This window comes from Notamacropus eugenii (assembly GCF_028372415.1).
Source record: "Notamacropus eugenii isolate mMacEug1 chromosome 2 unlocalized genomic scaffold, mMacEug1.pri_v2 SUPER_2_unloc_1, whole genome shotgun sequence".
Taxonomy (NCBI): Eukaryota; Metazoa; Chordata; class Mammalia; order Diprotodontia; family Macropodidae; genus Notamacropus; species Notamacropus eugenii.
The window spans coordinates 762,693-834,781 of record NW_027325092.1 but is presented as its reverse complement, the minus strand read 5'-3'; the positions used below and the strand labels follow the sequence as shown (position 1 = coordinate 834,781).

General features: G+C 37.3%; 2 protein-coding genes and 2 pseudogenes across 2 annotated transcripts in view; 2 read left to right on the top strand and 2 right to left on the bottom strand.

The window, feature by feature from the left end:
- Positions 1-31,228: 31,228 nt before the first annotated feature.
- On the bottom strand, positions 31,229-32,174 carry LOC140516919 (putative olfactory receptor 2B8; annotated as a pseudogene).
- A 7,774-nt stretch (positions 32,175-39,948) lies between these two features.
- Positions 39,949-50,425, top strand: LOC140516918 (serine/threonine-protein kinase tousled-like 2 pseudogene; annotated as a pseudogene).
- Positions 50,426-60,381: 9,956 nt separating this feature from the next.
- LOC140516881 (actin, cytoplasmic 2-like) lies at positions 60,382-61,599 on the top strand. The gene has a single exon (XM_072627740.1). It carries the CDS (start codon positions 60,382-60,384, stop codon positions 61,501-61,503), a length of 1,122 nt encoding a protein of 373 aa, XP_072483841.1. The 3' UTR covers positions 61,504-61,599.
- A 10,309-nt stretch (positions 61,600-71,908) lies between these two features.
- The window catches only part of LOC140516901 (olfactory receptor class A-like protein 1), a 963-nt gene continuing 782 nt past the window's right edge, over positions 71,909-72,089 (bottom strand). Inside the window, exon 1 of the mRNA XM_072627752.1 lies at positions 71,909-72,089. This exon is cut by the window's right edge and continues 782 nt beyond it. Coding sequence (XP_072483853.1) covers positions 71,909-72,089 — 181 coding nt within the window.

Sequence of the window (72,089 nt, the reverse complement as noted above, 5' to 3'; positions counted from 1 at the left end):
TTGCTTTTCTAACTTGCTTCTTGCTCATGGTGATGCACTCGTTCCTGGCTTTTAAAGTGGATCCGTTCTGCTGGGGCACTGGGACTCTATTCCATGTTTCTTCTACTGGGAACTAAGGTCCTGGTTACTGGCTTTGTGTACTGTAGACTCTAGTTCTTTCAGCTGGAAGCTATATAACGCTGCTGCTTACCTGGTGCTGGTTTGGCTAGTGCTTGCCAAGACTGAGTCCAGTCCCTGAGTTTTCCCAGGGATTCACTGAAGCTTAAAGCTTGAGATGTGAGGGAAGTCTTATCTGACCCCTAGAGGTATCTTCATCCCTTAGGGCTGTGTTAGAGCCCTGACAGGTTCAGTGGCTGGTGGAACCCTGCCTGTGCTGGAGAATTCCCAATTCTCCTGGCTGTGTTAAGGCTCACCTGGGGTCCCAGTGTTGGTGTTAACCAGCTCCACCTCCTTGGGTCTCAGAATCTCTGCTCACCCACTCAGGTGGGGCTTGTTGAAACACTTCTAGAGCTTCACTGATGCCCTTCACCCAGAGCAAGAGGGACCCATCTCAGCAATCTCCCTAGCCTCTCTTCAACGCTAAAACACTTCTGTACCCTTTCTGTTGTCTCCACTCTTCTGTTACTTTCCTAGGGCAATATTTTCAGACTATTTTCAATTTCAACAAGGGGAAGGTGAGAGCCCTTACAGTTACTCCACCATCTTGACTCCCAGATTTTCAATTAGGTGACTTTCAAACCTTTGGGCTGTAGGCTGATCGTCCCAGAAGTAGCTGCTGCTGCAGTTGGCCCTGCACTACTCTCATCCAGCTCTGTCACACGCCTCTCCTGTACTGGGACATTTGGGTAACTGGCACAGCTGTTGGTGATCCACTTTACTCTGGCCATTCTCACTCCACTATAGCTGAATCTGTGCTGGTGCAACACATGCACTCTGCCAAATTATCTCTTTTTAATCAATTTTCCAGTTGAGTTGTTTATCTGATGAAATGTTTCATATTTTCTTCATTTTTTCTTCTTTTCGTTTTATTTTATTTTTGATGGAGTCATTACCTGGCAATTGCCCAATTCTTAGTTTTAACGAATTATTTTCTTCAGCAAATATTTATACTTCTTTTTCCATTTTTCTTATTGTGCTTTTCTATTTCTTATTTTGTTCAATATTTTTATGCCTCTTTTCACAAGCTGTTAATTTCTTTTCATAATTTTATTCCTTTGATTTCATTTCTTTAATTAATGTTTCCTCTATCCCTCTAATTTGATTTTGAAAATCAGTTTTGGTGGGGGGGGGGGGCAGAGGCAAGCTGACAGAGTGAGAGCAATGACTCACCTAAGCTATTAGACAAACTCCTTCAGATACCTCTAAAAAGAGAATCTGACCAAATTTTGGAGGTGCAGAATCCAATATGAGAAAGATTGTGGCAGATTAACAGCCGAGGACAGAAGGTCCACAGGAAGGATCTGTTCCACAGAGGTAAGCCCACAGCATACAATGCAGTGCGTCCCACAGCAGAGTGGCTGGAAAGCCTTGGGAAGCTCTGAGATGGAACAGCAGAGTGACAGCCCAGGGCGGGAGAACAGTAGAGTCAAATGAGTGACAGCTGCTGAGCCCCAGTTATCAGCCACAGCAGCTCCTGAGATTTTCAGCCCACAAATTAAACATCTGTAAGTCACTTACTTGAATTTCTGGAAGCCAAAATGGCAGAGTGATGGGTAAATCTTCCCTCCTCTCCCCTTGTTGACCTCAAAAGAACCATAATATTTCCTCAGAAAAATCATGGATCAGAGGGATCTGCAGAAGGGGCAAACAGTCTCATAACACCTGAGGCTAGGAAAATAGCTAAGGGGGATTCCTCTTGCTGTGGCAGAGGCAAACCAGAAGGAAAGGAGCCTCAGGGTGGTGAAAACTCGCACTAGGACCCAGGTGTGCCTCAGCGCTAGGAGAGGAGGCATGCCTAAGTGCTCCAGGGAAAAAAAGAAGACAATAGGGCAACCAAGATCACCATCCCCTGAGCTTGCCTTTGCCTCAGTTCAGCTGAGGAGATGTCCCATGACCAGACCACCCCTCCCCTACACTTAACATTGTAGCCTCAGGGCTGATCCAGGAAACACAAAACAAAAGATAAAAAGGCACCTGCCCTTAGCTTTTTCACACCAGTCAGCTCAATATCAAGTTCTGCAGCTTCTAAGTGAAAGAACCAGAAACCATGACACATAAAGTCTCACCATCATGGGCAAAAAAAAGCAAAACAAGGGAGAAATAACCATAGAATCTTTCTATGGGGACAAGGACCAAAACACGAATACCAAAGAGGTCAGTATTGAGACTGTACTCCCATCGGAAACTTCAGAAGAGACTATGAACTGTTTGCATGCAAAAACAGCTCTTCTGGAACAGCTGAAGAAGGAAATAGAAGAAAACCTGGCTAATTATTGAAAAAATTTGAAAAAAGAACTCTATGAAGAGAACATCTCTGTAAAAACGAAAAATTGAACAAATGACAAAGTAAGCACAAAACCTAACTGGGAAAATTGGACAAATGGAAAAGGAAACATAAACCTTCCCTTGGTTTTCAGTATTTCTAATTTGGCATTTACTTGGAGATTTTCAATTTGTTCTTTTTCTAGCTTTTCAGCTGAACAACCAAGGAGGAAGGAAGAGAATTTGGAACTCATAGTTTTAGGAACAAATGTTGAGAATTGTTTTTACATGAAAGTGGGAAATAAGAAATACAGGTAATGGGATATAGATATCTTGCCCTACAAGAGAAGAGAGAAGATGGGAATAAGAGAAGGGAGGGGTGTGAGAGAAGGGAGGGCAGATTGGGGGATGGAATAATCAGAATACATGGTATTTTAAGGTGGGGAAGGGGAGAGATGGGGAGAAAATTTCTAACTCAAAATTTTGTGGAAATGAATGTTGAAAACTAAAAGCAAGTAAATAAATAGAAAAACAAAAAATTATTCATTCAGTGTTCTTTTCTTTCCCAAATTCCCTTTCATTTTATAGGTTTCCTGATAATCTGGCTTCCAATCATAGATTCATATTCAGTAGAACTATTAGCAGTAATAGGAAAAGTAAAAGAAAAAAATAACAATACAAATAAGTATGATACCAGGATAATTTCTATGACAAAAGGGGTATACCAAGTCTGATGAGAGCACAATGCAGTGGGACTGTCTTCTTCCTATTCTCAAAAGCTTTGATCATCATAATTCTGCCCAATATCACATTAAAGTGTTTTGTGTTGTGGTTATCTTTTTTTTTGGTAGGGGGATTTGGCTGCCACATCATACTGATGACTCATATTAAGCATTTAGTCCACTATATCCCAACCTCAGATGTGTTTTTCGGGAAAAAAAAACTCTACTCTTCCTACATTATTCTCCCATCTTTGCATGTGAAGTTGACATTTCTAATCAAGTTTTGTGTAATGATTTATATTTCTTTTTACTTTCTCTTTTATCCTTCTTGAGAATTCTTCAGGTTCTGTTGATTTTTGATGCTCGTGAATTGTGTCATAGCTGGCTTCTCATACAATAAAGGTATGGAACAATCACTATTATTGAGGTCCAGAGCTAGTTTTTCAAATTACCGACAGTTTCTCCCAATTTTTTGAAATTTATTCTCCTTAAGTTCATACTAGTCTAAATTTCTTTATATCCCCATTTCCTTCTTCTTATCCCACGTGTGTATTTCTCTCTTCTGCCCCTTCTCTGACAAACTTTTTTTTTTCAGGTAATCTGAAAGAAACAAGAGTGTAGAAAAAAGAATGTGACCTGACAACAGAATATTAAGTGTTGCAGTTATTTTGGGTAAATCCTATTTAAATTTTTATTTTTTATTTTTTAATTTTATGAATTATTTAACTTTTAACATTCATTTTCACAAAAGTTTGTGTTCCAAATTTTCTCCCCATTTTTCCCTCCCCCACCCCAAAACACCAAACATGCTAATTGCCCCTATCACCTCTCTGCCCTGTCTACTATCACCCTTCTTTTGCCTTGTCCCTATCTTCTCTTTTGTCCTGTAGGGCCAGATAACTTTCTATACCCCATTACCTGTATTTCTTATTTCCTAGTAGCAAGAACAGTACTCGACAGTTGCTCCTAAAACTTTCAGTTCAAACTTCTCTTCATCCCTCCCTCCCCACCCATTCCCTTTGGGAAGGAAAGTAATTCAATATAAGCCATATCTGTGTAGTTTTGCAAATGACTTCCATAATAGTCGTGTTGTGTAAGACTAACTATATTTCTCTCCATCCTATCCTGTCCCTCATTGCTTCTATTCTCTTTTGATCCTGTCCCTCCCCAAAAGTGTTTACTTCAAATTGCTCCCTTCTCCCATTGCCCTCCCTTCCATCATCCTGCCCACCCTGTTTATCCCCTTCACCCCCACTTTCCTGTATTGTAAGATAGGTTTTCATATCAAAATAAGTGTGTATTCTATTCCATCCTTTAGTCGAATGTGATGAGAGTAAATTTCATGGTTTTCTCTCACCTCCCCCCTTTTCCCCTCCTCTAAAAAATCTTTTGCTTGCCTCTTTTATGAAAATTTGCACCATTCGATTTGTCCCTTTCTCCTCCCAATATATTTCTCTCTCACTGCTTAATTTCATTTTTTAAAGATATGATCCCATCCTATTCAACTCACTCTGTGCTCTTTGTTTCTGTGTGTGAGTATGTGAGTGTGTGTGTCTGTCTGTGTGTGTAATCCCACCAACTACCCAGATACTGAAAAGAGTTTCCTGAGTTACAAATACTATCTTTCCATGGAGGATTTTAAATAGTTCAACCTTAGTCAGTCCTTTTTGATTTCTCTTTCTTGTTTACCTTTTCATGCTTCTCTTCATTCTTGTGTTTGAAAGTCACATTTTCTTTTCAGCTCTGGTCTTTCTATCAAGAATGCTTGAAATTCCCTAATTTCATTGAAAGACTATTTTTTCCCCTGAAGTATTATACTCAGTTTTGCTGGGTAGGTGATTCTTGGTTTTGGTACTAATTCCTTTGATTTCTGGAATATCCTATTCCACACCCTTCGATCCCTTAATGTAGAAGCTGCTAGATCTTGTGTTATCCTGATTGTACTTCCACAATACGAATTGTTTCTTTCTAGCTGTTTGCAATATTTTCTCCTTGACCAGGGAACACTGGAATTTGTCCACAATGTTCCTAGGAGTTTCGCTTTTTGGATCTCTTTCAGGTTGTTATCAGTGGATTCTTTCAATATTTATTTTGCCCTCTGGTTCTAGAATATCAGGGTAGTTTTCCTTGATAATTTCATGAAAGATGATGTCTAGGCTCTTTTTTTGATCATGGCTTTCAGGTAGTCCCATAATTTTTCAATTATCTCTCCTGAATCTATTTTCCAGGTCAGTTGTTTTTCCAATGAGATATTTCACATTATCTTCCATTTTTTCATTCTTTTGGTTTTGTTTTGTGATTTCTTGGTTTCTCATAAAGTCATTAGCCTCCATCTATTCCATTCTAATTTTGAAAGAATTGTTTTCTTCAGTGAGCTTTTGAACCTCCTTTTCCATTTGCCTATTTCTGCTTTTGAAAGCATTCTTCTCCTCATTGGCTTTTTGAGCCTCTTTTGCCAATTGAGTTAGCCTATTTTTCAAGTTGTTATTTTCTTCAGCATTTTTTTTGGCTCTCCTTTAGCAAGGTGTTGACCTGCTTTTCATGCTTTTCTTGCATCTCTCTCATTTCTCTTTCCAGTTTTTCCTCCACCTCTCCAACTTTATTTTCAAAATTCTTTTTGAGCTCTTCCATGGCCTGAGACCATTGAATATTCATTCTGAATGTTTGGGATACAGAAGCCTTTACTTCTGTGTCTTTCCCTGATGGTAAACCTTCTTCTTCCTCATGTGAAAGGATGGGAGGAGATATCTGTTCACCAAGATAATAAACTTCTATGTTCTTATTTTTTCCCCCTTTTCTGGGCATTTTCCCAGCCAGTTACTTGACTTCTGAGTGTCCTCTCCACACCCACCTTGCCTCCAGATCTCCCCAGCCAGCAATTGGGGTCTGAGATTCAAATGCTGCTTCCCAGCCTCAGGGCTTTTGGCGGGGGCAGGGCTGCTATTCACTGTGAGATTAAGTTCAAGTGCTCAGATGGGTGCAGGGCCGCCACTCGGGGCTCAGTTCCCTCAGGGGGTTTATGTGGAGACCTTTTACAATGGATCTGAGCTCCTCCCTGATTTGGGAGCCATTGTTTGCTTCTGCCTCTGCTGCTGCCTCCCGAGGGGGCCTGAGTTATGGGGACTCCCCACTCCCCTCTCGGCCAGCCAAAAAGACTCTCTCACTGACCTTTAGGGCCCATGGGTGGAGGGACCTGCGCAGGTGCTGGAGATTCAGTCCCTGAAGCCTGCTCAGATCTACTCTTGTCGGTTGCACGTGGCCAGGCAAGGCTGGTCTCTACTCCGGATCTTTGATGTCTGTTTTTCAGGGCTGTTTGGAACAGAAATGTCCTCCACTTCTTTGTTCTGTGGCTTCTGCTGCTCCAGAATTTGTTGGGAGTTCTTCTTTACAGGTATTTTATGGACTGTGGGTTTCATAGCTAGCATATGTGTGTCTTTCTGCTCTGTCATCTTCGTTCCTCCCCTTCAATTTTTAATAATTTAGGGAGATTGGATTCTGGGAAGATGGTGGATAATGGCAGAAAATTACTAGGCTTTCCCAAATTCTCCCACAAATAATTTATTCTAACACCTCAAAGTGAATTTTGAGGAAAAAAATAGCTGAAATTCAGGGTAAAGCAATTGTTCACCTAAGACAGTTTGGGGGAATATATTGTTTTATATTATTCTTATCATTATCATCTAAGTGATGATTTGAATGAGTCCATTTCTTATCTCATACTGTTGCTAAAGCCATATATTGCCCCTGAAAGTTTTTTTTCCCTTTTATTCCCAAAAATATTCTACGTGAAACATCATGATTTAAGCAAAAAGGTATAGATAGGTTTTTGTCCTCCTTGACTATGTATAATTCTTTAGTGTTTTATTGTGAGTGGTATTAATTCTAGAACAATCGTTAAGATTAGTAAACAAGACAGACATCATTGCTTTACTCTTTTATGTAATGAGAAAATTTCTAGTGTTTTCCAATTGTTTATAAGGTTTGCTTTGGGTTTTGCATAAATCTTTACATCAGATTTTAAAAGGTCCTTCTTTTGCATTTATAAGGCCTTTAAAAATATAGTCTAACTGGGTGTATTAATTTGCAAAATAAAAAATAACCTTTTTTCTGTTTCTATAGGACTAATCATTTTGTTTTAGCTGTTTTCAGTTATCCTTATTTTTCAAAATTTATAGCATGCTGATACTTGCCTGAAGCTTGATCATTCTTGTATTCCTAATATAAATAAAATTTGTTCATATTATTTTTCTTTTTCTTTGCTGGAGTCTTTGTGCCAAGTTTTATTTGTAAGTTTTTTACTTTATATGGAATAATGATATCTATAATTCTCTTTTATTTCTTTCTTTTTCCTTTTTTCTTCTTTACTTTGGATAATAGGAATGTATGTGGCTCATAAAAGAAATTAGTTGAGTGCTTTGTTTTTTAATATTTTGAGAATAATTTTTATAGTAATGATGTTAATTTTTTTTTTGCTTTAACAAGAATCATTTAAAACCATCAGGAAGAGGAATTATCTTTTTCTACACGCTTTAGTATCCCTGTGCAGGTAGGGGAATTTCATTGTCTGAGATTGGACTACTTAAAATATCTCTTTTGGTCTATTAATCTTCTTTGTTTTGTCCTATTTTACTTGTCCTGTAACTGCACAGATAAATTTCAGATAAAATTCTTTTTATTTCTTCTGTTTTAGGTGTAAGTTCTCCTCATTCATTTTTCTTATTTTGTTTATTTCATTTTTAAGCTCTTTTCAATCAGGTTAGTTAAATAAAATCTTATCAATTTTGTTACTTTTTTTTTTCAGAGAACCAGCTTTATTTTTGTTCCTTTAATGCTTTGTCTTTTAAAATTGTTTAATTCTTGCTTGATTTTCAAGATTTATGTTTTTAGTTTTCCTTAAACTCTCTTTAGTTGACGCATTTCTACTTTAAAATCACTTTGAAATCATTGATCATTTATTTTCCCATTTTGTGAACTTGTGATTTTGGGGGAAAATTGCCTCTGATTACTAGTTCAACTTTAACCCATTTTGAGGTATAGCTAAATGTAATATTTCATGTAGTTGGATATAAATATGTACACACTCTTGATGTAGCAATTTGATTTAATCATTTGATACAGGTATATGTAGGCATATCAAAAAAATTTTCTCTTGTCTCATTATTTTCTTCAACATATTTCTTCATTCTATGGTTTCTTCTTTTATGCTCTTGTTATTTAGGATTTCATTAATTCTCCATTTTGAACAGTGTCCTTTGTTTGAGTTATCATTTTAATTGTGCTTCAGTCTTGGCATTTCTACTTTTTTACCTTTAGTTTTAGTTTCTCTGTGCCCTGATACATCATCAATTTATTTAAAACTTCAGTATGGTACTAGGAATTTATGTAATTGTTTGAATAGTCTCACTGAGAGAGCTCAGATTCTCAAATTTCCTAAAGTCATTTTTCCCTTTTCTTTTTATTATTATTATTATTAATAATGGTGTCCAACTCTGACAGAGGAACACTAAAGTATTATACTATATTGGTGTTTATCTTTTGCCATACTAGGTCATTCTTTTATGAGCTTAGATCCTATACTGTTTAGAGTCTATCAGTGTAATGTTGATGTTGATTTGTTATCTATATTTACTTTAAATGCACTGTAATTTCCACGATTCTGCGTTTACTTTATGAAGTTGCAGTTTTGTTTTTTCTCGTAGGTTTTCTTTTAATTCTCTTGATGCAATTTTGTACCAGCTTCTCATTTTTGTTTCATATATTTCTTTGTTTTTGAAATGCATTTTCTGTTAGAGATAATCATTTTTTTCTTTTGCAATCTATCCTATTTTGTATTATATATATATATAGATAGATACATATAGATATATTTGAGAGAGAGAGAGAGAGAGAGAGATCCTATTTTATTGGATAGTTTATTTGACCCCCCCTTTTAAATTATGAGAATTGGGCTCATTTTTGTATTGATGTTCTCATTATTGATTCTAATTGGAATATTTTGCTTCTCTTCTTCATCAACACATTGTCCCTTTAAAGTTTTGCTCAACCTACTATTATGGCTCTCTGTTCTTACAGGTTTCTCTTCCCCTCTCCAATCCTCACCTCTCATTTGTCATCCTTTTCTTTCCCTTGTTTTGGAGGCTTTTTGTTAATTTATGGCTATCTTTCTTTCTATTTTTCTTTCCTTTCAGAACGTCTTGTCCTCTCTTCTCCTTTTGTTTATTTTATGTATTTTATTTTCTAAGGACTATTTCTTCATCTTATTTTCTTCATAATTATCCATTCTGCATATTCAAAAACTGTATTCATTAATTACATTTATTTATTACTTCTCTAATGTCTTTGTGTGTCTCATGTAGTGAAAACTTTTGAAGTACCAAATTTGAACGCTATTATCTAAACAATTTGCATTTCTCCCTTGGTACATCTTGCCCTTTTATCCCCTTTTTGCCCCTGATGCATCTCAGTCTTAAATATATAAATTATATAAAAATATGAATTGAAAATATGAAATATAGCATATAAATTCACAAGAGAAAGAAGAAGAATGAATATTACACCATTCCAGAAATTACCTTTCGTTCCAACTCATACAGCCCAATTTAATTTCCTTCCCCTGCTTCCAATTTTCTTTCTCCTTTATCATCCATTCTCATTTCTGAGCATAGGTCTCCCAATCCTTATTTTTCTTGTTGGCCCTGGAGCTTTGATTTTCTTTAGCGTGGGGCAGCATGTGCATGGAAAAATAATGCTTCCTCTGAGCAAGTAACCTCCCTCTGCATTTTTGTTGATGTTGTTCAGTCATTCAGTTATGTCCAACTTTTCATTTACCCTTCCAATGAATAGTCAGAGGTAATTCTTTAAATGTTGATTGATTTGATCTCCTTGTTGTCCAAAGGATTTTCAAAAGTCTTCTCAGGCCCCAGAACTCAAAATTCACTATGCCCTGATTTTCTCTTTATTAGACTTATCATATTGTCTCTTTCTCCCACTTAAATATATCTTTATTCCCTTAAAGAGTGCTGTTCACTTAACCTCCCTTTCCCCAACTGCATTTTTATTTCATACTTTCAATGTAGTCGTCTATTTCTCTCCTTTATGTTGTCATTCCTCTTCTTCCCAAGATGATATATGTGTTTGCAAGTACGTACTCCATGTGTGTATTTATGTTATATTCCCTTGGTCATTTTACCCAGGTTTTGATTAGGGTAATTTTCCCATGACTAATTGTCCTATGCCTCCCCTCTTGCTATTTATACACTTTCCAGTTCTAAAACTTTGCTCAACAGGATACACTGATACACCATTAGGAGTGATGCATGTGGTGTTTTCTGTAGCATTTCAGTACTGCACTTTCATTGTTCTCCTTTTCTGTAAATTCTGCCTTCATTCTTTTCTCCTTGTGTGCTTAAAAAAAATTATTACTTTTCCCTCTGGATTATAATCATCATTATTATTCCCTTCACTTTACATTTTTACTCTCTCATATATAATCTATACTGATGGAGTATTTATATGACTCATTATCTTTCTCTTCTTAGTGATATTTGTTTACCTTTCTTATTTTTCTTTTCTTTAGAAAATTTACAAATGTAAGGTTGTGCTTCAGAAAGAATTTTCTCTCCCTCCAATTCTAGATAATTTTAATTATCCATACATAGGTTTCTTTTTATTTTCACTGTTATTTAGACTTAGGATTGCATGTGTGGCATTTTCTGTTCTTTATTTAGCTCCTTTGATTATCATAATATCTCCTTCCTTTCCTTTCTGTGAGGTTAGGAGTATAGTATAAAATATTGCTTTACTATGTATACATCCATTTGAAACTGAAGATTATTGCTGCTTCATGGAAATGGTCAGGGCCATTTTCCCCAGCCATAACTGAGAATGAGAGTCACATCTAGAAGAAAACAACCAGGATGGTAAATACCATTGAATTTTTGTCATATGATGATCAATTGAAGTAACTGTGCATGCTTGTAGCAGATGGCCTGCGTCCCCACGTGGCTCGGTGATGTGGTGAAGCAGAAAGACAAGAGAGATGGGAGAAGACAGACCAACTCCATTTATTGATCTGAGGGTCAGGGTATTTATAGACAGAAACTGGAAACCTACGTGACATTCTGCTCATCTCCTGCCCTAATGTTTTGGTCAGTCTTATTGTCTTAAAGACTGTTAGCCTAGAGGGCATCTATTTTACATATCTCTTGTATTCTGTAGTTCTCTCGTTTGTCTCACCTAGACAGCAACAGCTGGGGGGCATGGAGAGCCATGCCAGTTGATAATGAGCACAGTCTCAAAGAACAGTTTCCCTGAAAGTCTATCCTGAACTTGTCAACCACAATCCATCCTGACCCTCATCAATCCCCCTTTACTTTCGTTGTAACCGGAGATAAGGTACTTGGGTTTGAAGACCTTACACGTGAGAAAAAAGACACCTATAAATAGGTGGTCGATACAGAGAAACAAAGGGATAGTGGCAGTATAGACATGAGCCAATGGAACAAGGACACAAAGGGATTTGTACTACCAAAATATTCCCAAATCATACTTGCAGCTTCATGGGGTCAAGACTTCCTTTGGAGGCCAGATCTCTAAATTATATGTAGAGGTATTATAATAGACAGGAGTAACACAAATAGAAATGAACCTATAATCACATCTTATGAACAATCTTGTTTCAAAAACATCCCACCACCACAATAGTTTCCCTTAAAGTATTCATTAAATTGTATGCATGGATAAGCCAATTGATGCAGAGGAAGCCAATGCTGCCACAAAGCTTATAATGCCTAAAATAATGCAACTCCTACATCTTTTCTGTTTTACTTTCAACATTAACTGATTAAAAGTTTGATCAGATACAGACATATACCAGCCTTTACTTTTGATAGGCATTAAAGCAAACCTAGAACACATAATTACAGATATAATGCTAATATTAGCTATATTAAGACCAATGTATTCAGTGATAGTACAATTAAAGCATGTTATTTCCCTATCATAAAGGGCAAAAATTCTTATCTATATCAGTTTGTTTTCTAAAAACTTTAGACACATATGCTGCCATAATTACCTTCTCTATCTTCCCTCCCCATGTTACAACCCATAAGCTAAGGTGGAATATGTACAAAAAGTCCATCTAACTCCCTCTTGATCATTTCTTTCTGGTGTGTTGGTCAGCTGAAGGGTGCCCAGAAGCAGAATGAGTGTCTTTATTTTCCTGTCATTCCAATGATCATGGTTTCTTTTTTCTTGATCCATATCTTCTCCAATATATGGCAGAGGTCAGATGTTTCTTTCTGTTATCCAGATCGTTTCTTCACCATTTCCTGTGGAAATACAAACATACCCTCACCCCCATGTTACGAGTTCAGAGGGTCCATGCCACAAGCCTGTTTTCATGTCCCTCTATTTCACCTTCACTTTTTTCCAATCAATGAGGTGTGTTTTGCTTTTTTGAAACTGTTTTTGAGCAGGTGCAAGCCCCCTCTATCTAGAATACAACACTATGTCAACTCCTCTTCTTATTCTTTTGCCTTCTTCTCCCCCTTTATTTTGCTTTTGGAGGAGAGTTTTTATGTCATGATTGGGACGTTCTACAATGGCCTAACCAGTAGGATTATATGGGATGCCAGTTCTACACTGTATTCTGTATGACAGACAGAACTTAGTAAAGGCTTGACTAATTTAAGCTTGACCATTATCTGTTTTTATAATTTGTGGAATACCTAGAGTTGCAAAACACCTAAACAGATAATCAATAACAAATTGTGTTGATTCCCTAGTCAGTGGGGTGGCAATAGTACAACGTGAATATGTGCATGAAGGTATTTATTCCTTCCAAATTCTGGGATTTGTGTGATGCCCATTTGCCATATTTCAAGAGGATTGCATCCTCAAGGATTGATGGATGTATTTGATGAAGCTGGCAAAAACAGAATACAATGTGGACAAGACTTTACTACAATGCTTCGTGCTTGCTCTCTAGTAATATGAAATTTCCTGAGAAGCATGGAGCTGACTGATGAAATTGGTTGTGAGAATGCTGTGCTTCTAAAACTGTCAGTGTGAGCAAGCTGTCTGCTTGTCTATTTCTTTCTAAAAATAGGCCCTGGCAGTTGTGCATGAGATGGGACCCAAGATCTTTTGGGGTAAGGGATGAAAGTCTCAACTTCTGAAGTTGCTTCCTGCTGAGGTTGGATGTAGAGCTGTCCTTGCCTTGATAGGTCCTGTTCAAGAGATACATAGCCTGAGCAGTTATCTGGAAGTTGATGGCTTTCACTCTGGAAAAGACAAACCTGGCATGGAGGTTAGGCAAATACCAAACAGGCACAAAAGGAATATAAATAAAAGCAATTTCCCTGGCACAACAGACAAAGGAAGGCCAGGAGAGGCCAAGGGCAACAGATTTGAATATGAAAGGCCAGGTTAAGTGGTAAGATTCAAGGAGAGTTCTGGGAGGTTGCCAGAGTTTGAACCCCATCATTCAGACTGCTTCACTCTCCTTTATATTTCTACCATAGACAAGATAGCTCACAAGTTATCTCTCTTCACTAGCATAACTGTATTGTCTTAAACAAGAGATTTCAGACTTGAACCTTACAACTCAATAGATATACATCGTTATTTCACAGGCTAGTTTCTCCTTCTCTAATTATATTTACTCTGGAAGAAAAACTTTAGAAAAGTTGTTAATAAGTTCTAACACTAAATTTAACTTTTGCTTAGGCCATGGAATGACTACAAGTTCAGATTAAAAGAGCAAGATCTTTTGTGCTTTATAGATCATTACATATTGATTTATCAATACGTTGTCTTGAAAATGAAAATTTAGTAGGCTTTACAAGAGATTGTTTTAAAATATTTCTTCAAAAAGTGTTTTCTTTTGTTTTAAAACTGTTTAAAATTTGTCCTGATGTTAACAGTCACTAAACTTTTATAAAGAAAATTAGTTGAAAACCTTTAAAATGATAGTGCTCTTTTTACTTTGAAACAAAAATAAATCTTTAAAATTAAAATCCATTAAAGCTTAGTTGGTATGAAAATGTCCTTAAGTGATATGAGTGCCCAAAGTATTAGAACAAACCAAATTCTTAACTTCACAGAATTCCTAGATAACAAAATGCTTTAGTCAAAAAGGTGCAATATAATCTCACAACAGTAAGAGAATGATTACAGAAAAACACCACAGCTTATAAAATCCTTTTAAATAATGGGGACATCCTAGGTGAGTCTTAAGTAGTTTAAATTGCTGAACATGTTCTAATTTCAGATAAAAATAATATTAGATTTCCCAGTAAGATTGCACAAAAGGGGCTCACATGTTTTGCTGGTCACTTGCTATTTATCATAGAAATTTGCTATAGAAAGAGAAAACAGGGACACATGACATAGCAAATACGACAGAATAAAACATCCTTGACTTTGTTTGAATTCAGATAAGAGTAAAATTCTCCAATTACATAGTATCTGTTTCTTAGCCAGACTCAAGAATAGTGGGAAATATTCCCTTTGAGTAGCTTGTGGTATTTCTCTCAGATACTGATTGCAAACAACCACATCCAAATTCAGACTCAAAACAAAAACATTTATGGTCTCAAATGTCTTTTCCCTTAAACAGCAAAATTCACTAATCAGCTTAGAGCCAGACAATCATTTCTATTCTCACGGAATTACAGTAAGCAATAAAGATTTACCAGGACCCCTATGCATAAGGGAATTCCATTAAGATCTTTTCTTTCAAAGTTTAAAACTTGTCCAGATGTAGAAGCCAATTGCCAAAAATCCACTCTACATATTACAACCTCTGAACAAGTTCTATTCATTGTTTATAGTTTGCATAAGCCAATCAAGTTTCTTTCTCAGGGTGGATGATTGTACCTATAGGGATGGTTTCCTAGGGGCCTTAGCAATTTTACAAAATACAGGAGATTGGTACCACACCGCACCTAAGCCTGCCAACCCCCTAGCATACAGGACTTGTTCCAAATGGGCAGAACTAATCCAAATAAAGTTTTCATTTAATTCCTTTCTTTCTACACACAGTAATCAATTAACAATATTGGTTTAGCAATAAAACAGTAATTCTAAATAAGTTAACAATCTTACAACTTTTAAATGATAGCCAAATTGTTTTAACTGAAACTTTTTTAATGGGCAAAGGTGAAAATGCTTGGTTTTCTAAATTACAATTACAAAATACCCAAACATTATAAGACAAAGTCAACAGGACTGATAAAATTTAATATAACATAACCAGTTTTACACATTTTTCCCAACATCTTTTAGTTTCAACAAAATTCAGATTAGAAATTGGTTTCTCTAACACTGTTTCTGGATTACAGGGGTTACTCAGGACCATCATAATTTAGAAGCACAGCAGCAACACAAATAGTGAATCTTAGGTGTCATTAATTACATTTCCAAACCATCACATAAATATTATTAATAGAAGACTGGGCTTACTAAATGTAGGGGCTGGTTGGCTTGTGATCTCATACTGCTGTGGCCCAACCCCTACTCTCGGGAGGGCAAATTAAATTCCCTATTCTTCTTTAGAATTCTTTTCCCTTGATCTGATCTGGGATGATAAGAGTTACAATTCACTGTAGTCCTAGCTGGATGATAAGTTGGGACTGCAGGGCAAAAAAAAATCTTAATGGTTCTAACCTTTACTCAAGTAAATTTTACTTCTGTGTCCACTCCTTAAGAACTTCTTTGAAAGAGAGGGCTTTTGCCTCATTTCTAGAATATATAGAGAACTGACCCAAATGTATAATCATACAAGTCATTCCCCAATTGATAAATGGTCAAAGGATATGAACAGGCAATTTTCAGAAGAAGAAATTAAAGCTATCTATAATCATATGAAAAAATGCTCTAAATCACTATTGGTTAGAGAGATGCAAATCAAAACAACTCTGAGGTACCACATCACACCTATAAGATTGTCAAACATGACAGAACAAGAAAATGATAAATGCTGGAGAGGATGTGGGAGAGTTGGAACACTAATTCATTGTTGGTGGAGCTGTGAGCGCATCCAGCCATTCTGGAGAGCAATTTGGAACTATGCCCAAAGGGCTACAAAAATGTGCATATCCTTTGACCCAGCAATATCGCTACTAGGACTATATCTCCAAGAGATCATAAAAATGGGAAAGGGTCCCACATGTACAGAAATATTTATAGCAGCACTCTACGTAGTAGCCAAAAGCTGGAAGTCAAGGGGATGTCCGTCAAATGGGGAATGGCTGAATAAGTTGTGGTATATGAATGTAATAGAGTACTATTGTGCCATAAGAAATGATGAACAAGAAGACTTCAGAGAGGCCTGGAAGGACTTATATGACCTGATGCTGAGTGAAAGGAGCAGAACCAGGAGAACTTTATGCACAGCAACGACCACAGTGTGTGAGAGTTTTTTTTCTGGTAGACTTAGATTTTTGTAATAACACAAGAACTTCTTACAAAAAAAAAAAATACCAATGGTGGTTCTCAAGGCAAAATGCCTTCCACACTCAGAGAGAGAAATATGGAAGTCACTCACATAATGTAACAGATCATGTTTGTGTATGTGTATGTGTTTATGTATCATGTTCTGATTTGTTATACGATTTCTTTCATTTATCTTAGTCTGACTACATAGCATGACTATAGTGAAAATACACTCAATAGGAAAGTATATGTAGAATCTATACAGAATTGTATGCAGTCGTGGGGAGGGAGGGGGTAGTGGGGGGTAGGTGGGGGGGATAAAATCACAATTGTATGGCAGTGATTGTTGAACATTAAAAAATAAAAAAATTATAAAAAAAAAAAGAAAGAGAGGGCTTTTGAATCTATCAGCTGAAGTGAGGGACACTTCTGGACAACTATGCAGTGGTGCCAAGCGTCCTCCTTTCTACTGGAGAGTTCAAATATTTTATCTCTGCTGAGGTGTCTTTTTCAGATCTATGCATTTTTCCAATTTGCCTTAGTGCCAAATAATATAACAAATTCTGACCTGTCTTAAACATCCAATTGGGAGTGACATGTTTCACTGAAATTATGACCAGAATAACTACGTTTTGGTTATTTCCCATTATACAAAATCTTTTCTTTTTTACATGAGGCATGAGATACTTAAAATTCTGGTCAGCCTGCCTCTCTGATACAAGAGGAAAAAAAAAAAAAAACTTCCCTGATTTCTTCTTGTCTTTCTCTCCACCTTCAGAACCTGGACAGGGTTAGAAGGTAGACAGAGAGAGAGAGTTTTACCAACAACTTTCCAACAATTTCTAAAACTTTTATGCTTTCCTTAAAACTGCACATACATTATTTCCTTATCTAAAACTGCTTTTAGCAATATAAGATTAGTTTTTCTCTCTCTCCCATACTCTTCCCTGATGCTGCAGTCATCAGAGAGAAGGGACAAGGGGGAAGGAAAAAGAGAAAACATGAGAAAGAGATTGACACACAAACACACTCACACAGAACATAGAGACAGAATACATACACAGATAATAAAAAAAAATTCAAAAACTGAGAAAAGATTATCAGAAATTCTCTGCACAAATTAGACCTATGGCTTGATTTCTTTTACTTTGTTCCAAACATACTTTGTGAAATTCAAATTTCCACATTAAGTAATCTCCTTCAAGAGTGGTTTTATCTAAATTACACCAATCAGTGGGGCATAGGGCTGTCTGAGAAATGCTGTCTAGAAGAGACTGAATGTAAGGATTATGTGGTCCATAATTTATTGCCCCTTGTTTAAAGTCCTTTAAATATTTAAAATCCAGAGGGGTGAATTTTCTTGCAATTCCTCCTAGGTTATTAGGATCTGGGATTTCTGTCACTGGCAATGCTAGCCTCATTTCCAAAGGTATTTCTTCTCCATTTTCCCTAGCATCTTGAAAAGTTTTTCTAAACGTGATGGCTGTCTTTTAGGAGGCTGCAGCAATATATGTGGAAGATGATCCTTGAATAAAGGACCTACTGTGGGAGTTGAGGGTTCTGGGGGTGTTGAAGCTTCCTCTGACAAGGAGTCCACTATTCTCCCCCTTCCTCCTTCTTCACAACCCGCCTCTACCTGAGTGTTTCTGACCTTAAAAAGAATCTGACCCATTGTTAACCTTACTTTTGCTATTTACCTGTCAGTGCTGATTTCTTATGAACAGAATCTGCTTTTTGATTCTGTTAACACAGTAAGCTCTCCCCTTAAGCCTGTAATTGCTGAGATTTTACTGTGCCTGTGAGAACCTCAGACAAAGTGAAATGCCCCCACAGGGGTTCTTCGAGGCTTGACCTTACCTTAGTTGCTTTGCCACAACTGGGAATTCCTTTCCAAGGGGGCCCCTATCACTGAATGATCCTTTCCTGGATCAGGTCCCTGTTGAGGCACCATTTGTAGTGGATGGCCTGCGTCCCCATGCGGCTTGGAGATGTGGTGAAGAATAAAGACACGGGAGGTGGGGGAAGACGTACCAACTCCATTTATTGATCTGAGGGTCAGGGTATTTATAGACAGAAACTGCAAACCTACGTGACATTCTGCTCATCTCCTGCCCTAATGGTTTGGTCAGTCTTATTGTCTTAAAGACTGTTAGCCTAGAGGGCATCTATTTTACATATCCCTTGTATCATGTAATTCTCTTGTTGGTCTCACCTAGACAGCAACATCTGCGGGGCATGGAGAGCCACTCCAGTTGATGATGAGCATAGTCTCAAAGAACAGTTTCCCCGAAGGTCTATCCTGAACTTGTCAACCACACTTCATCCTGGCCCTCAACACATGTTTATTCTGGAGTAGACTTCCTAAGAGAGGATAGATGTTATCCTCCCCATTGGAGAGATTTTTACCCTCCCTATCTGAGATCATCAAGCAAAAACCAAACTACTAATTGTAAGGTGTGTTACAGTTGAGTTCTGTTACATGTATAGTTTGACAAAATGGCCACTAAGATCTCTTCCAACTCTCAAATTACATGATTCTACTAATCATCTTCTTTTCCCTCACTGCAGATATTTTTCCTTTTGAATCAGAGTAAACATGCAATTTTTACAACATCTTTCAACACAGGTTAGGTCATTGATCAGAAAAAGAGAATCAATAAATCAATAACATTTATTAACCATCTACAATGTTTCTAGAACTGTGTTAAACACTGCCATAAAGGAGAAAGGATAGAACTGAAATGTGTGCGACAGGAAAAAAAATGCCTGTGAAATGAAACCTTCATTCCTCAGTAAAAGGGGATGGATAATACATTAAAAAATATTTTAAACCTTTACACTTAGTATAAGTGAAAGAAATGAGAACAGGTTTCAGGAGAGAACAAGGAAAGAACCTAACACCCTAGACTTGTGAATGGAGATGGAAAAAATAAGTGAAAAAAATGTAGAAGTCAATTCAAACTATTGATTGTTGGTGGAAGCATTTCCTTTTACATACATACATACATACATATATATATGTGTGTGTGTGTGTGTGTGTGCGTGTGTGTGTGTATACATATATATATATAAATTTATTTATTTTCAGTTTTCAACATTCACTTCCTCAAAATTTTTAATTTCAAATTTTCTCCCAATATTCCCCCTACCCCCACCCCAGGACAGCATGTATTCTCATTGCCCTTTCTTCCATCCTGTCCTCCCTTTCATCACCCCCATCCATGCCCTTTCTTCTATTTTCCTAAAGGGTAAGGGAGATTTCTATACCTAATTGCCTATATTAGCATATTTCTTACTTGTATGTAAAAACAGCATTTAATATACACTTTTAAAGCTTTGAGTTCTGCATTCCCTCCCATCCCCTCTCACCCACCTTCATTGAGAAGGCAAGCAATTTGATAAAAGTTATATAGGTGTGGTCATGCAAAACACTTCCGTAACAGTCATCTTGTGAAAGATTATATTTCCCTCTATCCTGTCCTGCCCACCATTTATTCTATTCTCCCCTGTAACTCTGTCTCTCCACCAAAGTATTTTCTTCTGAGTACCCCTTCCCCCAATCAGCTGCCACTTCTATTATTCCCCCTCCCCCTTGCTTATCCCCTTCCCGTGCTTTCCGGTAAGGTAAGATAAAATTTCATACCCAATTGAATGTATATGTTTTTCCCTTCCTGAAGTCAAATCCTATGACAAGAAGATTCATTGATTCTCACTTACCTCCCTCTTCTTACCCTCCATCTTGAAAATTTTATCTTGTTTCTTTTATGTGAAAGGATTTAAACTACATTCTCCTTTCTTCTTCATCCATGCACATTTCTCCCAACCCCTAATTTTCCTTTTTATATAGTATCACCTCATAGTCAGCTCACCCTGTGCTCTCTCTCTCTCTCTCTCTCTCACCCTCTCTCTCTCTCTCTATATATGTATGTATGTATGTGTATATACACATACATACATATATGTATGCATGTGTATATACACATACATACATATATGTATGCATATATGCAGACATACATATTTATATATGCATATACACATACACATACACATACACACACTATCAGTGAGGTGAAAGTTTCTAAGGCTGAGGCTGCCCCCTAATACCAATTGCCTCCAGGGCTTGCAGATTTTTGCTTCCTCAGAATTATCTTGGAGGTGTTTGCAGTTCACTCAGGCAGAACTTCTACCCCTGGAGGCCAGGTCTTAGATTTCTTTCTTAAGGACCATGCCTTAAACCCAAATCACTCTGGCTCTCTTTGATTTCCCTACAGTAGGTCTTATGGAAAGCCTCATTTTGTCACTGTTTGGTCCCTGATGGCTCAGAGTGAATGTAAATAGTGATAACATTAAATATCACTTTTGACTTTTAATAAGGGCCAAAGTCTGAAGTAATCAATCAGACTGCTTTGTTTTCCCCTAAAAATGCCCTTTCCTGTGTCAGCAACCTCAAAAATCTGTTTACGACCGGATGTTTACCACCAGAATGGTGAAATTTTTCTCATCCTGATATGCAGAGACAGAGGAAAACAGACATCCTAGGATCTTAAGTTCCGTCTAACCCTATCTTGGTAATGGTCTTGTCTCACCAAATATACAACTTATGCAACTAAGAAAATCCCTTTCTCATGGTAAATAGTTTTTAAGATTAGTCATTCTTCTATCAGGCACTTCTGGCTCCATGGCCATGTAACCCCTAGCTTTAAGGGAATAAGCAATATCCACTTAGTTTGTTTGTCTTTTTTTAACGAAGCTTCCAGGTCACCAATAGCAATTGTTTCTGCTTTGGCAAGAAATACAAAGGGGCTTTCCCTTCCATGTTGATTGTTTTTTTTTTAGCTAGGTAAAAGGGGTCATTCTTTGCCTCATTTTTTACTTAGCCTTAATCATTGAATGGGAGTTGCCTCAGTGAAACTGAGACTAGGAAAGACTTTAGCTTAAATAGACAAAAGTGTTCCATTGCATCCCAAACTATCTCCATTCATCCTAATATATATCTTGCTGATGGACCTAGATGACTTCAGAGGAGAAAGAGAACATGGTGACTTTGCATAGCCCCATCTCACTTAAATTCATTTCTCTAGCAAATGATGGCATCACTTTCCTCATGTCATTGTCCCCTTTGAAAACAAGGGACAAATGACAGCATGCCTAAGGGCAATCTTCTCATGCTTTATTCCATAACTGAGGGGAAGATGAACTGCTTCATATTACTGTATCCAAGTTTGGTGGTTTATTACATCAGCATGGCCTTACTTTCCCAACCTGTGATTTACTAATTGCCAAATGCAGACTATTTCTAATTTAATATTCCCTCCCATTTCACTCTATCCTCTCAGTGCTGGCTTTCAGTTCCCCAGAATGTCTTTGTTTTGATTTTCAAATGTAAAATTAAAGAAACTTTGGAGAGGGCATCTTTAAAAAAAGGTAGACAATAATAATAATATTGCCAAAGAAACTAAATCAGATGTTACCGAGGCAATAAGCATTTATTAAAGGCTTACTCTGTGCCAGTACTGTGCTAAGTACTCAGATGACAAGAAAGGAAATGAGTCTCCCTGCTCTCAAGGAGCTTACAGTTTACTGGATAGCTTATAACTCTAGGACACTGTTGGGAGACATAATCAAGAGAGAGATTGTCTAAACTGGAAGGTAAAACTGAAGAGTTTGGAAAATGTTCTATATTTTCTAAAGAGTCAAAATTTGTTTTCCCTCATACAGATGAAGGTAACAGAAACAACTCATTTTACTATGCAGTCTTGTAGTGGAGATAGAAAGCACTTAATAAATACTGGTTGACTGATGGACTGATGCATGACACTGAAATGTTTATACTCCTAGTTTGTGAAGGGTAGAATGCAGTTAAAAACTTATTTGACCAGGACTCGGAATTGTATGTGTGTCTGTAGACAGAATGAAACCGATTGGCCCATACAGAATAAAAAGTTAGACTTTCCTGTAATTAAAATTGCAATCTAACTCACGGAATAGAAAAAAAAAAGTCTCCTTTTAAAAAAATATCCTTGGGGACAAGCAGGCAATTAGGTGCCAGACTGAGGTCTAGAAAGGAGAAAATCATCCAGAAAATTCCAATGAGAAACATCAGAAAAAAAAAAATCTCTCTCTCTCTCCATATCTTCCTGCTTCTGCCTGATAACAGGCTAGATATATCCATATATATATATTTATATTTCTGGATATATCTATAGATACATCTATAGATAGATACCATCTTCTGACTACAGTTAGGTTTATTTTCATGAGGAAATTCTTGTAGCTATATTACAGAACACAATACTTGTCAAAGATCAATGCGTCTAGACTGCCAAAAATCAATGAATATTAAGGTGGTTTTTCAGTTTCTGGAGTGGAAAATTGCATCTTTTTAAAAAAAAATGGGGAGAAAGGGGAAGAAGTGATAGCAACTTATCTCTATTACATTTCAATCAGCAATTCTTTATTCATATATTTCCATCAGTGTGTACTGAGAATACAAAGAGACAAGTGAGATAACCTTTCTTTCTCCTCAAGCAGGTTACATCCTAATAGAATAGAACAAATTCAAGTATAAGCAAAAATAGAGAGAGTATTCCAGGAATGAGGGACAACACTTACAAAGGCCTTAATGTTGTTTGCCTTTCATTCTTAAAGAGGACAATGACATCAGTTAGGTGATGCCATGATATGCAAATAAAGTGGATTTAAGTGAGAGAGAACTGTGCAAAGTCAGTTTCACTTTCTCCTCTGGAGTCATCTGGGTCCAGCAGGCAGATATAGGTCAGATGACTGGAGATGGTTGTGAGCCACTGCTGAGGTCTGTAGTGGAGAATTTTCTAACTCCTGGCACATGCCCATCCCCAGTTCTTTTCAATTGTTTACATAGGCAATGTAAATATTTACAAATATGTAAAGCCAATCATGACAGCACACTTTAGGACTGCTGCTATGAATAATTATATTTTTAATTATTTAATTAATTTAATTAATAATAATTATAATTATAATTATAAATTATTATTATATTATATTATTATATATAATATATATTATATAATATATAATTACATAATTATTATGTAATAATAAAATATAATAATAATTAATAATTAATTAATTAATTAATGGTTTAATTACATCGCATAATGAACTCTATTCCGCAATGAACGAAACCTTGTTCTATAAAACATAACATTGATGGCAACATTCTTAAGCAAAACATATCTAATACATGAATATATCTCATAACACAACATGTCATTTGGAGCATAGCAGGTATTATTGCATGTCCAAAGTCAGGGGATCCCAGGCTAGCATCTTCTCTATTACAGTGCATTCTTACGGGATTACAGAAAATACCATACCATCCACCCCTAGGTCATTGTAGGAACAATCTCCTTAATCAGTACACCATGTCCAAGTAAAATCCTCTCTAATCTTGACTCCAGTCTGACTTTAAACCCCACATCTTCTCCTCCATGGGCTGACTACTCTCAACTCTTTCCTGGATACACAAATAGACAGTTCTCTGCTCCTGTTCCTTGTCTCAGCTCCTAGGTACTGTTCCACTCCAAACTCTTCCTGCTTCTACCTGATAGCAGGCTCCAGGGGCTTCTGCCCATAGCTTCTGTTTCTAGGAAAGTAAATCTTAGAGCTATAACAACATTTATATACGTTACCAGTGTGATCATCTCAATTCACTTATAAAAACCAAGAGATAAGGCTTCTGTCTGAGAAATTAACACAGACTGACAGAACTTCTCTCTGAGGAATTAACACAAGTCAACAAACAGAGCACTGACATCACAAATATTTTATATATACATACATATATATAGGCTAAAACAGTTCAGAAAAAACATCAAAAAATACTACTTTATTTAATGCACAGTGCAACTCTATCCCCAAATCTTTCTACTAGGAAGTGATGAAAGTAAAAGCTTTGGGAAGATTGTCAGGAAAGATAATATCGTTTCCTCATAGTTTTGCTATGGAAAAACATTTTTACTGTGTTTTTGTAAACAATGTTATCAGTAAAAAGTTGCTTTTTGAATCTGCAAATTAAGGTAGACAGTGGATTGCAGGTTTTCTAAAGGCAATTGGAGACAGTCAGATCCAGATTTTAAAAATTCTCATATTTCAGAAAGTTAGCTCATTTCTTTTCAGCACAGTCAAAGTTTGAATTGATTCAGTACAGTCAGCCCAAGTTGTGTGAGCTCTGTCTGTCAATTAGGAGGCTGAGATCCAGCGAGGATGGGGGTCTTTGGGGAAGTCAGCACATGTTCACAGAATATCCTCTGGTACTTTCATAGAGGCTTAAAAATAGCGTCATCTGGTGGCTAAATGAAATATCACTTTTTATAAAAAAAGGTAAAAGACAAAAGTCTCTTAAATTTAGAAAGAAATGAATCTCTAAGGACACAAGAAGGAGTAACAGGATAAAGGAGGAATTATTAGAGGGGAGGGTGAGGGAATAAGTTAAAGGTGGAATATGGAAGAGTGTTTAGTTCAACTGAAATGAGAGGAAAACAGAGGATTGCTTGGGAGGTGATGGGAGGTATCTTTAGAGAGGAGTGTGAGGGAGTAGTTCAAAGGGGTGCACAAAATGGTGCTTTGATTTGTGGGAATGGTAGGTTGAGAGGGAATGTTACAGGGGAGTAGGTTAAGTTATAGTTGGTCAAGGTAGTGGGTAGAAAGAAAACAATATATTAAAAGGGCATATAAAAGGGTATTTGGATTTGTGGGAATGGGAGAACAAGGGAGAGATTGCTGGATGGGGGTATACTAGGAAGATCAGGTAATGGGTAGAAGCAAAGGAGAGGAGTTAGGAGAGATAGGAAAAAGGAAATATGCACAAACATAAAAATAAAGATTAAGAGTAGAATCTCATAGGAAAAGTATATGCTTATATATATTATGTATTTATGAATGTATGTGAGTATATATATGCATATGTGTATAAATATCAATATATATATGTGTGTGTGTATACATATGTGTGTATGTTGTATTGGTATTGGAATGGGAAGATCTTTCCCATTCATTAATACACCCATGTGACCTACTTGAGTCACATGGAAGTTTGAGTCACATGAGTCTGTGGTGGGAAGAGTTGGCCAAATGGGTGTACCAGGACGGATGGAGCAGTGCTGAGAAGAAATTGATTATAATCAAGCTGAGGAAGAAAGGGGAAGGATGTTGGTTTCTGGGAAGGCCATAGGAGAAGGACGTCTTGGGAAAAAGGTGTCCATTGCACTCCTATTGTGTATAGATTTTTTTGTTGCTATGATGGAATCAGTCTACTGATGTTTGAATAAATGTCTTGCTTCTGCCTTCCAAGTGGTGAGTCTATTATGTTTTTGAAGCAGAACTAAACCAACATATTCATAGAAACCATAGTCACTATGAATATCATATTGGCAGTACATATGTGTGTATGTGTGCTTGTGTATGTGTATATATGTATATGTACATATATGTAGGCATATATACACACATACACATATACTTCTGTGTACACAGATACAAACACACGTTATATATAATAGACATTATATGTTTTTATATATGATGTACATAATAAAATATATTCTATAGTAACATACATATATAATATCTCTAGGAATATAAATTTGGTACCCTTTTGGAGACAAAATTGAAAAGGAAAGATGTGGAATTTAAGGGAAGCAATGAATAGATCACTGCAATAATCCAGAAAAGAGACGATGAGAGCATGTTTTAGCATATTTGTGATATAATGTGTGGTAATTGAAATTGGAGTCTAGAAACGACTGAGAGACAATATGACAAGGAAATCAATAGTAGGGGAAAATATAAAGCTGAACTACTTAAGAAAAAGACTGAGATTTTGGAGGAAGCAAAGACATCTCTTGAGAGAGCGTGAAAGTGTTCTAGTGAACTGACGTTCTTATAAAGATAAGACAAGAGATTGAGAATGGATAAAATCACACAGAGAGATGGAAAGAAAGAGGATAAAATAATGTGGATGAACGTCAGACTTAGGGATTTTGGAGGTGAAAGCTTTGTGAGTGACAATAAATGCAAAACTATGACAATATGTGTATAGGGCAATGTGGAGAGAAGATGAGGAAAATAGGAATTGAGGAGGTTGATAAACTAATGCCTGGAGGTATGGCCCCGAGGGTGGGTACCCCATTTATCAGAAAAGGCCCTCATCTCTGGAATCAGACAAGTTGGGTTCAGTCTCATGGGAATGTGACTCCAACAGGAGGAGATTAGGATTTTCTTGTACATTCTAGCTCTATCTGCCCTTCCAGAGAGTAACGCTGAGCAATATCAGGAGCAAAAACTAAGTGTTGCATTTAAGGGTTTTTCCAAAGGGAATTGTCACAGACCCTTCTAGAAATATAATCACTATGCAAAATAGTGTGGTATAAGACAGCTATTTATTTTCTTCTACACAAGAGATTCATAGGAATATATTGACAAACACAAATCATGAAACAGTAATCCTTAATTCCTATTTTCCTTTCCCACAAGACATGTGGAAATGTGGAACAGGAATTTCACTCTATTATGCAAACATATTATATTATTCAAAGCAAGCACTACATTATTCTGTGCCACACCATGACTTGGGCTTTCTTCATCTACTTATCTATATTATCTTCCTGGCAGAGATTACTTTCCTCTCTGAGAAACTGTTATGGAGATCCTTTCCTCCTGAGCAACCTATAGAAGACCCACAAATTCCTGACCTGTCAAATTTCCAAGGTAGACACCATGATAACCAAGACTAGAAACATCCATCTCAAGACCATTGTTCAGTCAGCTGTGCCAAGGTGAAGAAACAAAAATGCCACAAAAGAACAAATTGGGCATTGTGATCCAGTCTTGAACTTAGGTATGCAAACGTGCAAAACTATCACAGGTACTGAGGAAAAGGGGAGGATCAAAATCTACAGCCCTATTTGACTGAAGTCTGAGGAAGGAATTTGAAGAATCTCCATGCTTGGCAGATGGGAACAGAAAGCAAAAAAAAAAAAAGTTGTTCTTCTTTTTAAATGTATTGAATGAATAACTCTTTCTGTTCAGCAGACAATACAATTTTATACTGTCTCCATCAGACCCTTATCACTCCGACCAAAAGATAAACGAGAAGTCTTTGGTCATGTGTGCTCTTCAGCAAGAGACCAGGGCATATATTTTCACCAGAAGTGACCCAGGTCCAAGGACTCATTGTCCATTATATAGACTGCAAAAATTTCCAATCCAGAATGGCAGGGGGACATTCCTTAATTATCTCCAACTAAGCAGAGGACCAATGATTTTTGAGACTTTTTGCTTTCATTCTTCTCTGAAAGTCCTACTCTAACAATTTTTTTATTGCAGACTTATTTACTGGCGTGCCCAATGGCCTGGTGAGTAGAGATAAGTAGTTACTTCAGGCCATATATACAATTATTACTCTGGTTGTCTGGGGAAAGTTCTAGATTATGTGATTATTACATGTGAGCATGAAAATAGAAATGCTTTTGGAGATGTCATCTAGTCAAATTTTAGAGATTTTCTGAAGCCACTTAATAATATTTAAACAGTTTCACAAAAGTGTTTATCATTTAATTTTTCTTTTTTGTAAATCAGAATAATTTTTCAAGTAAAATTCCATATATTTTTTCAAGTGGAAGTCCTTTTGATGATTTAAAATGATTTTTTTTGCGACAATTCTCTCTCCCCCTGCTACCCTCCACCCCAAAAAAATGAAAACCCTCCTAACAAACATGTATAGTAGCAAAATAAATTAAAAACCTGTGTTGACCAGTTCCAAATATGGATGTCTCATTCTGAATTTTTAAATTATTTTTTCATTAGACAAACATTTCTCTTATCTCCTTCCCCTATTCCCTCACCTCACAAAAAAAAGAAAACTACTGCCTAAAACAAATGTATAGTAAAGCGAAACATGAGGCCAAGGATGAGTGTTGTACTCTATATCTAGAATTATGCTAGACCATCACCACTCTGTTAAAAGGTGAGCAGTATTCAAAATCACTGTTTCTCTGGAATTGTGGCTTTTGTGTTCATCTGAGTTTTACAGCTTTCCAAATTGTTCGTTTTTATAATGCTGCTATGATATAAATTGTTCTTTTCTGTCCATCAATCATCTCTTCCCTGTGTGCCCAATATCCATAGATATCTACTGTTACATATGTCACTATTGTTCTGTCCCCTCCATTCTATCTACAATCCATAGAGATTATGGCCTTTCAGAAATTCATTTTTGCATCATGTTAACATTTGCATGACACAATTGCATCTACCACCTAAAAGGGATATGCAAGAGACAAAAGAGACTTAAAATTGCATATGGAATATTCACTTTATATCCATAGTTCAAAGATGAGTAAAACTGACACATGAAGAAGTGAATGATTTGCTTGAGAATCTAAAGCTAGTTTATGAACCAGGTGAATAATCCAAGTATCCTAAGTTCCAGGATCACTGAATGCATCATAATGCTTAACTAACACTATAGTCAAGAGAAGAAATGGGATTTCTCCCTTATAATACATTAGGCCGATCTCCATTAACATGGTCATAGTAAAATATTAGTTGGGCCTCCTATTTTTCTCAACTCTGCTGATAAGCATCCCTGTCCTTCCCTCTTTTTCTCATAACGTCCTACAGTTCACATGGTGGTCAGAAGAAGCAATACAAGGACACTCTCAAGGTCTCTCTTACGAACACTGAAATTCATTTTGTGACATAGGAGATACTGGTACAGTTCTGTTCAGCACAGGTGTGTCCACATCAGAGAAGGAACTGTGTTCTATGAACTAAGCAGAACTAACATAGCTGAAAAGTAACGCAAGATACACAGATTTAGAGGATCCATTCCAAAGGTTCACATGGACTATATTTGTGCCTGACCTGTGGTAGAACATTCCAACCTTGAATTGTTCTGATCCACCAAAATCAGATATTGTAATTTGACCCTAGCATAGTGATGTCATTTTGATCCTTTTTGAGAATGAAGGAGAACAACCAACTGCGGAAGGAAGGCAACCATCATAGTAATAGTCAAATCTTTTATTCTTTCTGGAGATCACAATATTACCAAGACCCACTTAATTCTAAAAGATAGACATCAGTGTCCTTTAAATTACTATGTTTCCAGGTTGGCAGTTGCTGCAAAAGTGGTATCAGAGTGATTTAGTGACACTGTTTTGCCTTGTTGAAAACGAACACTTCTATGTAAATAGTTCTGCAAGTTTTCCAAGACATTTTCACTTTTTTGACATTGTGTTAGAGGCGGAGTGGTATCATGGTTAGAAGACTGGTGTGGGAGACAGAAAGACCTAACTCCAAATCCTGCTTCTGACACAGACTATCAAGGCAATCATAGGTTTAGTACTTTACCTCTTAGTTCCTCAAGAAATTGTCTAATATTGTAAGTTAACAAACAAGTTGCAAATCTGAAGTGGTGGAGGGGGTTTTGACACAAGATGTTACTAACATAAAACCAAACAACTGTATCAAAATAAAAGAATGAAGAAGCGAATAAATTTAGTCTTCAAAAAGGGTTTTAAAACAAAATGACAAATATTTTTCTAATTTTACATATGAGTAAACTGAGCTACTTGATTCTGATTTTGAGCAGTTTTACAGCTAATTATTCTAGCAAATGGAATCTCCTGACTCTGAGTTTTTGTCATTCTATGTTTTGATTTTCATAGTAGATGTAATTGTCTTGAATGGAACGGAAAAGCAGAAAAATTTTAATCATGGAGAATATTTCTTAAAATACAATGCAACCAACATTTTACTAAGAATAGATTAGAATGAAGAATATTGTAATTGGAAAGAAATGTTGGGGTTGGTTGTATATGAAAGAAAGAAAAGCAAAAAATAAAAAAGGAAAGAAGGAAGAGAATAAGAAAGGAAGAAAAAAGAAAGAATGAAAGAATTGAGAAATGGGAAAAGAAAGAAGAAGGAAGAGAAGAAAAGATAAAGGAAAATGGAAAGGAGGGGAAAAGGGAGGGAGGGAGACAGCAGATTAGCTATTATAATTACCAAGAAAATAATCCCTGCCTTTAAGGAGCTTATATTGTAATGGGATGTCGAAAAAACAGAAGATGGTACCTATCTCAGGGGTTGTGGAGAGGGCACAGTGGGGACATTGTAGAAAATGACAAAGACAAGGGTATCTAACTCCAGCAAAATTAGGCAAAGGAACTCTTATCAGAATGGGTAGATCTGGGAGAAAAATCCAAATTTCTTGGATAAAAAAGCTAAATTGTTCCTTTTTGCCTTCAGAGAGCACATCAGACAACAAGAATCAATTACTGGAGCCCAGGAAAGAAAGAAATTTCTTTCTTGGTCACTACAGAGAAAACCAAATTCTCCATCTATGACTAAATTCATTTAAAAACTTTCTTTTACAAATGTAGATGACACTTTGATATCTCCTAATCAAAAGACTGGAAGGATACTTATTAGTAAATGAGGTTTTATGTCATATTCAGTGCCTTTTAGGTAAACATTCTAGTTTATCTTAAAAAAGCAATGCAACTCCCCAATTCAATGGAAATAGAATCAGAACAGACCTGCCTTTGTTTGGTAGTTCTAGAGACATACAGAAATGTATAACAAAGTACTGACAAAAGGGTTTATGTTTGTCCAGGAGATTGGTTTTGAAACAGCAACGTTCTCACACACCCCTTAACGTCTTTGTTGCTCAAGGTGTATATTATGGGGTTGAAAGTGGGGGTGACCACAGTATAGAAAAGGGTAAGGAACTTGCTCTGATTCTGAGTATATTTATTCTTGGGCTGGATGTAGACAATGATTATAGCTGCAAAAAACAAGTTTACTACCAACAGATGAGAAGCACAAGTCCCCCAAATCTTCCGCCGCCCTCCAGTTGACTTTATCCTCATTGTGGTTCTAGCTATGCATCCATAGGAGACCAGGATAAAGCCCAGGGGCATCATAACATAAAGGATACTGGTTATGCAAAGCTCAGTCTCCAAGAAGGTGGTGTCAACAGTAGCAATTTTAATCAAGGCTGGCTCCTCACACATAAAATCATCCACCCTGTGGTGACTGCAGAGAGGCAATTAGAAAGTCAATATTGACTGAACCAAGGACTCTATGAAGCCACTGACCCAAATCATAGCTGCCAGTTGTTTGAGAAGCCTTGGGTGCATGATAATGGCATAGTGCAGGGGCCGGCATATGGCAAGGTAGCGATCATAAGCCATTACAGTCAGGAGAACACACTCAGTGGAACCTAACCCCAGAGAAATAAAAAAACTGAATCACACAACCAGTGTAAGTGATGCTCTTATCAGGACCCGCAAAGTTCCATAGCATCTGGGGGATAATGCTGGTGGTGAAACAGAGATCCAGGAAGGAAAGGTTGGAGAGGAAAAAATACATGGGGGTGTGGAGTTTAGGGTCCAGGTAAGAGACCAGGATGATCGTTGTGTTCCCCACCAGAGGCAAGATATAAAAGACAGAGATGATAAAAAGGAGGAGCATTTCCAATTGGAGCTGGTCAGAGAAACCCAGTAGGATGAAGCCTGTTGGATTGCTCTCATTGGTCGTTTCCATTGTCTCTTAACTGTGAGTTTCATCCCATTCGGTATTCCCATATGTCATCCTGTGGGAAGAATGCCAGAAAACTTCAGTGATAGCTAATAAGTACACACTTATGGTAATGGAATAATAGCTAAATAAGGAGATAGGTGATTAGAAATCAATATTATGTGCATAGTCACCAAAGGAGATCGAAACTAAATGGTCACTAAATGGATAGAATGCAGAGAGCTGTTAGGCAGAGTGAGATGGATAGAAAGAGCTATCTAGGGAAAGGAAACAACTCAATTCAACAAACTTTTTTTCATTAAACACTTTCTATATCTTTAATAAGGAAGGATGAAAGAGAGGAGCAAAGGAAGGAAAGTACTGTAGCATGAAATGTTAGATGAAATAACAAAACATATACAAAATGAAAGTTACAGTGAGATACTTAGGGATAGAGACTAAGCCTGTGGTTTCTTTGGTAATCCAGAGTACAGAAATTCCCCCAACCAGTATATGTCACCATGTTCTCTGCAACTTAAAAAACAGTCTAGAACCTTAGAGACTAACTGACTCGATACCGATCACTGAACCAATATGTGTCAGAAGCAGGACATCAAACTAAATCCTCCTGGTTTTGAAGCTAGGCTATCTTGTAAGTTATAGCTAACTCAGGAAATTCACATGTTTATCACAAGATATATTCATAAAAAAAGCAAGACTCATTATGAGTTATGCAGAGATTGCTAAACAAAGAAATGAGTGTAGAAATTTATAAAGAAATAGAGTCACAAAGAGATAGAGAGAAATAGAGGAAAAAATAAGATGGTCACAGACAAAGTCATTGCAATCATTATCACTATTATTACTAAAATCACAGTCTCTCAAGGGTGGACGATATATAGAAATAATTTAATATAACTTACACGTGAAAAAGGAAACTTCCAAATATACACCCAGTACATCCTTTACACATACACTCAACATCCACTTGAAAACTCTGAGCAATGGGAAACCCACTGAGGTTAGTCATTCTACTATTGAATGATTCTAATTGCTTCCGATTTTTTTTTCCTCCTTGGAAATCTTTGCAGTTTCCTCTCCTTGCTCTTAGTTCTCTAGATTGGGAAGATGAAGTCTTACCTCTCTTCTAAATGACATCTCTCTTGATATTGGAGGAAGTCACAATGCCCCCTAACATCAGTTTTCTAAGCCAAAATCCACTGTTTCTCAAATTATTCTCTCATGAAATGATTTCTATTCTGCTTACCCTCTAGTCAGATTTCTCTGGACATCTATTAATCTATTAATTTCTTCCGTATAATGTAAGCCTAGAATTGAATTCAGCATTCTAGAAATGTTCTGAACAAGGTAGAGTGTAGTGGGAAGGAAGGAAGGAAGGAAGGAAGGAAGGAAGGAAGGAAGGAAGGAAGGAAGGAAGGAAGGAAGGAAGGTAAAGAGGGAGAAAAGGACAAAAGGAAGTAAGAAAATAATGAGGGAAGAAAGGAAGGAGGGAATGAAGGAAAGAATGAGGGAAGAAAGAAAGGAGAAAGAGACCTCATTTTATAAAATGAATTTGTTGACAAAATTTGATAATTCTGATGCTTACACTTATGTAACATTTTATCTTTACAAATGCATTTATGTACATTGAATTTATTTAAAATAAATTGAAAGAATGAAAAGCCAAACTTAATCTGATTATCTGAAAATAAGTTACTTTCTATGAAGCATAATAACTGCAAGAAGTGAAAATTAGACATAATCAGTCACGCTGTTCTGAGCTACTTCTCCCCTCTGTGTTCCTCTCTTTAACCAGACATAACTCCTAAACTCTCTTTTCTATCAAGAAACAATTTCAGAGAGTCCTAGATCCAAAGAATTTCTGAACTGGAATAGATCTGAGATATTACTCATTTTATAGATAATAAAACAGAATTCAAAAGCGATTATGTAATATCTGCAGTTCCATATCTCATTTGATTGCAATACATCCAGTATAACCTTCTTTTCCCTTCACGATTTCTGTCAGGACTATAAGTATTCAGTGTAACTCTCCTGGATAAAACTCTGGTATTATATTGACTCTTCCCTCTCCACTTCTTATACCAACTCATTTCCTAAGTCTTGTCCATTCTGTCACAATAAAATCTATCATATCTCTCTTATATTCTCACAGCCTTAACCAAAGTGAAGGCGTTTAACGCTATCTTTTTGATCTATCACTAAGAGTATTTAGCGTAGTCTTGCATTTTCTCTCTCCATCTCCAATTCATCCTGTATATACTGCCACAATAAACATCTTGACTCATAAATCCAGCAATTTCCCTCTTCTATTGAAAATCTCAGGTAAGAAATGATGTAACCTCATTAAACTACTGTAATAAATGGTCAGAGAGTTTAGAATAGACTTGCAAAGGTTTCTATGTGTTGCCTCAACATTTAAGTACCTCCGAAAATTCTATGGTCAGCAATTTACCCAATCAAGACTATTCTCCCACCTCACTATATGCCTTATATTTTATTTTCTCCAAACCACTGTTTACACTGTTTTCTAATTTGAAAGTGCCTTCTTCTACCTTTAACCTTTAAATTTCAACTTGCCCTTTATATCGCAATACCAATACTAAACTGCATCTTCATTAAAGTAAGGAGTGGTTTCATCCAGTTCTTAGAACACTCATTGAACCTATTCCAGCACTCTGCATAAAGAAGATACTTAACAAGTGTATACTGACGTAAAATGAAATGTCATAAAATCCAAGATGGAGGAACAACTCTTTAATTACAGCTTTGATGAAAAAATATGAGGACTGTAGTAGATGGGAAGGTCCATATAAGTGAGTCAGGAGTGTGGAGTGTCACACAACAAACAACACCATCATAGGATGCATCAGAAGCATAGCTTCTGAAAACAAAGAAATGATTTGGTGTTCCTCTTGTATTTTGTCCTGATCATATGACATCAAGAGTATTACATTAGGTTCTGGGCACTAATGTTTAGAATGAACATCATTAATATAGACAGCAACCAGAGAATAACAACTAGAATGTTAGAGGGCCCTGAGACCACATCATCCAAATATTGGTTTACAGAATTTAGAATGTTGATGCTCGATAAAAGAAGGCTCAGCGATGAACAGAATGAATTTCAGAATTTAAAGGGATCATCACTTGGGTGATGGTTTCAAATTATTGTTTGATTGCACAAGACAGGTATTCCTTCCGAGCTTGTGAAGTTTTCACTTCACTTTAAAACCAATTAAAGAGAATTTTCTCAAAAAAAAAAAAAACAGTGATAAAATGCAAGCCCTTTTTATAAATGGAAGCTTTTTATAAAAGCTCAATGAGAACTGACCATAAGAAAACACATATACATGTAGTTGTTGTGATGCCACAGGCCCACATTACCAATTATTATCATGTTATTATGGTCTACAGTTTGGTCTCCCTGACAGAAGTCTCTCCCTACTTCAGCCTATGCTCTACTCAGCTTTCAAACTGATCTTCCTAAAGTGCAGATCTAACCATGTCTCCCATACCCACATGCATTAAACTTCCCTGGCTTCCCATTACCTCAAGGATCAAATATAAAATTCTGTTTGACATTCAGAACCATTTGCAATGTGACTCCCTCCTATGTTTTCAGTCTTTTTATGCCTTTGGTGTCGCTCAGTCAATCAGTCATGCTCGACTCCTTGTTACACAATGGATGTTGTTCAGGGAGTTTTCTTGGCAAAAATTTGCCAAGAAAGTGATTTGTCATTTCCTTTTCCACTGTGTCCCCATTTTACAGGTGAGAAACTGAGGTAAAAAGAGAATATTTGACTAGGCCAGGATCGAATAGCTAGTAAGTATTTGACACCAGAGTTGAATTCAGATCTTCCTAACTCCAGATCCTGTTCTCTACACACTGTGCTACCCAGCTGCCCTTCTTATACCTCATTGAACTCTGTGAACGCTGTAATCCAATGAAACTAGCCTCCTTGAGATTTCTAAAACAAAACCATCCATTTCATAAATACATTGATTTTCACCAGATGTCTCTCATGCTTGGAATCGCTCATTTCTAATCTCTTCTTGTATAAGAAATCTTTTCCATTTGCCCCTAAGTGTTAGGCCTTCCCTCTATCACTTATGTTCAACTCATCCCGTTTATAACTAGTTTATACATAATTGTGTTGGCTTGTCTCTCTCATTAAACCATGAACTTTTTGAGAGCTGTTTTTGTATCCCAAGGGTTTAGCACAGTGCTTGGCACATTGCTGTTTAGTTGTTCAGCTGTGCCCAACTCTTTGTGACCTCATGGACACTGTCCACAGATTTTCTTGATAAAGTTATTGGAGTTTGCAATTTCCTTCTCCAGTGTGTCCCCATTTGAAAGATGTGAAACTGAGGCAAATAGCCCAGGGTCACACAGCTAATGTCTGAGGGCAGATATTACCTTCCTGATTACAGACCTCATGCATTATCCATGGCACTATCTGGCTTCACTACCTTGCATTTAATAGTCACTTAAAAATTCTTGTTGAATGATACACATTGATTTTTGTATTTTTCTCACCGATTCTCCAAGAAGAAGAAAAACCTATCCCTCAAGTCAGTAGACGTTAGATAATCTTGACTGCTGGAACATATTGCAGGTTCATTAAGGCACTGGTACTTTCTCTTAGTAATTAGGGATCTAGGATCCAAGGCCTGTGGGAAACTCTTGCTGAGTCTAACAGCTGATACCTTTTCTTATGTATTACTCCAACAATGTTCATTTCATTCCATTAGAATTTATCTCTCGCACAATAATTTCCTTCACCTCTCACTTAAAACTGAAGTTCTAATTGACTCATCCAGCAGGCTCTCACATAACTAGCAAGTTGTTTAGGCTTCATGGAATAAGCTCGTTATGGTTGTTGTACTTGATGGCATAACAGCTGGAAAGCTGTTCAACTTTAGATCATTAAATCATGACAGTTTGGTCCATGAAAAGATTCACATGTACTTCTCCCTGGAGGCAAAGTGGCTCATGCATTAACCTCTTTTGGGGCATGCTCTTTTGAAATATCTTTGTTCCATCATTCCTAGCTTTTGTCTATATTGAAATCAGTAATGTCTCAGTCTACCTTAGTCAATAAGGTTACCAAGTTTCAGTTTTTTGGCTTTTGTTTGTTTTTTTCATGGTTAATGGGAGGGGATATATTAAGAACCTATACACGTGAAGGCATAAATAAGGAAAGTCAATGTTGTATAAAAGTGATGACTGTGTCTGACTGTAGGTATACACACACACACACACACATGCACGCATGAACGCATGCACATTTGGAGTGCTCTGGACAACTGATTTTTATACTTAATGAGCAATAGTCAACTTCATCTTCCTTCATGTTGCCCTCACAACTTATCTCATGTTGGAAGTCAGGAGACAGAAGGATAAAATTTCACATGTGGAAGGGAGCATTGAGAGGTAGTCAATATTCATCTAAAGCATCAATACCATTGAAAATAGCTTCTACAAGTAATCAGTTTCATTTCACTCTCTCATCCTTCTTAATATCAAAATGACACAACATATCTACCTTCCTGGGAAAGCTCCAACAGCAATTACTGTAGACAGGAGACAAAAATACATACCTTGAACACCCTCTGGTTACATTTCCAGTGACAATACAGGCACCTGAACAGTTGCTATGGGAAAGAAAAACTAAAATACCTGTAAATTGCTACTTAAATTTGCTCAATGAAAACCTTAGGTCTTGGTTGTTTTGCTAAGGCCTCTGGAGACTCCCTCTGAAAGAACTCTTTCGTACTACCTTGGTAGAAATACCTCTGATGAAACAGAAGCAGCAGGGACTTCTGTCTTTGTCTTTGTGGACAAATAATGATCTTTTACTTTGCTATAGAACACTATCACCTTATCAAAAACTGAAGGAATGATTATGGTCAAGGAGAAGTTGAACATTACTTTCACTTACATCCTCAAAAATTAAAAGCAGTGAGGAGCATTTTCTTTTTTCTTTTTTTATCCAAACCTGTGATTTCACTGGTGTATGGAACTTCTAGTGAGGAAACTTTCTCCACCAGTATAGACTGGCCACTGTTTTGTGAATTATGTAGAGTCACTGAGAGGTAAAGTGACTTGTCCAGGGTCTTATACACAGTATGTGTAAAAGATAGACTTCAACCTAGATCAAAATCCATTTCACAACGTTTTAGGACATGTCCCCTTAGAGAATTTTATAAATGGACTTTTATTTCCTTTAAAGATATCACCTAAAACATTCAAAATACCTAAACTACTGATAGCAGCAGATGTCACTAAAATAATAACTTATATTTAAATAATGCTTTGATTTCCACAAGTACTTTTTCACAACAATTCATATAAGTGAATTAAGCAGGATGTCATATCAAACTGGCATACAGATGTGGCAGAATATTGTGGAGGACAAATAAAATTTAATGATTATAAATCTAAACATAAATGGGACAAAATTATTCTCAAAGCATAGAGCATCAGAATTTAAGATCCTACAAAATAGCACACAGAGATAGGACACTTTAAAATAAAGCCTATGTATCGGTATGTATATGTACATGGCTTTGTGTATATGTGCGTATACACATACACACACAGAGATAGACATAGGGTACAGGGTGAGCAGAATATGAAGGGAGAATATGTAAAAATAAAATTTATTGTATAGTGTAATGTAGTAGGACCAGGAAAAAGGGAGAGGTAGAATGTAGCTAATCATCTCACACAAAAGAGACAAGAAAGAACTTTCAGATTGGAAGGGAAGAAAGGGGAATATGAAAGAGAATAAGTGAGCCTTACTCTCATTATATTTGGCTTAAGAAGAGAGTAACACCCACTCAATTGGATATGGAAATCTGATTAAACATGCAGGAAGATAAGGTGAAAGGGAATAGGAGAGGGAAGAAAGTAGAAGGGACAGCAAATTGGGGAAAGGGATAATAATATGCTAACACTACTGTGGGAGGCCAGGTCAAGGGAAAGAATAGAATACATAGAGGGTAGGAGAGGATGGGGGAAAACCGCTTAATGTTTCACAACATAACTATTATGGAAGTGATTTGCATGGATACATATGTATGACCTATATTCAATTGCTTGTTTTCTCAATAGGCTGAGTGGGGAGGGAGGAAGGGAGAGAATATGGATCTCAAAGCTCTAATAAGAAATGTTAAATTTGTCTTAGAATGCAACTGTTAAATGAGATGTACAGGCAATGGGATATGGAAATCTATTTTGCACTACACGAAAATAGAGGGGAAGGAATGGGTGAGTAATAGAAGGGAGGACAGACTGAAGGAAGAAGTAGATGAGGTGTGTGCTGTCCTGGGTTGAGGAGATATGGGGAGACAATTTTGGATTCAAATTCTTCTAGAAGTAAATATTGAAAACTGAGAAATGAATAAATTATATATTAAAATAAAATGTATTAGAATTGAGAGGAATTGGGAATGGCTTTTTGTAGAAGATGCACATTTTAACTTCCAGGAGCCAAGATGGTGGTGTGATTGGTAAATGCTCTCTCCTCCAGCAGTGAACGTGAAAGACCCATAAAATATCTCCCTAGAAAAATGCAGCAACAGTGGCGTCAATTGAAGGGGCAAACTCTGTCTTAGCTCTTGAGGCTAGGAACATAGTTAAGGAGGGTGGGTGGGTGAAAGCAACCAGTGTAGGATCAGAACTGTCCCAGAAAACACCACCTCAGCAAACTGGGAGGAGATCCTGAGCCCCAGAGGCGTGGAGTTTGCAACCGCCACCACAAGGACATCAAGCATGCCTCAGCACACCAGCAGAATGGGGAAGACAATAGCAGAGATGGGATCACAAAACACTGAGCATCCCTATGTTCTAGCCCAGCAGACGAGACGTCCTGTAGCCAGAACACCCCTCCCTCACACTTAACACAGGTAGTTCCAGGACAACTCCAGGGAAACCCAGAAAGACTTCACCTGGTCTCTGCTTTTTCACACCAGCCAGTTCAGCACAAGGTAAGCTGCAACATTTTACCTTCTAGCTGAAAGAACCAGAGGCCACAACACAAAAATCTCAAGTTCAAGGCACAAGAACCGTGGGACAGAGCCCTTTGAGTCCCAGAAGCAGAGAAATGCTTAAAAAGCCAGGAAAAGGGTGATGATCACGAGTAAGAAGAAAAGTAGAAAAGGAAAGATCATGGAATCTTTCGTTGAGAATAAGGACCTAATCAGGAATATGAAAGAGGTCGGCATTGAGACTGTACTCCCATCTGAATCTTCAAAAGGGAATATGAAATGATCACAAGAACAAAGAGTACTCCTGGAAGAACTAAAGACGAATTTTAAAAACCAAATAAGAGAAATAGAAGGAAAAATAGCTAATGATTTTAAAGATATGAAAAAAGAATTCATTAAATAGAACAGCTCCTTAAAAAGAATAATTGGACAAATGGAAAAGGAAGCAGAAAACCTAACTGGGAAAACTGGAAAAAAAGAAAAAGAAGTACAAAAACTAACTGTATCAAAGTTAAACCGTAAAAGGAACAATTCGACAGATGGAAATAGACATGCAAAAGTTAATTGAAGAAAACAATTTGGTAAAAATTAGAATTGGGGAAGTAGAATCTAATGGCTTTATGAGATATAAAGTATCAGACAAACACAATCTAAAGAATGAAAAGATAGAAGAAAATGAGAAACAATACCTAATTGGAAAAACAAATGACTTAGAAAATAGATCCAGGAAGAAAAATATAAGAATTATTCACCCACCATCAAACCGTGATTTAAAAAGAGCCCGGACAATGTCTTAAAAGAAATCATCAAGGAGAGCTACCCATAAGTCCTGGATACACAGGGCAAAGTAGTCATCGAATTTTGACCTGAAAGGGACACCAAACTGAAAGCATTGAGGAATATCATCATCAAATTCCAGAACTAACAAGTGAAAGAGAAAATACTTTAGGCAGCTAGAATGAAAACATTCAAATCTCGAAAAGCTACCCTCAGGATCACACAGGACCTTGCAGCTTCTACATTAAAAGATAGAGGAACTGGAATATGATATTCCATAAGGCAAAGTAACTGTAACTACAATAAAGGATCAATGACTCAGTAAAGTTGAGCATAATATTTCAGACAACGAGATGGACATTCATTGAAAAAGGGGATTTCCAGACCTCCCTGATAAAAACACCAGAGCTTGGCAGAAAATTTGATCTTCAAACACAAGTCTCAATAGAGGCATACAAAGGAAAATGGGAGCGGGGAGGAACTTGCTATTTAATATGGGTATACTATTTGCATCCCTTCAAGGGAAGGTGATAGTTCTTTATGTTGAGAATTGTACATTTATCATGCTACATAAAAGGGATATACCTAGATAGAGGGTACAGGTATAAAGAAAAAGATGTGAGGGTAAAAATGTGATTTAAGGGTGCACAGGATTCCTAATAGGAAATGTGAAAAGGAGGAGGGAAAAACGGTACATTACATCACAGGAAGAGGCACAAAATTATATTACAGCATAGGTAAAGAAGAGAGGGAGATGAGCATTGTTTGATATTTACTCTCATTTAATTGGTTTAAGGAGGGGACAACAAAATTAGTTCTCTATAGAAATCTGACTTGCTTTGAAGGCAGTAGAAGGGGAAGGGGGAAAGAAAGGGAAAAGGAGGCAAAAATGGAGAGAAGAAATAGTAAGGGTAAAGGAGAATAAAAAGGAGGGGGTGCTGAAAGAAGGAAGGAAAGACTGAGGGAGGCAGTGGTCAAAAATTAAAACTCTGTTGTGGAGAAGAAGGGAAAAGGCAGACCTGAAAGCACAAATGAGGGGAAAGAGGATGGAGGGAAATACACAGATAAAAATCATAATTGTGGATATGAATGGGATGAACTCTTCCATAAAATGGAGATAGATAGCAGAATGGATTAAAAACTATAGTACGAGTATATGTTGTTTAGAAGAAATACATTTGAAATGGTGGGATACACACAGGAATAAAAGGATAAAGGTTGGAGCATAATATTTTTTGCTTCACCTGTTGTAAAAAAAGGAGGGATACTAATCATAATCTCAGAAAAACCAAAAACAGAAATAGATCTGAACAAAAGAGATAAGGAAGGAAACCATATCCTGCTAAAAGGTACAATAGTCAATGGAACAATTTCATTAGTAAACACATATGCTTCAAGTGGTATACCATTCATATTCTTAGAGGAGAAATTAAGGGAGTTACAGCAAGAAGTAGACAACAAAACTGTACTAGCGGGGGACCTTAACCACACCCTCTCTGAACTTCACAAATCTAACATCAAAATAAACAAGAAAGAAACTAAGGAGATGAATAAAACACTGGTTAAGGTACATATGATCTATCTTTGACGACAACTGAGTGGAGATAGAAAAGAATGTACTTTTTTCTTAATGGTACATAGCACATATACAAAAATTGACCATATGCTAGGGCATAAAAATCTCACAATCCACTACAGAAAGGCAGAGATAGTGAATGCATTCTTCTCATATTATAATACAGTAAAAAATTATATGTAACAAATGGCCATGGAAATTTAAACCAAAAATAAATTGGAAACTAAATAATCTAATACTAAAGAATGAGTGGGTTAAACAACAAATCACAGAAACAATGAACACGTTCATTCAAGAGAATGACAATGATGAGACAATCTACCAAATATTATGGGACACTGCAAAAGCAGCTCTTAGGGGAAGTTTGACATCTTTGAATGCCAACATGAATAAAATAGAGAAAGAGGAGAGCAATGCATTGGCGATACAGCTGAAAAGGCTAGGAAAAGAACAAATTGAAAATCCCCAAGTAAATACCAAATTGGAAATACTTAGAAGAAAAGGAGAGATTATAGAATTGAAGTTAAGAAAACTATTGAACTAATAAATAAAACTAAGAGTTGGTTTTAGGAAAAACAAATAAAAAACTGATAAACCTTTTGCCAATTTGAATGAAAAAAGAAAGAAAAAAAAAACAAGTAACCAATATCAAAAATGAAAAGTGTGAACCTCCAATGAGGAGAAATTAAAAGAATAAATAGAAAATATTTACCCACTTGTACGCCCATAAATTCAAAAAGCTCAATGACATGGATGGTTACTTTAAAAAGTATAAATTGCCCACCTTAACGGAAGAGGAGGTGGAATACTTAAACAACTCCATCTAGAAAAAGAAATTCAAGAAGTCATCAATGAATTTCCTACGAAAAAATCTCCAGGATCAGGTGGATTTACAAGTAAATTCTATCAAACATTTAAAGATCAGTTACTTTCAATTCTATGTAGACCATTTGGGAAAACTGGGGAAGAAAGAGTCCTCGCAAATATATTTTTATGACACAAATATGGTCCTGATACCTAAACCAGGAAGATCCAAAACAGAGAAAGAAAATTATAGACCAATTTCTCTAAAGAATACAGAAGCAAAAAATTTAAATAAGATTTTAGCAAAAAGAATATAGCAATTTATCGGGAGAATAATACATTATGATCACGTAAGATTTACACCAGGAATAGAGGGCTGGTTCAGTATTAGAAAAACTATTAACGTTATTGATAATATCAACAAAAAAATTAACAGAAAACACGATTATTTCAATAGACGCAGAAAAGACTTTTGACAAAATGTGACACACATTCCTATTAAAACCATTGGAGAGCATGGGAATAAATGAAACTTTCCATAAAATAATAAGCAGTATCTACCTAAAACTTTGGCCAGCATTATATGCAATGGGGATAAGACAGATACATTTCGAATAAAATCACAGGTGAAACAAGGATTCAATTATCACCACTATTATTCAACATGATATTAGAAATGAGAGCTATAGCAATAAGAGAGGAAAAAGTCATTGAAGGAATAAGAATAGACAGAGAAGAAACTAAGCTATCACTCTTTGCAGATGACATGTTGATATACTTAGAGAATCCCAGAGAATAAAGTAAAAAAACAACTTGAAATACTAAACAAATTTGGCAAAGTTGCAGTTACAAAATAAACCCACAAAATTCATCTGCATTTCTGTATATTACTAACAAAGCCCAACAGCAAGAGATAGAAAGAAAATTCCCATTTAAAGTTAAGTTAGACATTATAAAATATTTAGGAGTCTACCTGCCAAAACAAATCCAGGAAGTATATGAATACAATTACAAAACACTTTTTGCACAAATAAAGTCAGATCTAAGTAAGTGGAAACACATCAGTTGCTTATGGGTAGACCAAGTCAATATAATAAAATGACAATTCTACCTAAATTAATTTACTTGTTCAGTGAGAGACCAATCAAACTATCAGATAATTATTTTCTAGATCTAGAAAAACAATATTGAAATTCATCTGGAAGAACAAATGATCTAGAATATTAAAGTACCTAATGAAAAGAAATTCTAGGGAAGGTGGCCAAACTGTACACATCTCACATTTATTAGAAAGCACCAATTATCAAAACCACTTGGTGCTGGCTAAGAAAAAGTGGAGCAGACCAGTGGAATGGTTTAGGTACTCAAGACACATTAATCAATGAATTATACTGTTTGATAAACCCAAGGGCCTTAGCTTCTGAGATAAGAACTCAGTGTTCAATAAAAACTACTGGGAAAACTGGATAACAGTGTGGTGGAAACAGTGTGGTGGAAAATGAGTATAGACCAATGCCTGACATCATACACAAGAATAAAGGCCAAATGGATACATGATCTAGGAATGAAGATTTATACTATAAACAAAATAGTGGAACAAGGAAGAGTGTATTTGTGAGATTTATGAAGAATAAAGAAATTGATGACAAAACAGGAGAGAGAGAACATTATGAATTATAAAATGGATAATTTTGATTGCATTGAATTGAAAAGTTGTTGCAATGCAAACCCAATGCAAGCAGGACTAGAGGAGCAGAAAAATGGAAAAGAATTTTTGCAACTAGTGTCTATGATAAAGGTCTTATTTCTAAAATATATAGAGAACTGAGTTAAATGTAAAACAATACAACTCATTCCCCAACTGATAAATGGTCAAAGGATATGAGCAGGCACTCTTCAGAGGAAGAAATTAAAGCTATCTATATTCATATGAAAGAATGCTCTAAATCATAATTAATTAGAGAGATGCAAATCAAAACAAGTCTGAGATACCACATCACACCTATCATATTGGTTAACATGACAAAACAGGAAGATGATAAATGTTGGAGAAGATATAGGAAAGTTGGAACACTAATCCATTGTTGGTGGAGCTGTGAGCTTATCCAACCATTTTGGAGAGCATTTTGGAACTATGCTCAAAGGGTTACAAAAATGTGCATATTCTTTGACCCAGCAATGCTCCTTCCTGGACTGTATCGCCAAGGGATCATAAAAATGGCAAACGGTCCCACATGTACAAAAGTATGTGTAGCAGCTCTCTTTGTGGTTACTAAAAACTGGAAATCAAGGGGATGCCCATGAATTGAGGAATGAATGAATACATTGTGGTATATGAATATAATGGAATACTATTGTGGTATGAGAAATGATGAACAGGAAGACTTCAGAGAAGCGTGGAAAAGCTTATATGAACTAATGCTGAGTGAAAGGAGCAGAACCAGGATTGTGCTTATTCTTCATTGCTGAAGAAGACCATGCCAGCAGAGAAATAATGACATGACATGCACTTGACTTTGTTGTGAGTGAGGGAAGGCTGTGCAGGTCCCCAGACTGACTTCTCCTCCAGAACCATCTGAACCCAGTGACTGGATATTCGTCAGGATGACTGGAAATGACCTAGGATGCAGTGGGAAACCTTGGGCCCTTTAAGCCAAGGTCTTTGCAGGTACTCACTTAGGGTGAGGCAATGCCCTTTCATTGAATAGACCTGTTTAAGAAGTAGCCAGGGTATGGCCCCTTTAATCAGGTCAAGAAAAGCAAGACATCAGGTTGGGTGGGAAGCAGAAATTTGACATGAAAATCTTTCTTACACTACAGGAAAGTAAGGGAAACGGGGATAAGTGGTGGGTGGGGTGATGATAGAAGGGAGGGCAAATGAGAGGAGGGATATATGTGGGGGGATGATAAAAGGCAGGGCAAAGGGAAGGAGAGAGTAATTAGAAGTAAACACTTTTGGGGAGGGACAAGGTCAAAAGAGAGAATAGAGTAAATGGGGGACAGGATACATGGAGGGAAATGTAGTTAACCTTACACAGCAGGAATATTTTGGAAGTCTTTTGCAAAACTACACATATATAGCCTGTATTGAATTGCTTTCCTTCTCAGTGTGGATGAGTGCGGAGGGAGGAAGGAAGGGAAGTTAGAACTCAAAATTTTAGGAAGGAAAGTTGAGAATTGTTTTTGCATATAACTGGGAAATAAGAAATACAGTTAATGGGGTAGGGAAATGTATCTTGCCCTACCAGCAAAGAGAGATGATGGGGATAAGGTACTGGCTAAGAAACAGAAGAGCAGATAAGTGTAATATGCTCCATACTCAAGACACAGTAGGCAATGAATATAGTAATCTACTGTTTGATAAACCCACAGACCCCAGCTTCTGGGATAAGAACTCACTGCTCGACAAAAATTGCTGGGAAAAGTGGATAACAATGTGGCAACAACTAGGCATAGACCAATGCCTGATACCGTACACAAGCATAAAGTCTAAATGGGTACATGATCTAGGTATAAAGATTCATACTATGGACAAGCTGGAGGAGCAAGGAATAGTGTATTTCTCAGATTTATGGAGAAGGGAAGAATTTTTGACTAAAGAAGAGGTAGAAAGCGTTATGAAGTGCAAAGCAGGTAATTTTCATTGCATTCAACTGAGAAGTTTTTACACAACCAAACCCAATGCAACCAAAATTCGGAGGGATGTAGTATACTGTGAAGAAATTTTTACAACTAATCTCGGGGATAAAGGCCTCATTGCTACAATACAAGTCATTCCCCAATTGATAAATAGTCAAAGGATATGAACAGGCAATTTTCAGAAGAAGAAATTAAAGATATCTATAGTCATATTAAAAAATGCCCTAAATCACTTTTGATTACAGAGATGCAAATCAAAACAATTCTGAGGTACCGCATCACACCTATCAGATTGGCAAACATGACACAACAGGTAGATGACAAATGTTGGAGAGGCTGTGGGAGAGTTGGAACACTAATTCATTGTTGGTGGAGCTGTGAGCTCCTTCAACTATTCTGGAGAGCAGTTTGGAACAATGCCCAAAGGGCTACAAAAATGTACATACCCTTTGGCCTAGCAATATCACTACTAGGACTGTACACCCAAGAGATCATAAAAATGGGAAAAGGTCCCACATGTACAAAAATATTTATAGGAGCACGCTTTGTAGTTGCCAAAAACTGGAAATCAAAGGGATGCCCATCGACTGGGGAATGGCTGAATAAATTATGGTATATGAATGTAATGGAGTACTATTGCAGTATAAGAAATGAAGAACAAGAAGACTTCAGGGAGGCCTGGAAAGACTTTTATGATCTGATGCTGAGTGAAATGAGCAGAACCAGGACAGCTTTGTGCATAGTAAGGACAAAAGTGTGGGAGAGTTTTTTGTCGGGTAGATTTGGAACTTCATAGCAATGTGAGGACTTACAAAAAAATTTGCGATGGTCTTCTAACTCAAAATGCCTTCCACATCCAGAGAAATAACTGTGGAAGTCAATCGTAAAATGTAGCAGAGCAGGGGAAAAAAATCTAAGGTATACGGTAGTGACTGCAGAACATTAAAATAAATAAATAAAAAAGAGCCTAGACATCATCTTCGGTGAAATTATCAAAGAAAATTGCCCTTGTACTCTAGAATCAAAGGGGAAAAAAATATTGAAAGAATCCATCGACCACCTCCTGAAAGAGATCCAAAAAGATGAATTCCTAGGAATATTGTACCCAATTTCCAGTATTCCCAGATCAGGGAGAAAATATTGCAGGCAGCTAGAAAAAAACAGTTTGAGTACTGTGGAAATACAATCAGGATAACACAAGATCTAGCAGCTTCTATGTTGAGGGATCAAACGGTTTGGAATATGATATTTCTGAAATCAAAAGAACTAGGATTAAAACCAAGAATCACCTACCCAGAAAAACTGAGTGTCGTACTTCAGGGAACAAATGGTCATTTAATGAAATAGAGGACGTTCAAGCACCCTTGATGAAAAGATAAGAGCTGAAAACAAAATTTGATTTTCAAACTCAAGGACCTAGAGAAGCATGAAAGGGTAAATAGGAAAGAGAAATCCGAAGGGGCTTACTAAAGTTGAACTGTTTACATTCCTACATGGACAGACAATATTTGTAACTCTTGAAACTATCCTCAGTATCTGGGTAGTTGGAGGGATTATACACACCCCTCCGTGTGCATGTGTGTGTGTGTGTGTGTGTGTGTGTGTGTGTGTGTGTGTGTGTGTGTGTGTAGAGAGAGAGAGAGAGACAGAGACAGAGAGACAGAGAGCACAGGGTGAATTGAATAGTAAGCGATAATATGAAAAAAATAAAATTAAGGAGTGAGAGAAGAATATTTTGGGAGGAGAAAGGAAGAAATAGAATGGGGCAAACTATCTCTCATAGAAGAGGCAAGGAAAAGCTTTTCCAGTGGAGTGGAAAAGGGGGAAGGTGAGGGGGAAAAAGTGAAGCTTACTCTTATCACATTTGGCTCAAGGAAGGAATAACATGCACACTCGATTTGGTATGAAAATTTATCTTACACTTCTGGAAAGCAGGGCAAAAGGGGATAAGTACGGGGTGTGGATGATGGAAGGCAAGGCAAATGGGAGAAGGGAGCAATTAGAAGTAAACACTCTTGGGGAGGGACAAGGTGAAAACACTGAATAGAAGAAATGAGGGGCAGGATAGGATGGAAGGAAATATAGTTAGTCTTACACAACATGACTATTATGGAAGTCATTTGCAAAACTACACATATATAGCCTATATTGAATCGCATGCCTTCTCAGTGGGGATGGGTGGGGAAGAAGGAAGGAAGAGCAGTTGGAATTTAAAGTTTTAGGAACAAAGGTTGTGAATTTTTTTTGCATACAACTGGGAAATAAGAAATACAAGTGATGGGGTATAAAAATTTATCTTGCTCTACAGGACAAGAAAGAAGACGAGAATAAAGAAGGGAAGGGTGTTAGAAGGGAGGGCACGTTGGTAAAATGGGCAAGCAGAATGCTAGGCGTTTGGGGATGGGGGAGGGGAGAGATGGGGAGAAAATTTGGAACTCACAATTTTGTGGAAATGAATGTTGAAAACGTAAAATAAATAAATAAACTCATTAATTAAAAAAAAAAAAAGCAATAAGAGGCCTAAATGCCCACCAAATAAAATAATTCCTAACAATTAGAATGAAACAAATGGATGCTAATGACTTAATGAGAAATAAAGAAATTATAAAATAAAACCAAAAGAATGAAAATATAGAAGATAATGTGAAATATCTCATTGGATAAACATCTGATCTGAAAAATAGATCCAGGAGAGATGATTGTAAAATTATTGGTCTACAAAATCCATGATGTAAAATGAGAATAGCGCAAGTATTAACTTGCCAGAAAAAGAGGCCGGATCCACTGTTATGCAGATTGTGAATGCTTTAAAATACTTCAATGAAATCAAATTTCCCATCATTCAGTACAATTTCAAACCAGATAATATTCTTCTAGTAAATGGTACAGTATGTGGAGAAATAAAAATCACATATTTATGTCTTTCTACAATTATCGATGATGATACTTACAACTCAGTTGATGGCGTAGAGCTAACGTCAAGGTTGCTGGTACTTACTGCTATTTGCCATCAGAGTGCTTTGTGGTTGGGAAAGGATCATCAAGGATCTCCAAAAATGTTGATGTCTGATCAGTTGGGGTGATCTTCTACTACTGTCTTTGAGGAAGGAATCCTTTTGGTCATAAGCTATCACAGAAAGACACTCTGCAAGAGAATACTATCTTTAAAGCTACTGAGGTTCAGTTCCCTCCAAAGCCAGTTGTAACACCTGAATTAAAGGCATTTATCTGGCGCTGCCTGGCTTGTTTAAAAGAGGATCGCATTGAAGTCCAGCAGCTGGCTTGTAACCCCTATTTACTTCCTCACATCCCAAAATTAGCTTCCACAAGCATCTCAGCTGCAGCCGCAGTTACATCCACTTCTGGGGCATCCAATAACAGCTCTTCAAACCGAGATAGACTCCTAGGGCAAAGACTGTACAACACAAATGAACAAATGCCATTCAGCAGTGAATTCGGCGAATAACGAACCTGAATGGATTTCATGAAACCTGTACCAGGTACTTTTTTTCTTCCTTTTTTCCCTTCCTTGCAGCATGACAGCATCAATTCTCATTGAGAAGAAACCTTGGGTAGTGTCAGCCAAGCCCTGCTGGAATAAACCTTGAGGTTCCCACGGCACTGGCTGCTCTGAGTGAGGGGGAGAAAACAAAAACTAACTGGATCCATGTACTGTTACTCAGTATATGCAGACTCAGGGGGTCCCTCACGCAGCACTTCTGATGAAGAACGTGGACTTTTAAAATACAGACTGGGCTAGTCCAGTGTCTATATTTAAACTTGTTCTTTTCCTTCAATAAAATTTAGCTAACAACTCCTGAAGAGTTCACAGCAGAAAGGCTCAGTTGGGGATGATGTTTGAGTTCAAAGGAAAAAAAAGTTGCTATGACTTATTGATGGCACTAGGGTTAGTGTTCTCTCCCCCCCCCCTACCCCAAATAATTTCAGTTTTTAAAAACCTACAGCTTCCCTAGTTGCTTTTTTATTTTTGAGAATAAAAAACATTTGGTCACAAAGTGAAACCTGTATTAGCAGGTACGTGGAAATGTCCATTCCAGTCAAATGCAGCTTTCTTCTCTTCCATCTGGCCTCCTGTTAACAATTGTTTCCCTCATCTCAGTAGGGACACAGTTGGATGGGAGAATGGAGATGTGTGGCTTTTTGCCATTGGACAGGGAATAAGATTAGAAGACTGCAACTAGAAGTTTCTCTAGGTTTTCAGCTATTTCTTCACAATTTAAACACTTGAAGGTTGTCCCTTTTAATTTATTTGAAGAACCATTTTTTAAAAATAAAATTTGTTTGCCCACATAATCCTCTTGGCTTCTCTGAATATAGTATCTGTTGAAACTGTTAAAAGAAAAAAAAAAGACAGAAAATAGTTTGGGAAGCCAAATGTAGCAACAGGGATCAGTATCTTCCTTCACATGATCTTTGTGCTCACTAACAATTTCATGTTTCTGGTTAATTATGTGAAAATTTAAACAGTATGTAAGCTTTCCTCTGCTAGACCATTTGGCACAAAACTCCCTTGTTCCTTTTCCATTTTTGTCCCCTTCAAATTGGTGTGCATGGAGTTCCAGCACACTGCGGATGTAGTTAACTTGTTTAGACTAATCAAATGGAATTTTGAGAGATCTCAAGGGGAGTTAAATATGCCAAATCTTAACATTCTTTTGGATCTGACTTTTTAGTCGTATTGTCACTGAGGTGTGTGTTCAACTGGAGAGGAAACTGAAATGGGAGCTGCATTGCCCTTCTCTGCTCTTCAGACACCAGAGTGCTGAACTCAAAGAGGGGTAAGGAGGCCAGAATCCAAACATGCGCCAACCAGCTTGGAATGTTACTACCATGTGCCAGGAGGGCTTAGCCAAAATGTTCAACGATGCAGCATTCAGGAGGGGGAGGGTCCGGAAGTCAGAAGGGTGGGAAGAGAATGTAAGTACACTCAGATAGTTCATCACATTCATGTTTCTTTTATATAGGGCTTGGGCAAGGGGAGAAATGGGGAGATGCCACTGCTAACAGGTTCTCTAAACTATAGGGTCCATTTTGTTTCCCTCACCACCATAGGGTCATCATTGTCAGTTCTGGAGATAGACTGTTTTGTGAAGCCAGTGGGACTTTTAATAGGAGTCATTCTTAGAGGCTTCATTAGTGCCTGTCCCTACAGCTATCCTTTTTTTCTGGCCTCGATTTTTCAGCAGGTACCTAATAAATACAAAAGGCTGTGAAGGAAGGAGACCTGCAAGAGGTCTGAAAGACTGACAGTAAGCACCCTGCTAAAAACCAATGGTAGCTACTTGTGCACTGACAAGAAAGACACTTTGATCTTTAAAAAAAAAAAAAAATATTCCAATAATTGAATCCCAGTTTCTCTTCTAATTCACTTGATTTGATCCTGAATTCTACTTTAAAACATTTTCAACTTTGTTTTCACTTGGGGGAAAAGTGTTGTATCTTTAAGTCTTCCCTCTAACTTCCTGCCTGCTTCAATATCATAGAAAATTCACTCCTTTCAGGACCAGTTAGTGTGCATGTCCAGGCCCCTGGAATTGTTAGGTTTTCTTTGAAGCGAAACTACAGTAACTCCACTGTGACTATTGAGCTTGATTTTTTATCTTTTCTACCTCCACTCGGAAGGAAGAAGCAGAAAGATAGATTCCCCACCCTCTACCTTATTGTGTATCTGGGACAGATGATGCTGGCTCAGGTCAGCTGGTATTGAGACGAAACCTTTGCACTTGGATGAGCTTAACCACACTCCAGAGACAAGCAGACACCTCTGTCCTTTTCTGGTGTGGATCAGGTCATTAGTGAAGAAGCCAGTGGACTCTAGTTTTGACATGCTTTGTTAATGTGGGTTTCATTTTCTCCAAGGATGGCCTCTTATTGCCACAATGTTCATTTACTTTACCAAAAAACACTTTTTAAACAGATGCATTAATTTGTAACTTAAACCTGGCCAGACTGCTTTGCCTTTACCCAACACATGAAAGACATGGATATTAAAATAAGTTTTAGGAAATGCAAAAGGATAAGAGTCTAGACATCGTCTTCTAAGAAATGATCTATTTTTATTAGTTTATTTGTTTTCAGTTTGCTGTAATAGCATCCATAAGTCTTAAGTTTTCTCTCTCTCGCCAAGATGGCATGGAATGGTAAACAGGAAAGAGAAGCCATAAAGAACTTATTAAAGTCGAAATGTTTACATTCCGACATGTAAAGATGACATTTGTTGTAACTCCTGAGACCTTTTTCAGCACTAGCATAGTTAGAGGGTATATATATATATATATATATATATATATATATATATATATATGTATATACACATATATATAATGTTAGAGGGAATATATATAATATTATATATATATAATATATATGTGTGTGCATATATACGTATGTGTGCATGTATGTGTACATGCACATGTATACAAACATGCACATGTGTGTAATGTGTAATATGCATGTGCATATGTATGTATTACTTGTATGTGTGTGCACATGTATATATGTATGCGTATTATGCATATGTATATGTGTTTATATGTGTCTAGGTATGTAGGTATACATGGGTATATGTGTCTACATATATGTATACATAGAGGGCACAAGATGAGCTGAATATGAAGGAAGAATACCTTAAAAATACAATTTACTGTGGAGTGGAATGTGCTAGGAGCAAAAGAAAGGGAAAGATAGAATGTAGCAAATCGTATCATAAAATAGGCAAAAAAGAGCTTTTACAATGGAGTGTAAGAACGGGGAGATGAAAGTGAATAAGTGAGCATTGCTCTAATGAGATGTGGCTTCAGGAAGGAAGAACACACACTTAACTGGGTTTGGAAATCTATATTACCCTGCAGGAAGACAGAGAGGAAGAGGATGGGAGAGGGAAGAAGATAAAAGGGACAGAAAATTGGGGAAATACATAATCAGAAGCAATTGCTATTGTGGGGTGACAGGTCAAGGGAGAGAATGGAATAAATGGAAGGCAGGCCAGGCCAGAGGGAAATGTAGTTAGTCTTTCACAACATAACTATTATGAAAGTGTTTTGCATGGTTTTACATGTATGACCTATAATAAACTGCTTACTTTCCCAATGTGGGTGTGGAGGAAGGAAGGGAGAGAATATGGAACTCAACATTTTACAGGTGAATGCTAATAATTGTTTTTGGATACAGTGGGAAATAAGATGTAGAGGCAATGGGGCATAGAAATCTATTTTTCCTTACAGGAAAATAAAGGGAAGGGTGATGGAAGAAGAGAGGGAGTAATAGAATGCAAGACAGACTGGAGGAAGGGATGGATGGGGTGTACACTGTCCTAGAGTGGAGGGTGGGGAGAGATGGGGCAAAAATTTGGAATTCAAAGACTTGTGGAAATGAATGTTGAAAACCAAAAAGTAAATAAAGTATATATATATACTGAAAAAAAAGCACAAGATGAGACCATCCATCCATCCATCTATCTCTGTATTGATAAATAGCATCAGGGCGGGTTAGCTAGGTGGTGCAATGGATAGAGCAGCAGTGCAGGAGTCAGGAGGACCTGAGTTCAAATCTCATCTCAGATACTTGGCACTCACTAGCTGTGTGACCTTGGGCAAGTCACTTAACCCCGATTGCCTCATCCTGGGTCGTTTCCAGTCATACTGATGAATATCTGGTCACTGGATTCAGATCGCTCTGGAGGAGAAGTGAGTCTGGGGACCTGCACAGCCCTCCCTCACTCAAAACAAAGTCAAATGCAAGTCATGTCATTATTTCTCTGATGGCAGGTCCTCTTCAGCAACGAAGGATGAACACAATAACATAAGGTGCTATAAGGAATAGGCAGGTAGTAGAAATCTTTCAAAATCACTCATTAAATGTCTATTATGTGCAAAGAAGTAAGAAAATACTGAAAACACTGAGAACAAACAAATAAAATTCAGAGGTAAACTTAACTACCTGATGCCCACAAGTAGGTTACATTCTATGGCCAGAAGGGGCAGATGTGTGCAAATTTAAGAATGTGCAAAATAGGGCTCCTTAATAAAAAGTACAATTCTGCCTAATCTATTTTACTAATTTTGGACCGTACCATTGAAACTAACAAAATTATTTCATGAAAGTAGGAAAAATAATCGCAAAATTCATCTGAAAGAACTCAAAGTTCAGAATATTAAGGGAAATAATGAAAAGAAATACAAGAGAAGGTAGCCTAACCATATTAGATTTTAAATTGTGTTATAAAATAGCAATCATCAAAACTACTGGGTGCTGACTAAGAAATAGAGTGGTGGATCAGTGGAATGGATTGGATACCCAAGACACCAAAGTCAATGACAACAATAATCAACTGTTTGATAAACCCAGAGACTTCAGCACCTGAGGAAAGAACTCATTACTGAACAAAAATTGTTGAGCAAACTGGGAAAAAAGTATGCAAAAACTTGGCATAGACCAACATTTTACACAGTTTACCAAGATGAGGACAAACTGGGTATATGATTTAGAAATAATAGGTAAATCTATAAGCAAATTAGTAGAACAAAGAATTGTTTACCTGTCAGATGTATGAAAAATGGAATAATTTATTACCAAACAGAAGATCTTACAAAATGTAAAATGCAAAATGGATAATTTTGATTGTAACCAACATTAGAAGGGAAGCCGATAAGAGGAAAGCAATTTTTACCGCCAGAGTCTCTGCTAAAGGCCTCATTTCTAAAATATATAGAGAAGTAAGTGAAATTTTTAAGATTAAAAATGATTCCCCAATTGATTAAGAGTCAAACGATATGAACAGACAGTTTTTCGGTGAAGAAATGAAAGCTATCTATAGTCATATGAAAAATACTCTAAATCCCTACTGATTAGAGAAATAAACATCAAAACAACCTGAAGTACCACATCACACCCATCAGATTGGCTAACATGACAAAACAGGAAAATGATAAATGGTGAAAATGTGGAAAAATTGAAATATTAATGCTTTGACAGTAGAGCTCTGAACTTATCCATCCACTCTGGAGAAAAGTTTTGAACTTCTCGATAGGTAACTATCCAAAAGAGATCTTAAAAGTGTGGAAAGGACCACACATACAAAAATATTTATAGTAGTTCTTTTTGTGGTGGACAAAATTTGGAAATTGAGGAGATGCTCATTAATTGGGGAATGGCTGAACGAATCGTTGTATATGAATGTAATGGAATACAATTGTTCCATTTGAAATGATGAGCAGCTGAACTTCAGAAAAAAAATAACCTGGAAAAGCTGTCATGAAAGTAAAAACAACACTGTGTGATGACCAACTTTGATAGATTTACCTCTTCTCAACAATAGTAGGATCTAAGATAAAAGACCCATGATGGAAAATGCTATCCATGTCTAGAGAAAGAACCATGGTGTCTGAATACCGATCAAAATATATTATTTTCCCCTTGTGTTTATTTCTTCTTTCTCATGACTGTTCTCTTTGTTTCTAAATCTTCTTCATAATTTGGCTAATGTGGAAAGATGTTTATAAGGATTGTACATGTGCACCCATATAAGATTGCTGCCATCTTGTGGAGGCGAAGCAGAGACGAGGAGAAAACTTAGAACTCAAAATTTCATAGTAGTGATTGTTGAAAACCAAAAACAAACAAATAAAAATTTAAAAAATGCAATAAAATAAGAGGTGAAAAATAGAGTTATGGTGACTTTGTTGTCAGGTGATTGACAAGGTAGGGAATTAGGCATTTTCTCTCATCTTTGTAGCCCCTCAGACCTCTCCAAAACAGAAACCATGCACCGAAAATAAAGGAACTTCAGCTATCTTTTAATTGCTTAAGACACCAGGAGTTCACAAGAAGGTTAAAAACTCCATTACCTAATGCCTAACTTATTCTCCATAAGCACCCCATCCTCCAACCACTCACCAGGTTATTGGCAGAAAGGCTGTACTAGTCACCCAAACCACTGACCTGCAACAAAATGCAACCCCATACCCTGACTCTTTCTCCCTCTTTCCAAAGACATTGAGGTCCAAGCCCCAAAGAGCAGAAATTTGTTGAGGTGTCAATAGGCAGTCAAGCTGCAGCATTTTGTGCTATGATGCAGAACAGAGGAGCAAAAGGAAACGGGAAGGACATGGATGTTAGCTTGCAGTAGAGCTTAAACACATCCCCCAACCTATCTCTTCCCACTGCCAAGATATCCAAACTCCAAATGACAAACGTATTGCCAGGCAGCAACATTATCAAATTTGGCAGCATCTTGTCCTGATGAAGTAGAGACCTGAATGAATGGAAGAAGATATCACCTGTGGGATGAGAGGGAAGTGATCATTATATAGCACACTACTAAGCCTGAGGAAAAGAGTGCAACATCTAGGTGAGGTCAGTTCTTTAGGCATGAAGGTCACTTGGGACAGAGATTCAAGGTACTGAGCTACCAATTACCCCGGGTGGGAGAAGACCAAGACACTCTGAGATTCAATCTCCTGAAAAAAGAAGAAAAAAAATCATAAAAAGCAACAGGAAAAATAAAGAAGTATAAAAGGCCTCGGTGAAGAAAACTCAAAGATCTTGGGCTGAAGCAAATAAACCAGCAGGGAAGACAATAGAGAAAGGAAGAGTTATTTAATAAATGAATGCATCAGTAGTATAAATACTATAATACAAAAGGAAATGATTCAACATTTGATGAGGTGGAACTGAAAAACACTGTTACTGTTTAAAGAAGAAATGAGAATAATAAGAGAAAAATTTGAAAACTGTGGAGCAAAAATAATTGGCAGAAGAGGAAAAAATTCAATCTGTGATAGAAGTTTTTGTATCAAAGTTACAAAAGAGAAGATCATGAATGCAAACAAATAGAGATAAAAGAATCTTCACCATTCGATCAAAAACCATGACATCCAAATAAAACAATATCTACATTCAATCAAAACATTGATTTTTGAAGATAGGAGTACAGTCAACCTAAGAAGTATAGGTGTCCCAGAAGAATATAAGAAGCCAAAACAATTGAATGACACAAAGCAAAAAATAATATAAGAAAGCAGTCTGGAACTTCTCAGTACAGGAAGCAAAGTGCCAATTGAAAGAATCCATAGATCACTTCCAGGAAAAAAGAAAAAGGAAAAGGACTGGGGAGGGGGCGGAAAAGTCACAAACTCTTACACCAAAAATGGTTAAATTTAACAATTTAACTGAGAAACAAGTTTTATAAGTACCTAGTAGAAATATTTTCAAATACAAAGGAAAGAAAATTTGAGTAACAAGAGTCCATTCTGTATCTGCCAGAAAAGGAATAAGAATGGGAATGGATGGACTAAAGGAGATGACAAAATATTGTGTTCAAAAGATCATTGGAGCTCAGGATGGAACCCAGAGTAATCTACCCTGACAATGTGAGCTTCCCTAAAAAGGAAAAAAAAGATGGATCTTTAATAATAGAAATGCATTTAATGTATTCTAAGGGAAAACCACAGGAGCAACATAATGAAAAAATCAGAAGTATAGAAGGGGTGCACATCTCAATGTGTTATGCTGTAGAAACTAGCCATAGCAACTGCAACACAGTGACAGTCTGCTTAAGTAAGAGACTATTTCATAGTTTTACAGAAAGAGATAGGGATGAAAGACAAAGTCATTTTGAAATGATTATGGATAGACAGACCTGAAATGTGGTGGACAGAACCTGACAGGCCCCTCCTACTACTGAATTAATGTTCTTGTGGGACCAAATTACAGAATGGGAGGGTATGTGGAAAGGAGTAGGGAAGAAGAATAGTAGAGGAGTATATCTCATGTATCCTGCTCAAGTCGAGGGATAGCAGTGAGCTGAAGATGATTCCTATGATTTCCCAGAAAAAAAGAAGCCTGCCTAGGAATAGGTGAGGACGTGGAGAAAGGAATTGCAAATGGGTAAGGAAAGAAAGGTCTTGTTTTGGTAGTGGGAGAGGGATGCTGTCGATGGATGCTCCTGTGATTGAAGAGAGATGTTCTATGAAGGGAAATGGGGATCTTGTGCTGGATCTCTTGTCTGTCTCCATTTGGTGATGAGATAAGTAAGAACACATGACAAGACTTGTCCTGCCTGGGAGAGTGAAGAATGAAACTGAATACTCTAGTAAATAGGGTATAGACCTAAGGAGGAGATTTCAGGGCAAATTGGGAAGACAGATGATGAAGTGAAAGGTATAAGAAGATAGTCCCAACCAACTCCTTTGTGAACACGGGAGGTCCACAGTATTGCAAATTACATTTTTGGACCTTTTCAATGTATTGATCAGATAAACTGATTCTTTTCTCTTTTATATTTGGTCTTTAAAAGAAATAATATTTGTTATGAAGGGTGGCTCTCTAAGAGAGGTAAGAAAAAGAATTTTAAATGAAACTCTTATCATTAAAGATGACTAATAAAAACTTATTCAAAATACATACATTCTAACAAAATTGGGCAAGGGGGCAGAATGTCCAAGTTTGAGAAGTTATAAAAGTCTCATGTAATAGAAAGTATTTAAGCTAACGTTAAAAGGTAATGAGATTCTAAGAAGCATAGCTGAGGAAAAAGTATAAGCAAGGAGGTAAAGGACATTTGGTACATGGTGACAGAGGATGGATGTTGCATATGAAAATCAACAAAAAATCCCCAGTAACTACCTACTACCTAAAGGATGAAATGCACCAGCTTGGCATTTAGAAGTTGTTCGCAACATGGTGCCAATCATTTCTAACCTTGATACATTTTGCAAAATTTCATGCTTTCTACTATACACTCAAACTGGCATAAAGACTTTTCTTCATATCCTGGACTCCACTTCTGATCTCTATGGTTTTTACACCACCTGTCCACTAAGCCTATGTTCAGTACCTCCTCATATCCACTCTTCAGAATTCCTCATTTCATTTGAGATACATCTCAAACACCATCTTCACTTAAAGTGTTTTCTGATGTTCCAGCCCCTCCTTCTGCTCCTGTCCAAACCAGCAGATCACCTTGTGTGTTTCTTTTGTATATACCTTAGAAATATATGTTGCCTTTATTGAAAGAATTTAAACTACTTGAGGACTAGAACTCTTTCACTTTTCTGTATCCTTAAAAGTGCCAGGCACATACAGTTATAATAAGTTCACTGACCAACTGATTGTAGAATGGATGAAAGAGAGATAAGTGGGAGGTATGTATGAATGGATATTTGGATTGGGATTTGGGATTTGATCTTAGTGGTAAAAGGCAAGCTCTGGATTTTTTATTCATTAGTCTGTTTTTTTCATAACGTCAAACCTATACTTTAGGGATATTGCCCTGAGGGTCTCACTCAGTGGTAGTCAGCAGCACTTGTAGGCTACTTTGGATGTACCCCTGGATTTGCTCTCTCTCTTCCCCCTGCTCTGAGTTCTCAGACTAAGATAGTGCGCAGTCGGAGATAAACAAAAATGGGAGAAGAAAGTGCTGCTCTTGTCATGGACAGTGGCTCTGGCATGTGCAAAGTTGGCTTTGCTGGGGATGATGCGCCTTGGACTGTGATTCCCTCTACTGTTGGACACCCAAGACACCAGGATGTCATGATGAGAATGAGGCAGAAGGACAGCTATTTTGGTGATGAAGCCCAGAGCAAGAGAGGTATCATGACTCTGAAATACCCTATTGAACATGACATTGTTACCATCTGGGATGACATGGAGAAAATCTGGCATCATGCCTTCTGCGATGAGCTTCGTGTACCTCCTGAAGAACACTCTGTTCTGCTTACAGAAGCTCCCTTAAACCCTAAGACCAACAGAGAGAAGATGACACGGATCATGTTTGAGACCTTCAACACCACAGTCATGTATGTTGCTATTCAGGCTGTCTTGTCTCTGTATGCCTCTGAACGTACCACTGGTATTGTTATGGACTCTGGTGATGGTGTCACCAACACTGCCCATCTACGAGGGTTATGGCCTTTCCCTGCCATCCTTCATCTAGATTTGTCTGGCCGTGACCCGACAGACTACCTCATGAAGATACTGACAGAAAGAGGGTACAACTTCACTACCACATCTGAAAAGGAAATGGTTCGTCACATAGAGAAGCTGTGCTATGCTGCCCTGGACTTGGAGCAGGAGATGGCCACTGCTGCTTCCTCCTCTTCTCTGGAGAAGAGCTATGAGCTTCCTGATGGCCAAGTGATCATCACTGGCAATGAGAGGTTCGGATGTCCAGAGACCTTCTTCCAGCCATCCTTCCTGGGTGTTCAATCCTGTGGCATTCATGAGACCACTTTCAATTCTATCATGAAGTGTGATGTTGATATCCGAAAGGATGTATATGCCAACACAATACTATCTGGTGGTACTACCATGTACCATGGTATTGTGGACAGAATGCAGAAAGAAATCACAGCCCTGGCACCTAGCACAATGAAAATTAAGATCATTGCTCCCCCTGAATATAGGAATTCTGTATGGATTGGTGGCTGTATTCTGGCATCTCTGTCCACCTTCCAGCAAACGTGGATCAGCAAGCAGGAATATGATGAATCTGGCCCACCGACTGTCCATCGCAAATGCTTCTAAATGGACTGCTAGCAGATGCGTAGCATTTGCTGCATGAGTATTCACAAAGTAAAAATTTGTCCAGGTAAACATACACCTCATGTGAGCCTCATGAAACTGGAATAAGACTTCCTTGAAAAGAAATTTGTTCTTAGGGAAGTTTGTATCTGATATTAGACAAACATCAGCACTTTTTAGATTGCTCAGCAGTTACTGATTTCACCCCATATTCAAGTTAACAATTGTTCCCTTGGTGTACATTTTAGCATACCTTGTACATACATTTGATCTAAACCCTGATAGAGGTCATTTCATTTTGACAGGTAAGGCTAAGAGTTAAACTTCTATAGAATATTGAATTGATAATATGGCAATATAGTAGCTGGCTGGTTGACACTCGACAGCTGCACAGTTTAGTTCTATAAAGCATCAAATCTGTGTAGGATATTTAAAAGTCAGATTTCCAGCATCTGAAAGAGCTGACTTGCAGAATTTCTTTCTTAATGCTAGGAAGAGTTTGTTAAATATGTGTTGCATCTTGCCACCATCCTAGCAAGAATAATTATTGATTCCAAGTCTTAGGAACCAGTTTTTTTTTTTTCTTAACCCACTGCTTATCCCCAATGTCATGGGGTTAAGTTACTCAACCTTGAATTGCAAAACAGTTTGCATTTACAACCTGTAAATTTGTGCATCTAGTTAATTAATGTAAGAATTTTTAACATTGCCTAAATGTTCTCACATGACAGTAGAATACCAAAATTTGTAAGTCATCCTAAGAGTAGAGAATTGTAATGCCCAACATGTCATTGTGTAAAGAAAAATAAAAGTGCTGTAAGTAAAAAAAAAAAAAAAGAAAGAAAGAAATATTGCCTTACAGATATACATAACCATTGGGCCATTACGAAAGGCTCAGCTACACACATATAAAGTATATTGTGATAAATATTCTATATTTATGCACATTTTACATGATTTTGCACATAGTAATACATTGTCTTGTTTTTCTTTACCCACATTCCCATGTCAGATAATCAGGATGCGACTATATTTTTGTTCTAATTTATAGTTATTCAATTGCTCTTTAAGTAACCAAGGCATATCAACTTAAAAACACCATATTTTGGCACGTAAGGCAAATAGAAAAAGTAGTATTGATAGGAAACATCTCTTAAATGAATGACTCTTCTCCCTGTACCTCTCTGAACATGATTCATTATAGTAATTATTGAACAAGAGCACCATGAGTAATCTACCAATTATGATTTTGAGATCAATAGAATGTCAGTTGCCTTCTCTCCGTTCCTGGAGTATAGCACCCCCTTTGTGAAAAACCAGCCTTTTTACCATCACATAGCTTAACTCAGACACTGGCAACTGCTGCCGTCACTAGTATTTTTTGTTCAGTAGCCACTGGTTTTATTGAGTCACCTCTGGTTGTTCATCTCAAAACTCTGCATTAGCAGTTGGCTTGCTTTCCTCATAACTCCCACCTCTCTGAAACTACATTAATATGCACATGTTGGATTATGTTGTATGTGGTAAATTTCTGTTTTTGCCTTTCCTGATAGAATTGTTTTAACTCCTGCTTTTTTGTATTGACTTGATGTAGAATAAACTTTCTTCTACCCCCTCATGTTTAATTTGCTTACATGTTTTGGTGTGTATTTCTTATAAAAGCAGCACATTGTGGGATTTTCTTTTCTTATTCAGTGTAATTTTTCACTTTATTGAAGTGTTTAAGGAATATGCATTTAATGATATAAGAGAAAGGTTTGTCAGAAGTGAAGCCAACATGGCAGAGTAGAAGGACAGACCTGTGGAAGCTCTACCCTCACAGCCCACAAAATATCTTTAAAATATTACTCTTAAGAAATTCTAGAGCAGAAGGTGCCACAAATTTCCAGGTCAAGACAGCCTGAAATGCAGACAGGAAATGTCTATCACACCATACTGGGAGGGGAGCACTACCCAGCCTTGGCCATGCAGCTCAGCAAGGAAAGGACTGAAGCAGGTTCCAGAGTGGGGAAGAGTGGATGGCAGTTGTGGTTACCACTTTACTCAACCCACAAAGACAGCTTCAAAGGTCAGTGATAAAGCTCTTTCACCTGGGTAAGAAAGGAGCAAGGTCCTCCCCTAGCTCCAGCACCAGGTAGCCCCAGGTGGTGGCAGTGTCCATTTTTGGAACCCTCAGCTTAAAGACCCTGGGGAAATTGAGCTGCTGATCGGGATCTCAGCCATGAGTGGCAGACATGAGATGAGGAGGAGCTCTGACATGGTGGAGCTGGAGGTGGTTGTGAAGATGGAACCCTACTCACAGATCTTCAGCAGAAAAGCTTGTAGTTGCTCACAGAACAGAGTGCAGTACAAGAGAGGAGTAAACTCCTTTCCCTTGATTGTGCCACCATGGAGGAACTGAGAACTTACAGGTCCCGAGAGTATACCTTCCACTTGACAAAGAACTCAAAAGTCTAGTAAGTCGTTGGGATAATGCACAAAAAAAGAGAAAAAAATAAGACTATAAAAGGGTACTTTCTTGGTGAACAGGTATTTTCCTCCATCCTTTTAGATGACGAAGAAGAAAGCATACCATTAGACGAAGACATCAAATCCAAGACTTCTTAATACAAAACCTCTAAAATAAATTTTCAGTGGTCTCGGGCCATGGAAGATCTCAAAAGAGAGACCAAGATATTACAAAACAAAACCAAAAGAATGAAAAAATGCAAGACAATGTGAAATATCTCATTGGAGATTCAACTGACCTGGAAACTAGATCCGGGAGAGATAATTTAAAAATTATAGGGCTATCTGAAAGCCGTGATGAAAAGAAGCTAGCCATAATCTTTTATGAAATTATCAAGGAAAATTGACCTTATATTTTAGAACCAGAGGGTAAAATAAATATAGAAAGAATCAACCAATCACCTCCTGAAAGAGATCTGAAAAGAAAAACTTCTAGGAATTTTGTAGCCAGATTTCAGAGTTTCCAGGTTAAAGAGAAAATATTGCAAGCAGCCAGAAAGAAACAATCCAAGTATTGTGGAAATACAATCAGAATAATACAAGATCTAGGAGCTTCTACATTAAGGGTTCGAAGGACTTGGAATATGATATTCCAGAGCTCAAAGGAACTAGAATTAAAACCGAGCATCACCCATCGAGCAAAACGGAGTGTAAAACTTCAGGGTAAAATGGTCATTCAATGAAATAGAGGACTTTCAAGCATTCTTGATGAAAAGACCAGAGGTGAATAGAAAATTTGACTTTTAAACACAAGAATCATGACAAGTATGAAAAGGTAAACAGGAAAAAAAAGTCATAAGGGACATAATAAACTTGAACTGTTTAGATTGCTACATAGAAAGATAATATTTGAAACTAGAAACTTTTCCCAGTATTTGAGTAGGTGGAGGGATTATACACATATATAGACAGAGGGCACTGGGTGAGTTGGATAGGAAGGGATATATCTAAAACATAAAATTAAGGGGCGACAGAGGAATATATTGGGAGGAGAAAGGGAGAAATGGAATGGGGCAAATTATCTCTCATAAAAGAGGTAAGAAAAAGATTTTTCAATGGAGGGGAAAAGGGTGAAGGTGAGAGGGAAAAAGTCAACCTTAGTCTCATCACATTTAACTTAAAGAAGGAACAACATGCACATGTAATTTGGTCTGAAAATGTATCTTACACTACAGGAAAGTAGGGGAGAAGTGGGATGGGGGATAATAGAAGGGAGTGCAAATGGAAGGAGGGAGTAATTAGAAGCAAACTCTTTAGGAGAGGGACAAGGTCGAAAGAGAGAATAGAATAAATGGGGCACAGGTAAGGATGGAGGGAAATGTAGTATTTCACAACATGACTATTATGGAAGTCTTTTGCAAGGCTATACATATATGGCCAATAGTGAATGGCTAGCCTTCTCAATGAGGATAGAAAGAGGGGGAGGAAGACAGAGAAGATGGAGCTCAAAGTTTTAGAAATCAATGGTGAGAATGGTTTTTATATGCAACTGAGTAATAAGAAATACTGGTAATGGGGTACAGAAATCTATCTTGCCCTATTAGAAAAGACAGAAGATGGGGATAAAGGAAAGAAGGGGTGTTATGGAAAAGAAGACAGATTGGGGGAAAGGGTAATCAGAATGCAAGGTGTTTTAGGGTGGGTGAGGGGAGAGATAGGGAGCAATTTTGAACTCAAGAATCTTGTGGAAATGAACGTTGAAAACTAAAAATAAATAAACAAATCTACAAAAAAGAGCAAGGCTTGTGTTTTCCCCATTGGTTTATAATATAGTCTAATTCTTGGAATTAGAATATTGTGTTTCTTTTCCTCTTCTAAAGACTAATATTTTTTATTCAGGAAATTTTCCTGACTCTATCTAAAGTGAATTTTATTTTTATAGAATCTCTTCCTCTCCATCACAACATTGTTCTCGTGCTTTTCTCCAGTAAACATTTTAAAATTTGAATCATTTTTCCTTTAAACTAATTATTTCCTGTTCTGCTTTTACTTCTGATAAAGAATCAGCTAAAATTCTTCTTTCTCCAAGCCTCTACAAAATGTTTTAGTTTTTTAAAATTTCCTGTACATTTTTTTCTAAACAAGATCTATTTCACTCCTTTATTTCTTTAATTTCCATCCCTCTTTGTCTACTCTTGACTTTTAATTCTTTGAAGAATGAACATACCTTATTTATCCCTTCTTTAACTTCTGAATTTCTTATACAATTAAAGGTTCTAAGGCAGTTGTTTTAGTTTCCTCCTCTGAATAATTTCTATGCCATTCCTAAAACAGAGAATACACAAATATTATCCCATACACACACATATATATGTATATATATATATATATATATATTTGCTATATGTATATTTGTATATATACATATGCTTGTATATATATGATGTGTTTATGTACATATATATATTTCACTGTGTGATAATGCTGTTCATTATTGCCCACTATCTTTTCCATGATCATTTCCCCCCATACTCTGCAAGCTCCTTTGTTGGCGCAAGTTAACTCACTTTTTTTGGTTATCAATTGCCTGCCCGATAATTAGGCAGGAAGATTTCTATGGAGGTATGGCATGCTATACATCAAATTTCTGTGGATTGTGCCACTTTGGAAGCCCCTGTCTCCCATTAAAGAATATCTCTCTCCCCATGGGAACATTTTTCATAAGGACATTGTTCCACAGCTTCATAGAGATTTCACCCATTCTCCACCCTGTTTTAAAACTTGTTTTTACCACTTCACCCTTTCTCCCTCTTCTTTCTGAGACTTATTCTTCCCCCACTGACTACTGAGAAGGTTACCTGATATTTCACTGAAAAAATAAAGGTCATTCACTGAAAGTTCATTCCAGCTATTCCCTCCTCCTCATTGCATATCATTCAAATGCCTTTTGTCAATATTTCGTCCTTCAAGCTAGACTCACATAATAACACAATCCTTTTCCTTGTCAAGGCAAACCACTCTACATGCATGAGTGATCTCATTCAAAATCACTTCTCTAACATAGTGTATGCTTTGTCATCCTCTCTTACTTTCCTCAATCTCATCCAGTCTATTGTATGTTTTGTTACTCGTTATGACTCCCTCCAAGTTTCCCTCATGTTAAAAAAATACGCATTCCTTCATCCATCAATGCCTTTTGCCTCTTTCCCTGCATCTCCCCTTTATTTTGCAGCTAAACCTCTTTAGAAATCATTCTACATTAGAAAAGTCATTTTCCCCTTCCATTCCACCCCCCCCCCCTCTGTTTTTATATCTCTACAATTCTGGTTGCTGACCTCATTATTCAAACATAAGTGTTGTCTATGAAGCATTTAATTGCCAAATCCTCTGGCGTTTTCTCAATACTCATTCTGGATCTCTCTTCAGCTTTTGACATTGGCATTCACCTTCCCTTCCTTGACACTCTGTTCTATCTAGGTTTCCATGACCTTCTCGCTGGTCCTTACCTTACTTATCTGACCATTTCTTCTTAACCTCTCTTCCAAAATCCTCATCCAAGTTATTTCCAAACACCTTAGCCATCTCAAAAGACTCTCTCCTGGAACCTCTTCTCTTCACTCTGTATTTGATTTATTCGATGATCTCAATTCCCAGTGATTCACTTAGTATATATAATGCTGATATTTCTCATTTTGACTTATTCAGCGATAACCTTTCTTGTGACATCCAGACTCATGTCTTCAATTGCTCATTAGACATCTTAAACTGGGAGTGAAAATTGATATCTTAATCCCAACATGTCCAAAACTGTCTTCCAAAACTTTCCTCTTCTCCGTATTACTATCAACGACACCCCATTCCTTCCAGTTAGCCAGTCCTTTAAGCCAGCGTTAGATATTATCCATGACTCCTCATTCTCTCTCACCTCCCATATAAAATATGTTGACAAATCCTTTAGGTTTTATTTTGATATCTCATGAATGTTTCCCCTTCTCCCCTCAGAAAAGCTACTTGATGTAGGTATGAATCAGCTCATTTTTGTACTACTGCAGTACCTTACTAGTCTCCTTATCCCAGGTCTATCCCTATACTAGTCTATCATCCACTCAGCTATCAAATTCGTTTTCCAAAAGTACAGATTGATCATGTAATCCTTCTATGCAATAAACTCCATTGCCTCCCTATCAGCTTCAGGATCAGCCACAAAATCCTTTTATAGACATTCAAAGGTCTTCAAAATCTGGGCACTTCCTGTCATTCCTGATTTTAAAAAAATCTTTACTCCTATGAACTTAAAAGTAACACTCGACATCTTACTGTTCCTTTCTCAAAACACTACATTTACAGATGGCAGTCCTTTCCTCTGGTTCTCCCATTACTGTTGAATTTTTTCCTTTCTTGCCTCTACCATCTGACTACTCTGATCTCCCTCAGGATTCAGCTTCAATCTCACCTTCTCTATAAGAGACCATTCCAAATCTACCATTTTGCCAATACCTTCCATCTAAGATTGCAGTTATTTACACTGAATATTTATTTTATATGATTCAATACTTCTCTAATTGTTTTTCTGCTTATATTTTTTGATGATATTTTTACCTTTATTGATATCTTTTGCATTTACTGCAGGACCAGACATTTACTAAGCCATTCAAAGTCTTATTATTAGTGATGTTCCTGAGATCAAGGAATGAAACTCAACACTGATGACATTAATTCCAATGTACTTAATATAATATCCATGGACACTCCATATAAGTAGCAATATGCATTTCATATAAGCCTTTCATTTTACAAAAAAAGCATAATGTGGCCTATAATTGTAACATGACTTACCCTAGATAAAGCGGCTATCTAATATGAGCATTACAAATGTGAATGAGGGCTGAGTAAAGATGGTGGAGTAGAAAGACGCACATACACATAGCTCCGAACCTACGACCCATAGAACATCTGTAAAAAGGAACTCAAGGTGAATTCTGCAGCAGTAAAGGCCACAGAACAGTGGAGCAAAGGAGATTTCTGTTCCAGAGGGACCTGCAAAGTTTTCGCAAAAGGTCCTTCACGTCACGGAATGGGCTCTGGGACTGGGAGCCGAGTACAGCCCTGCCACACCTGCAGCACCGAGAGGAGCGGATGCGAGTGGGCTTCAGGGACGGGATCTCCAGTGGCCACGTGGGTCCCTCCACCCATAGGTGACAGGGGTCAGTGAGAGGGTCTCTTTGGTGGGTTGAGAAGGGAGTGGGGTGCCTCCATAACTCAGCCCCCCTCGGAAGGCAGCAGCTGAGGCAGCAGCAGACCAGGCCTCCCCAAGCAGGCAGGAGCCTGGATCCATTGTTGAAGGTCTCTGCATAAACCCCTGGAGGGAACTGAGCCCGAGAGGCGGCCCTGCCCACACCTGAGCACATGAACTTAATCTCACACTGAATAGCAGCCCTGCCCCCGCCAAAAGCCCTGAGGCTGGGAAGCAGCATTTGAATCTCAGACCCCAAATGCTGGCTGGGAAGATCAGGAGGCGAGGTGGGTGTGAGGAGAATATTCAGAGGTCAAGTCACTGGCTGGGAAAATGCCCAGAAAAGCGAAAAAGAAATATGACTACAGAAGGTGACTTTCTCGGTGAATAGGCATTTCCTCCCCTCCTTTCTGATGAGGAAGAAAAATGCTTATCATCAAGCAAAGACACAGAAGTCAAGGCTTCTGTATCCCAGCCCACTCAATGGGCTCAGGCCATGGAAGAGCTCAAAAAGAATTTTGAAAATCAAGTTAGAGAGGTGGAGGAAAAGCTGGGAAGAGAAATGAGAGACATGCAGTCAAAGCATGAACAGCAGGTCAGCACCCTGCTAAAGAAGATCCCAAGAAATGCTGAAAAAATAACACCTTGAAAAATAGGCTAACTCAATTGGCAAAAGAGGGGCAAAAAGCCAATGAGGATAAGAATGCTTTCAAAAGCAGAATTAGCCAAATGGAAAAGGAGCTTCAAAAGCTCACTGAAGGAAATAGTTCTTTCAAAATTAGAATGGAACAGATGGAGGTTAATGACTTTATGAGAAACCGAGAAATCACAAAACAAAACCTAAAGAATGAAAAAATGGAAGATCATGTGAAGTATCTCGTTGGGAAAACAACTGACCTCGAAAATAGATCCAGGAGAGACAATTTAAAAATTATGGGACTACCTGAAAGCCATGATCAAAAAAAGAGACTAGACATCATCTTTCATGAAATTATCAAGGAAAACTGCCCTGAGATTCTAGAACCATAGGGCAAAATAAATATTCAAGGAATCCACAGAACACTGCCTGAAAGAGATCCAAAAAGAGAAACTCCTAGGAACATTGTGGCCAAATTCCAGAGTTCCCAGGTCAAAGAGAAAATATTGCAAACAGCTAGAAAGAAACATTTGAAGTATTGTGGAAATACAATCAGGTTAACACAAGATCTAGCAGCTTCTACATTAAAGGATCGAAGGGAGTGGAATAGGATATTCCAGAAGTCAAAGGAACTAGGACTAAAACCAAGAATCACCTACCCAGCAAAACTGAGTATAATACTTCAGGGAAAAAATTGGTCTTTCAATGAAATAGAGGATTTTCAAGCATTCTTGATGAAAAGACCAGAGCTGAAAAGAAAATTTGATTTTCAAACACAGGAATGAAGAGAAGCATGAAAAGGTGAACAGCAAAGAGAAGTCATAAGGGACTTACTAAAGTTGAACTGTTTACATTCCTACATGGAAAGACAATATTTTTAACTCTTGAAACTTTTCAGTATCTGGGGACTGGGTGGGATTACACACACACACACACCACACACGGAGACAGAGAGCAAAAAGTGAATTGAATAGGATGGGATCATATCTTAAAAAAATGAAATCAAGCAGTGAGAGAGAAATATATTGGGAGGAGAAAGGGAGAAATGGAATGGGGCAAATTATCTCTCATAAAAGAGGCAAGCAAAAGACGTATAAGTGGAGGGAAAAAGAGGGGAGGTGAGAGAAAAACATGAAGTTTACTCTCATCACATTTCACTAAAGGAAAGAATAAAATGCACACTCATTTTGGTATGAAAACCTATCTTACAATACAGGATAGTGGGGAATAAGGGGATAAGCTGGGTGGGATGGATGATGGAAGGGCAGGCATGGAGAAGAGGGAACAATTTGAGGTCAACACCCATGGGGAGGGACAGTATCAAAAGAGAATGAAAGTAATGGGGGACAGTATAGGATGGAGGGAAATATAGTTAGTCTTATACAACACAACTATTAAGGAAGTCATTTGCAAAACTACACAGATTTGGCCTATGTAGAATTGCTTGCCTTCCAAAGGGAAGGGGTGGGGAGGGAGGGAGGTAAAGAAGTTGGACCTCAAAGTGTTAGGAACAACTGTCGAGTAATGTTCTTGCCACTAGGAAATAAGAAATACAGGTAAAGGGGTATAGAAAGTTATCTGGCCCTACAGGACAAAAGAGGAGACAGAGACAAGGGCAGAGAGGGACGGTAGAAGGGAGAGCAGATTGGTCATAGGGGCAATTAGAATGCTTGGTGTTTGGGGAGGGAGGGGATAAAAGGGGAGAAAATTTGGAACCCAAAATTTTGTTAAAATGAATGTCAAATAAATAAATAAATAAATAGGTAGACAGACAGATAGATAGATAGATAGATAGATAGATAGATAGATAGATAGATAGATAGATAGATAGAGAGAGAGAGAGAGAGATAGATAGATAAATAAATAAATAAATAAATGTGCCTAGGTCTTCCTGATGATCATTCTCATAATCAGGGATGAGAAAGAATATTCCTTTCTAATTTGGTTACAGGATTCTACTTTTTTTATATTAACTATGTTATTTTACTTGTATTTCTATGTGTATTTTTAAAATTCCTAGTTGTCAAACTATACATTAATTCCAGAATTGGAAGACTGTAATTCATAAAATTGTAGAGGGAAGATTAGATTCATGGGTTGACTAATCCATCCCTAAAAGCTTTAGGAGATCTTTGTGTCTTTCCGGGTATACAATGAGGCTTTGGGATACGATTCTCAGTCCCAGTGAGTAAGAGTGGACAGAGGGCTGGGAAACATGCACAAAAAAAACTTGAGATTGTGTCAAACTCAGCGTCTTTTGCCAAAGTAAAA

Coding starts and splice junctions, on each gene's coding strand:
- LOC140516881 (XM_072627740.1), top strand. CDS start 60,382: ATGGGAGAAGAAAGTGCTGCTCTTGTCATGGACAGTGGCTCTGGCATG.